The 72089-nt window shown below is 33.6% G+C and overlaps 4 protein-coding genes across 4 annotated transcripts; 2 read left to right on the top strand and 2 right to left on the bottom strand.

Moving 5' to 3' along the window:
- Positions 1-30391: 30391 nt before the first annotated feature.
- On the bottom strand, positions 30392-35304 carry LOC134696921 (heat shock 70 kDa protein 12B-like). The gene is made up of 4 exons (XM_063558890.1): positions 35188-35304; positions 33554-33926; positions 31589-31807; positions 30392-31417 (listed from the first exon to the last, which is right to left on the bottom strand). Exons 2-4 carry the CDS (start codon positions 33872-33874, stop codon positions 30392-30394), a joined length of 1566 nt encoding a protein of 521 aa, XP_063414960.1. The 5' UTR covers positions 33875-33926; positions 35188-35304.
- Positions 35280-43015, top strand: LOC134697339 (heat shock 70 kDa protein 12A-like). The gene is made up of 5 exons (XM_063559550.1): positions 35280-35374; positions 36773-37108; positions 37550-37768; positions 40202-40361; positions 41787-43015. The coding sequence occupies exons 2-5, from the start codon at positions 36791-36793 to the stop codon at positions 42836-42838; spliced, it is 1749 nt and encodes a 582-aa protein (XP_063415620.1). The 5' UTR covers positions 35280-35374; positions 36773-36790; the 3' UTR covers positions 42839-43015.
- A 5243-nt stretch (positions 43016-48258) lies between these two features.
- LOC134695612 (heat shock 70 kDa protein 12B-like) lies at positions 48259-53755 on the bottom strand. The gene is made up of 5 exons (XM_063556903.1): positions 53622-53755; positions 51024-51408; positions 50612-50833; positions 49904-50060; positions 48259-49406 (listed from the first exon to the last, which is right to left on the bottom strand). The coding sequence occupies exons 2-5, from the start codon at positions 51339-51341 to the stop codon at positions 48352-48354; spliced, it is 1752 nt and encodes a 583-aa protein (XP_063412973.1). The 5' UTR covers positions 51342-51408; positions 53622-53755; the 3' UTR covers positions 48259-48351.
- Positions 53756-63367: 9612 nt separating this feature from the next.
- LOC134697334 (uncharacterized) lies at positions 63368-64235 on the top strand. The gene has a single exon (XM_063559541.1). It carries the CDS (start codon positions 63371-63373, stop codon positions 64145-64147), a length of 777 nt encoding a protein of 258 aa, XP_063415611.1. The 5' UTR covers positions 63368-63370; the 3' UTR covers positions 64148-64235.
- Positions 64236-72089: the final 7854 nt, after the last annotated feature.

The raw sequence follows: 72089 nt of genomic DNA, 5'->3' as shown, positions 1-72089 counted from the left end.
TAAAAAAAGGTTATCCTAATACATGTAATAATAATCAATAAAAATCAGTCATCAAATCTTAATAAAAACGGCTTTAAGCACTTTAAGGATATTGTCCAAAACCTGAAAATCAACCCTTTTTATAAATAAAATCTTACAATTACTCAGAAGGGTAAAATCTTCAATTTATAAAAACCAAAAGAAAGCTTACAACAATAAATATAAAGTTTAAAAAAATGCAAAAAGCATTTTTCAGTAACTGTCCGAAAACTTAAAAATCACCCTTTTTGTATAAAATAAATCCCCATAAATCAAAAAAGGTATAGTACAAAATGTATAAAAATCAAAAGGAAGCTCATATAAATAGAATCAAACAATTCACCACAGTTTCTTGCAAGTTGGTAAAACTATTTTTAAGGTTATAGTCTGTAAACTGAAGAATCTCCCCTTTTTTAATAAATAAAAGTAGGAAACGGAAAATCAGGTATGTTATTATAAAAAAAAAAACTCATGGCAATATATATAAAAATAATTCACCAAAGTTCTTTTCATATTGGTTAAAGCGTTTTTAAGTTAATGTCAAACATTTTAAAGACGAACAGAACAAACATAAAAACAAACTTTTAACAATATACCATAATATGTCAGTTGAGTTATCATGGTCATGTCCCGTAAACATTAAGATATTTACTTGTAAAAGAAAAAAAGTCATCCTATCTTCTGTATTGAATTCTTATGATTTCTTTGCTCTAATAGAATTTTAAATTATCTGCCCTTTACAAATGTCTTTATTAATCATTTAAGTGTAATTTCATAGACAATTAAAATCCCATTTGTCTGTTATCTTCAAAACACTGCTCATTTACAAGCCCCCAAGGAGCAATTTTTTAGGCCTTGCCCAAATACTTTTAAAAGATCTTTGCCCAATCAGTTTCTTTTTTCAATTAATGAGATGAAACATTAAACTCTAATAAAAAAAATCAGCAGCCTGGAAAAAATCATAAAAGGCATGAATTTACATCACAAAACTTAATAACTTTTGTGGGATTGTAAGAAAAATTTGCTTATACAAGTAAATTTTAAAGAAAATTAAGGGGAGATTATTCAAACATTATTTATTTAGTTATATGTGTATATACACCTTATCGCTATTAACCTACTCGGCCGGCCTTTTGACGCATACAGCAATCACTTTTCCATTGTGGCGTCAGATATCTTTAAGTAATTAGAGATAACTTGTACAAGTAGTACCCCTGACTGTACGTCGTCCCATAAATGGGCGTAAAACAAGCATTCTGTGAGTATTGCATGGCAATGCAAAATCCCCTACCATTTAAAAAAATAATTGTATTGAAACAAAATTGTAACTTGATTTATAACTTGTCATTGTAAACCTTATAACAAAAATCAAGTTAATGTATTTTAAAAGCATGACAAAAAAAGTGTTTAAAACTGATTATTTCAAATAATTTTCTAAGCCCAACAACCATTACTCTCCACAAAATTATCAAACAAAATCAAAATTTAAACTTTTAACTTTAACTGTTACGTACTTGGTATGATAAAGATATACTAATTATTAAATCCATATATACAAAAATGACAAAAAAGGTGAGAAAAACTGATTATTTTAGTAAATTTTCAAAAGTCAAAGGACCATAACTCTGCCCTAAATCATTAGACAGAAACAAAATTCAAAATTCTTTGTAACTTGCAATGATATAATAAAAAAACAAAACATCATATCTTCACGAATAACAAAAACAGTGAGTAAAACTAATTTGCAAAACTGATGCTGATTAAAGAAACAAACCAATACTTTAAACTTAAACTGTTCATGGGTAAAAAATTAATTTGAGGCTCTTAACAAACTGTGTCACACCTAAATATATAAATTTGTACTTTCAACAAAGACAAATAAATGTCCACTCTCAAATCTTCATACATGTAGCATAGTATAAATCTAAAATGTAATTTAAGACTTAACAAGAATGTGTCCATAGTATACAGATTACCTACTCGCACAAGTTTTCTATGTTCTGCAGTTCAGTGGACCGTGAAATTAAAATCAAAACTCTAATTTGGCATTAAAATTAAAAAGATCATATCAAAGTTTCAGGTTAATTGCAATACAATTTCATCAATTAAAACTATTATAACCAAACCTTTTACCTAAAGAGAAACAAATGAACAAACAAACACACAGTCCACAAAACATAATGCCCATAAATTGAGCATACACATTATTTTCAGGGAAGGATCCAGCCATTTTAAAAGGGAGGTTCCCAACACAGGACAAAGGGGGGTTCCAACTTCATGTCCCCATTCAAATGCATTAATCTGCCAAAAAAATGGGGGTTCCAACCCCTTAACCCTCCCCTGGATCCACCAATGATTTTAAATGGTCTTGCTGATAATTTTTGTTGTATACATTTTCTTAATCCCCCCCCCCCCTAAAGTTCGCTTTTGTACCCTTTTCTCCTCAATAAGGAACCAACTTCATAACTCATAACAGGACCCAAACATCAAAATGTAAATAAGTGGTGAAATTCAGCATATCAAAAAAACCAAAGAACTCAATTTTTGTTGAAATCAAACAAATTTTCAATTTGTACCCCAAATTAGACAATCTTCTGAGCCCTTAATCAAAAATCTAAATGTTTAAATTCAAAATATCAAAGAACCCCCAAAAAAAACAATTTTTGTTAAAATCACACTAAGTTTAATAATTAACACTTTCAACCTTAATATAAACCAAATTAAAAACCGAACCTAAAATTAAAAATTAAATTTCACAGTTAGATTCGTATATCAAAGTACACCAAGAACTCAATTCTTAAGGAAATCAAACTACACATGTAAGTTTAATTTCATACCCTATGGACCATAATGTAGACCGATTTAAAAACGGTACCAAAACTAAAAATCTATATACAAATTTATATTAAGCATATAAAAAAAAAACAATAATTCATTTTTATTAAAATCAAACACAGTTTAATTCTGTACCCTGTGGACCTCATGAATGTGGACCATTTTAAATTTGGAGCCCAAAATCCAAAAATATAATACATGGTAACATTCAGCATATTAAAGAACCCCAAGAATTCAAGAATAAAACCCTGTTAAAATTAGTCCAAAAAATAAGCAATTTATACAAAAAAATAGAAAAGTATTGGTTTTGTCCCCTAATTCCTAAAAAAGTTAAGGCCATAACTCTCAAAATAAATTTAATAAAAATAAAATGGTGCTATGAAACTCCCAAGATATATATATGATAAAAAAAAAATCTTCAATCAAAAGCAGGTTTAGCTTCACAATATGCTTTCATATAAAAAATGTTATAAATTGTTATAAATGCAAAGAAAGTTGTTTCTGTGGTGTTTTAAAACATTAAAACAAAGGTTAATTACTACCCTGAAAAAATTGTCGTCATAAAGATTTGATAAAATTATTTTATTTTTACCTGTTACATGAGGGTAGTAAAGGGGGGTATTAAACACGGAAACGCATGAAATAAAAATCTCAAAAACGTTGCACGAAAAATAAAGGTCTGAAAAAATGAAGCATGACAAAAATTACTGTAAATATTAAAGAAAAAATTACCACAAGTAATTATTGAGTAGTTCTTCAAAATCATGCAGCCTTTATTAATGAACATAAAAACCTTGCGGTTAACTTTTACCATCTGCTACTTGCATCTTAATTATTTGAAAATAAAATATTATTCATAGTAATTTGATAGACTTCATTCATACAATAAATTTTGCAAAAGTAAAACATACATCAATAACTATTAGATTAAACAAATTTCAGAAGGTATTACACTATATTCCACATTTTTTAATTAAATGCGAAACATGGAAAACAAATAAGGGGAAACACAAAGCAAGCAAGTCAAGCCAAACATGAACCAGATGCTCCGCAGGGCGTAGCTTTATACGACCGCAGAGGTTGAACCCTGAACGGTTGGGGCAAGTATGGACACAACATTCAAGCTGGATTCCGCTCTAAATTTGGATTGTGATTAAATAGTTGACACAGCATAGGTTTCTGACACAGAATGAATGTATTCAAATGAACTTAAAATTTTTGTTTTCTCTTAGAGCAATTCACTATTCTGTTGAATATTAATCCTCTCAAAAAAATGTTTGAAGAAATTTTCTTTTTATTTATGAAATTTCAAATGAGAAAAATTGAACACAATTTTTTAATCACATCCCCCTTTCCCTTATTCCAAAACTAATTTCAATTAAAATATTCTAATGGAGTTTGCAACAATTACTACTCATTTAAATACATCATAAAATATTAAGATGTAAAAAAACTGCTTGTTATCACTGAATGGGTAAAGATTATTTAAATTTATCAGTTGGTAGTAAAAAGTGAATATACATTGTATAGTGTATATAACAAAGATTTAAGTTGATTCTGGACAAAGAAAGATAACTCCAATTAAAAAAATTCTTGCAGATATTTCTTGCTTACTATACTGGACAAAGAAAGATAACTCTTAATTAAAAAAAAAATTGCTATTTCACAATATTGTGAAATTAGATATTTCTTGCCATTGCACAATACTGTGCAATTGAAAAGACTTGCTATTGCACAATACTTAATATAATAATTTTAGATCCTGATTTGGACCAACTTGAAAACTGGGCCCATAATCAAAAATCTAAGTACATGTTTAGATTCAGCATATCAAAGAGGCCCAAGAATTTAATTTTTTGTTAAAATCAAACTTAGTTTAATTTTGGACCCTTTGCACTTTAATTTAGACCAATTTTAAAACTGGACCAAAAATTAAGAATCTACATACACAGTTAGATTTGGCATATCAAAGAACCCCAATTATTCAATTTTTGATGAAATCAAACAATGTTTAATTTTGGACCTCGATTTGGGCCAACTTGAAAACTGGGCCAATAATCAAAAATCTAAGTACATTTTTAGATTCAGCATATCAAAGAACCCCAAGGTTTCAATTTTTGTTAAAATCAAACTAAGTTTAATTTTGGACCCTTTGGACCTTAATGTAGACCAATTTGAAAAAGGGACCAAAAATTAAGAATCTACATACACAGTTAGATTCGGCATATTAAAGAACCCCAATTATTCAATTTTGATGAAATCAAACAAAGTTTAATTTTGGACCCTTTGGGCCCCTTTTTCCTTAACTGTTGGGACCAAAACTCCCAAAATCAATACCAACCTTCCTTTTATAGTCATAAACCTTGTGTTTAAATTTCATAGATTTCTATTTACTTTAACTAAAGTTATTGTGCGAAAACCAAGAAAAATGCTTATTTGGGTCCCTTTTTGGCCCCCAATTCCTAAACTGTTGGGACCGAAACTCCCAAAATCAATACCAACCTTCCTTTTGTGGTCATAAACATTGTGTTTAAATTTCATTGATTTCTATTGACTTTAACTAAAGTTATTGTGCGAAAACCAAGAATAATGCTTATTTGGGCCCTTTTTTGGCCCCTAATTCCTAAACTGTTGAAACCAAAACTCCCAAAATCAATCCCAACCTTTCTTTTGTGGTCATAAACCTTGTGTCAAAATTTCATAGATTTCTATTAACTTAAACTAAAGTTATAGTGCGAAAACCAAGAAAATGCTTATTTGGGCCCTTTTTGGCCCCTAATTCCTAAAATCTTGGGACCAAAACTCCCAAAATCAATACCAGCCTTCCTTTTATGGTCATAAACCTTGTGTTAAAATTTCATAGATTTCTATTCACTTTTACTAAAGTTAGAGTGCGAAAACTAAAAGTATTCGGACGACGACGACGACGCCAACGTGATAGCAATATACAACGAAATTTTTTTCAAAATTTGCGGTCGTATAAAAAAGGAGAAATGAAAACATCAAAACACGAAATTTACGGAAAATAAAAAGGCCGAAAACATTAAAAAAAAATAACCCTTTACCACCCTTTTACATGTATATCATTGCGGCATACCATGTGTATATGTAACACTCAGAAACGTGTCCTTCCCCCCAAACGTGTCCACATTGACGTCACTGAACTGCAAAACATGTCTAGTTAAAAACATCGTCAAAGCGTGTGATTTGTATAAACGCCCAAACGTGTCAATTTAAAAAAAAAAAACAAACGTGTCAAATCCCAAAAACGTGTCCATATCAAGCGTTATTTGGTTATTGCTATTCCATTAATGTATACTAATTTTACCATTTCATTAAAAATATAGATAAGGTACTTTTTTAAACCAGCAAAAAGAAATGGGTAAAAGTGGGGGGCGTCCCTTCAGCTATGTCGTATGTAAATTGTAAGCAAACATGTTTAGTTAAACTGAACAGTCAATGGATGAAAGTGTCCCTTTCTCTGCAAATTAAATTTGTAATTACGGTAACCATTAATAACTGGCGTTGATCACATAACATTCATATTGATAAAAAGAATCTTTAAAACATGAAATATTTGGCACTGGATGTTATTTCTCTTGCTCGTGTGTCTTTAGTGATGCTGGAAACCTAAAATTTATAAAAAAAAACGGATAACCAGTTTATGATTTTTACAAAAGTTAAAAAAAAAAATGCTGCTTAACTCCCGCCAGGCAATATTCGGATAAATTTAAAACGCATCATTGGAGTTTATAAGTACAAAATAATTTACAAAGTAACGGATTAATTCAACTCTATAACTATGTGCAGATTCGCTCTTAATGCGTTTGAAATACTTGCAACTGAACAAGAAGCAGTTTCAGTCAATTACAGATTAAATTTTGAATTATGATATTCATTAAAAACCTACATTTAATTAACTAAAGCTATTAAATGAAAACTTTGTCACCTGTGTCCCCATTATTAAATTGTCGTCAACGTTATCAGCGATTTTATTTAGGAGATACATGTATTAACGCTAAAAGACATGAGACATTCTGGCGTTAAATATTGGACAAGTTTTGGCGAATAAAATTTATCGGACACGTTTGGGGAATATTGTACATTTCGGACACGTTTAGGGAGAAAAGACACGTTTGTGGAAATCGGACACATTTGGGGGGAAGGACACGTTTGGGAGTGTTACATATATGGCAGATAACATAGCCTAATATAAATACTGTATAAACTCACAAAAATCTCATTTATTATCTCAAATAAAGTATTATACCTTAAATTTTATTAACTAGTAGTATATAAAACAGTTAAATGAGTATGACTGCACTTTTAATCAGTTAATAGTCCCATCATGTCCAAGACCACACTTATTTTTCAGTGCATTTCTTTTAAAACAAAAATGAAAATAAAAAAAAATCCCACCTGCGCTTTCTCAAAAAAACTTTTACAGTGTGTTGTACTATTTTTGGGACAAATTATAGAAAACTTCATTGGCTCTAACTCCAAATATGGACAATTTCATATTTAGTGCATCTTGAAATCTTTTCACAGCTTCCAAAGTGCTAATTTAAAAATTTTTAGAATGTAATTTGACCCCCCTACTTGCAATTTGAGGCATTAAACATGGAAAAATAAATTTGGAAGGCATATAAAAATTAATGGCAAGTAACCCACTGTCAACACTAGGGACTATATTTGTAAACAATGAAAATCAAGAGACGACAATTGTGGTCACAAACCTAAAAGAATATAAAGAGTTGTAAATTTAAATTTTAAAAGAACTTGGTATGACCAAAGCTTAATAAATTATTATGCACTATTTAAATTACAAAGTTTCATAACAATAGCATGTATATTATATACAATAAGTAAAAAGGTCTATACTCATCTTTGCGTGTAAAATTTTGAAGTTAAAATTAAAAAATTTCAACTATCAACATTTTTGGCTTTAAAAATTAAAATTTTGCAAAAAAAAATACTTTTTAAATGTCTTAATATATAACTATATGTATTTAAATGGGAACATTAAGTTTGACCCCACAGGCACTCATCTCAACAACAAAAATCCTATATACATGTATATAATATATATATATAAAGGTAAGGATTTTTCTAAGACAAGTGCCTGTGTTGGACCAGAGACATATAATAATATGGACCCTCCCCCCTTTTACTCTAGGTTGGGAACCCCAGTCTTAATGTTTATCATGTTTATCCACAAGTCCTACAGCATTGATTGTAAAATTGCTCTCGGGCTTGTAAAATTCTTCTCTACAAGCCAACAGAATCCAACCAAAGACATATAATATAAAAAAAAAGTGTCTGGCTTGAAAACGCAAAAGTTAAGCGTAACGGCTGGAACCCCCTTTTAAAAATGTCTTAATTTATCCCTATAAAGTGTTCTGATAGTAATAGTAGTAAAAATAAATACGTATCACATTCTTATTTATAAGTTGTCTTGAAACATGCCGGTCATGGACATTTGTCAATACATGTAACGTTGATTAAACTAAAATTTAATTCCTTTTTTTAGTCGGTATTTAATGTTTAAAACTTACAAAAATAAGGAAAATCCTGTATACCATTTCACAGCATTATAATGTTCTATATCATCTATTATTTTATAATTAAGACTCAGTAAACGGTTAGCGGTCAATATTTCCAGGGAAAGTTAGAGAAAACGGATGTTGACAACATGTGTATTTCCAGAAACAAGGACGGATACAATCCGAATTTAATTTTTCGCCAAAAATTGTTACCTATAATAATATATTTATATCTAAATTTAATGTTTACAAACATACTAAACAAAAAGTAAAAAATATTTTGTGCAAACTGTGCAAACAGTACAATAGACAATAGACAATAGACAATATTTTATTCGCACAAACACATTTACATTAAATGGTTATGGCATACAAAATTAAGACAATAAACTTACAATAGTTAAATTGATTACAATTATATTAGAGTGACAGTGGTATTCACAGCAAAGAAGAAAAAAGGCTATAAATATCAACAGTTAACACATTATTAATGTTCATGAACAATTGAAAAAAGAACACAAACAAAAATTAGGTTGGCATTGCATATTAAAAGAAATACAAGTTATACAGATGTTCTTAATAAAAGACAATCATTAATATACTTTATGGTGATTTTTATAATGACTGGTAGACTGCTATTTAAAAGTACAGTCAAATGCTTAAGTGTTATAGTGGACTGCAATTTAATAAAATTGAAATTAAGATTTTTATTAATATTTTGTATATAGGTATCCCTTAATGATGTATAGCATGGACAGATTGAGAAGAAATGGTATTCATCCTCAATTTCTTGTCTGTTACAGGATAAGCAAATGCGTTTACTTCTTTCAATGTTGGTATAACGCCCTCTTTCAATTGCTAGGGAATGTGCACTTAGTTTAAATTTACTGAAAACTGATCGGTCAGTTTTGAATTTACATATATCAATATATGGGGGCCTTTTTCTAATTCTTTTAGTATGACAAAAGAAATTTAATTTTTCACATTTATTGATAGAACAATTTATAATTTGATAAGCCTGGTCATAGATTCTTTGTTGGATACTATTTATGTGATATTTTAAATTAAAAGTATCAAAAGTGAGATGACCAAAACCTAATTTATTTAACCAGTCTTTTACAATGTTAACCCATTTACTTGTTTTCTCTACATTATTATATATTTTATGGACTAAAGTGTTAGGCGAGTTTACAATATGGTTTAGAAATTTTATAGCTGAAAGCTGAATTTTAAAGTACAAAGGGATTCTGTTTGTCTCAGTTAAACAGGCTACATTTGTTGTTTTGCACTGTACACCTAAAATTTCTTTAATAAATTTAATATGTAAATGTTCAAATGGATCTGAATCTTTGAACACTTGGCTTACACCCCAAACTTCACTCCCATAAAGAGTTATTGGAACAACTAAAGTATCAAATAATTTTTCAAGCATACTGCAGGAATTATCTAAAGAGACTGTTTTTTTAATTTTAAACCAAGCCTTTCTCCCTTTTTCCATAAGATTTTTTTTTGAATGACTTAAACTTCCTGAACAATTTATAGTTATTCCAAGGTAACAAATAGATTTAACAGTCTCAAGATGTTCTTTTTCTACTTTAAAATAATTACAGTGAGATTTTCCATTAGAATTGAATATTATAATTTTTGATTTTTGTTTGTTAACATCAAGTTTCCATAGGGAACAAAATTTAGTTAACTCATTTAGTGCATTTTGTAGCCCTTCTTGGGTTTCAGATAATAAAATAATGTCATCTGCATATAATAATGATGTTAATTTAACATCTCCTATAATAATTGGTTGAGTGTTTGCATGATCAAGGTCATTTACAAGGCCATTTATATAAATATTAAACAAAGTGGGGCTAAGTACATCCCCTTGTTTTACTCCATAATTTGATATAAATTCATGGCTCATACCATTTTGAAATTTAATTCTGCATTTGTTGTCATTATACATTGATTGGATGACATTAAAAAGCTTGCCTGGAAGTCTGTTTTGGAGTAGAATGTAGAATAAACCCTCCCTCCAGACAGTATCAAAGGCTTTTCGCAGATCTATAAATGCTGCAAAAATTTTCTTTTTTTTTAGTTTTATATTTGTCTACAATAGACTTTAATGAGAAGATATGATCTGCTGTTCTAGCTTTTTCTTTGAAGCCAATCTGATTTTCACTTATTAAATTATTAGTGTTAATAAACTTGATTAGTCTAGTGTGTATAATTTTATTGAATAATTTTCCCAAATTAGAAGTCAATGAGATACCTCTATAATTAGAGGGGTCAGATTTGTTCCCCTTTTTATGAATTAAAGTAATCAAACTTTTGTTCCATAATTTTGGGAAGCTGCCTTTCATAAATACTAGGTTGAAAAGTTTTAATAGGGGTTCTAATAATACTGGCATACCGCATTTAATCATTTCATTAGAAATTAAGTCTTCAGCTGATGATTTACCATTTTTAAGTGTTTTAACTGCATTTAAAATTTCAGCTGGCTGGATTTGTTTATTAAATTCGTTGTCAGAGTTGCATGTATTTAATGTCTTTTTTAAGGCTGTTAATTTTTCAATAATTATGTCATGGAATTTATTGTTTTGGATGTTAGAAGTACTGTTCATTTTTTTAAAGTAGTTTATAAATAATTCTTGATCAAAATGGTTTTCCTCTTTTATTTCTGAAAGAGAACTTAATTTGTTAAGTAAATTCCAAAATGTCTTTGGGTCTTTTTTCATATTTAGTGAAATTTGGTCGCAGATTTGACTCTTGTAATTTCTTTCTTCTTGTTTACACCTTCTTCTTAATTTAGATTTGAATGAGTAAAATGATTTTCTATAGGATCCGTTGTCTGGAAACTTATTTACAAGTAAACAGTACTTTTTAACTGTAGTATGGAGGTCATGACAAGAGTCTGAGAACCATGGTTTTTTACTTTTCTTAATAGGCCTATTCATGATTTTCTTTTGAACAAATTTAGTTGATAAAAGTGCTGTATCACACAAAATAGCGTTGAATTTTTCAACAGCTGAATTAGAATCAATCTGTTTATTATTTACAAATTCATCTAGTCTTTGTTTTACATGTGAGTTTTGAATGTTTGTAGTATAACAATCCATTGCTTTGTTATCCCAAAAAAATTTACCAGGGAGAGGATCTAATTAGAAATAATGTTGGATATATTGGTGAATAAAACATACAAAAATAAATATTGGCAAACTCGGCTAAATTGGCAAACTTCAGTAAGTTGGCAAATATTACATATACACATTGCATGGCGAGCAGTAATGTTTTCCTGAATGTTTGCAACCAAGCGAACAGTATTAGTTTGTAAATGTTTTGAATAGAAATGACTACATAAATATTGGCAATGTTAGTGATGCGGGCGAATATTTGAGTTTGTAAATGTTGGCGAACAGTAATGTTTCATAAATGTTGGCGACGTTGGCGACGTTGGCGAACAGTATTGAGTTCATAATGTTGGCGACGTTGGCGAACAGTATTGAGTTCATAAATGTTGGCGACGTTGGCGACGTTGGCGAATAGTAATGATTTCGCAAATGTTGGCGACGTTGGCGAACAGTATTGAGTTCATAATGTTGGCGACGTTGGCGACGTTGGCGAACAGTATTGAGTTCATAAATGTTGGCGACGTTGGCGACGTTGGCGAATAGTAATGATTTCGCAAATGTTGGCGACGTTGGCGACATTTGCGAACATTTACACAATCCTGTACCAGAATGAAACAATTTTACCCCATGTCAGAATTGCTCTAAATGCTTTGGTTTTTGAGTTATAAGCCAAAAACTGCATTTTACCCCTATGTTCTATTTTTAGCCATGGCGGCCATCTTGGTTGGTTGACCGGGTCACCGGACACAATTTTTAAACTAGATACCCCAATGATGATTGTGGCCAAGTTTGGTTTAATTTGGCACAGTAGTTTCAGAGGAGAAGATTTTTGTAAAAGTTAACGCCGGACGCAGGACGACGACGGACGACGACGACGGACGACGACGGACGCCGGACGCAAAGTGATGAGAAAAGCTCACTTGGCTTCGTTAGTACCCAATTTCCGGTGGCGATGATACACAGTGGTCCTTATTATCTGAAAAGGTTTCGTGAAATTCTGTTGTGCGGTTTGAGAGGAGTTGCGATGACAAGAAACAGGACTGACGGACGGACGGACTGACGGACGGACAGACGGGTCAAAAACATTATACCCTCCGCAACTCGTTGCGTGGGGTATAAAAAGATGTTATCCCATTGTATAAGTTAAATTCCGTTTATATTACTCCTGCCAACTGGCCCCACCTAATGGAAATCGGTGAAATCTAGATAAATATATTATTAACCAGGATGTATTTAGTAATGCCAATTCGCCTCACTTATGGAAAAAGATGTTATCCCGTTGAATATAAGTTAAATTCCTTATACTGCATTATGATACAATTAACAGGTTTCTTTTCAATTGTTATGCAAATAACTAAGCTTCAAAACTTACAGTTATTCTTCAACAATACATTTTTTTTTAGATTTATAATTTGATACTATCATAAATAAGATTGCTCAAATAGACTGGGGTTCGGTTAAGTATTGGGGTGAAGTAGATATAAAACCCGAAGTCATTTAAGCAAATGAAACCTGATAAAATTGATTCTCCATCAATGTTTTTGTCGCTTTTTTTTTTTTTTCTAAATCTATTTCTCTTCTCCACATATAAAGTACATATTTCGTCCAATTCGACAAAATATGACAAACTAACAGTACTTCAGTTCAGCAAAGAATGACAGGATAACTCACCTTGTCTATTCTCGCGAGATCTCATTTAAGATATGATACTATCATGAATAAGATTGCTCAAATAGACTGGGGTTCGGTTAAGTATTGGGATGAAGTAGATATAAAACACAGTCATACTTCACCTGAATAATGGAAGTTACCATACAGGAACAAAACAAACCTTAAGAATTCCCAAAACTCATCCCAAAACTCAAACCTTAAAATTAGTCCATATGCTGGCAGCTTTGAAAGCAGAGATACATATACTGGTTCCAGAGGACGTAGTTAACTTACAACAAGGTGCAATTATTCAATTTACTTAGTACACGTCGAAAAGTTTCACTGTGAACTAAAGATGAAGAATGACAATCAAATAGCCATAGCATGTTAATCTTGTTTAAATCTTAATTTAAAATGACTTTCGTGTCAAATATTGTCAATCATATATCCATAAACTCCCTGTATATACACATTAGTGACACGAATTAAGAGAACTGTCAAAACTTCTAATAATGCAATCGAAAGATGACAGACGAAGACAAATGGGTCAGAATGAAACTGCTACTGGCGCCCTTATCATATGGCAAAAACCTATCCGTAAGCTCAACACAAGAAGAACCATATATAGAAGGACAGCAAATATCCAATGTCACACACAAGGGCAAGGTGCAATTCAAACAGTTATCTTGTTCGGGCCGTTCACAAAATTAACATTTGAATAAGAGATATAGCACCTTGTAACTGAAAAAAAAAATTCAACTTATATTAATATTTCAAAACTGCATTCGTCTGCGTTTTTCAGCCACCTCGGCACAAAGAAAGTTTACAGATGTAGAATTAACAAACTGAATAACTCACTCTTGAATATCTATTACACAATCTATTCGAAAACACTCCACATGATTCATTACATATTGCATTAACAATAAATCGCCCCAAATGTAATGTCTCCACCTCAAAATGATTAAACCCTTAATAATTTTTTTAAGGTATGCACTCATATCAGATTATGAAATAATATATAAAGCTTAAACAGCCAGTAATGCCTTCTCTGTGTTTGAGCGTCAAAACAAGACAATTTTTATTCTTAAATCTGCCACCTATCCACCTCCAACAGAAGCGACCTTTTTTTTTTTAACAACATAATAATATTTATTCATCTGATCTTGCTTGTTACAAGTTTAACCAAGACTCCAAGCTTCTCTGGATTTACCCTGTTACATTCCATTGATTATAAAGGGAAATAAATAGCTGATCCAACTTATTAACTTATAAAAATAATATAATTAAAGGTTGCATAGTTGTCTTATGCAGAGAATTATCAATGATAAAAATTCTTTCTAATTGACAATTACATTGGACATCTTGATTTATATACATCTATTCTTTTTTAAATTCATTTTCAAAAGTACTAAAGACATCAACAGTCTTTTGTTCTCTGCTCGGATACATAGTATGACTTATTAATAGAAACCTTAGCATATTTTCTATTTATCAAATACCCTTTTTTATTTTCTGTATATTTTATTAAACAAAGTCCGTAATGTTAAATCAGCATCTCCAAAAATTGAAAATAACATGTTAAATAGTTTCTTGCGTCCGAAGCACAAGCTACACGTATTTTCTACATTATACTGGTGTGCTCCTTTTTATAGTATGTAAAAATATACAATCTACTCCAACAATACGTATTTCTACTACTCGAACACACCTTTACCTAATAAGTACACCGAAAAATCAATTTCAATACTCTAATACTGATCTCGGACCTTGACCTCATAATCTTTTAAATAATTAAGTTGATTGTAAATTGAATACCTGCAATCGGACAAATTACATTTAATCAAATTGATTTTATGGCTATTAATTTCCGAGACACAAACTAAGTCTACTTGATATTTCCGACTTTACATTGTAAACCGTCCGTAAACTCATAAAAAGGTTCGAACCACTGGGCCGCAATTCTCCATGGCTGAAGAGATCGATTGAAGTATTTTTTTATATAATTTAATAAGGTCTCTCAAATATCAACACATGTAAAATACAATAGCAATATGATGTATCAAAATCAACAATGTACACGTAAACAGAACACTCAAATTATCAAAAAATTGCAGTGAAAACTAGTGTAATAGTTAGTATCAAAAATGTGAGATGAACATTAACTGCTCAATTCTACCGCAAATACCCTAACTATTTAACTCTATGGTAATCTCATTAAATATTTAGTTTAAAACCCCGAAATATAAGAACTCTCCAACTCAATTATGACTAGAACACGCTGTAGAATTAGACCGCATATTTAGATAAAACATGACCAAACGAAGTAACGAAGAATCAGCCTGAGAAATACCCAACAAGGGCATCAACACACATTATAAAATCAGTAGCTTACATATCACATTAGTCAAAAGGAATCGAAAAGCTATTAAACGAGGTTAACCCTTATAAAGCTACAGGCCCAGTTGACATCACTTGCCGCTTTCTCAAATAAATGCAGACACAAATCGCACCAAATCTTTGCCTGATTTTCCAAAAATCTTGCATCACCGGAATTACCACTTACGACTGCAAAAATGCTAGAGTCGCACCAGCATACAAAAAGGGGGACAAACATAAACCGGTCAACTAAAGACCAAACCGTTTACTTGTATTTGCTGCAGGTGAATGGAGCATACAGTCACTTAAAACATGAAACATCTGGAATTCAATAACATCTTATAAGACCTCCTACATGGCTTTCGGTACTATCGATCTTGTGAAACACAATTGGAACTTTTCTTTCATTCGAGCCCTTAAATACATTAACAGAACTCGTAATAGTGGACTTCGCAAAACATCTGACAAATTTTCAAATCATCACTAACTTTACAGATTAAATCATTTTAGCATCAATGGAATCACATTTAATTGGATCTCTGTATTTCTCTCCGACCTTACTCAGACTGTTCTAGAGGGAAAAGCATCAAGCAAATTCCCATTCACCTACGGAGTTCCACAAGGTACTGTCTTAGGTCCAATCTTATTATTGGCCTTTATTAACGACATTCAAGACTATCTTGTTCATAACAAACTAAGAGTGTTTGCTGCTGACAGTTATAATCATATGCATGCCAGTTAAATCCCAGGGTGACTGCCTCAAACTTCAAGCTGATTTTGATGCAGTAGCGAAATTGGACCGGAAGAGGACTTGCTGAAGATCTTCCACCCAGAAAAGTGTACTGTTCTCTAAACGTCAACCTTTGCAACATAAGTACATTCTTCACAATCATATTTTAGAAAATGTTACATCTGCATCGCATTACAATCCAACCTCAAAAATGGGAAAACCTACAGATGACAATATCACTTCAGCCCTTAAAACACTTTAAAGAAACATGAAAACAGAAAATCAGAACTTTAAAAGCAAGGTATACCAAGCACGTGTCCATCCCAAACTCGTCTGTTGTATTGCAGGGTCTCATTCAGACATTGGGGGTACGAAACATCCATAAAGCACTTAGAAATATAAACAAACAACGGCGGTTTTATTCAACCCCAAATATTGATTATGCCTTCTACAGACCTAGGCTTTATACGATCAAGCGATTGAATCAATAAAACACCTACTTTATATACCAAGTACAGGTAAAGAAATAACAACTTTAACCTGTGGGACTTAAACCAACCACATGCAATTCAAACTTGTATATACAGAGCACTCGAAAATGCTTACCGAGATGAATTGAAAAACTTTTAATCATTTATCTTTCTATGTAAAAACACCGAGAGCCCTTACTGATTCACCAATAAATAATCAACACTTTTTAGTTTACCCTCGATTCAAACATGTATTAAGCAAAATAATAACCATAAAAATAAATTGGAAATATAAGCCATCCTGCACATAATTTTGAATATAAAAAAACCGATTCGGCAACACACCTATCATCAATGAACTGTTAACAAGGTACGCCTAAAGACCTTCAGAACTGAAGCTTGTTTCTACCATGTCAGTTGCTTAATATACAAAAGCAGTAGTCTTGAATTCGAAAACAATTGTCTATCATTAAATATCCATCAAAGTGCACCCAAAATATTTTCAAGATTTTCCACATAGAAAATATGGTCGTACCAAGAAAATCATCCGACTGACGTTATCAAGCCATTCCTTACCAACAAACGTGGTACCTCACGCATCAATGTTAAGTTAGGAATCTTTTATCGTGTCTTAATCTTGGTTTTATCAGTTCAGCTGTTCTCGTTAAAACCATATACGGAGGTTCACACTCGCCAACCTCTCAGGTATTGTGAAACACCCATTACATATCCTTTTTGAAAGAGTTTTCACAATGAATTCCTTATACTCATAGAATATCTTATCATTAGGATATTGTCTTTTTGGAAGAGAGTTTAAACTATACGCCTATATTTTCCCATCCATTTTAATGCAAATTGATATTCCAAGCTACAAAATTATCATGGGTCTTTAAACCGCAAGTCACCTCAGTTGACACAGACACTAGCCTTTGAATAACCCACTGAAGCAGCCAAAATGTGGGACAAGGGTTGAGCATATTCACCTCTGTAATTATCTCAGCTCACTTGTGTTCGGTTTTTTCCCCTTTTCTTCATAAACGGAAGAAAATTCCCATTCTGACCTCCTGTGGATAGCTTTCGCCTTCCATCTTCTAAAGCAATTTTTTGGATAAATATCAAACCTAAGAGACGAATAAATTTTCTCGTCTTTTGTCTTTTGTCTTTTATATTTCTTTGTTTTGTATTCCACCAACAGAAAAATTAGAGGTGGATACTCAACCCTTGACCCGCGTGAAAATAAAATCACTAGGGCTTCAGTGTCCCTTGAGTCAAAGGTTGCATATCCAAAAATTAAAATAAATATTATTAATCTTTTAATATTAATATTACCCTGATAAAGTAACACAAACATTACAAAACATGCTTTACAACATTCCTTCTTTAAATATCTCTAATCAATCTGCTATGTAATGACCCTCTCTTTCACAATAGTGACACCTTTCTTTTCTTACACAACAAGGTTAGAAATATTTGTCATTTTTCACTTAGTATTCTAAAACACCGAAGAGCAGGCAAACAAACCATTAAACATCACAACAGGCTATGCCATGCACCGTTTTCCCTTTCAATATTTTATTTTATTAACATAAAAAAATATGTTGTAGTTGTCCAACTGTCAAGTTTGATCAATATCTAATTTATCGGCCTCATATTCAAGATACTAAAAATATGTAATTTAACCATCAAGCCAACCAAACCTTACTGACCATACTTACAAACACACAATCATGTACATGTACCAGCAACATTACTCGTATAGATCTGTAAATGTTCAACTGAATGACAATTAACTTATTGCATTTGTCATCAACGCAGTGGTAGTAAGCTATGCACCTCTTTCTCTAGAAAGGAAGGTGAACACGACATGCAAGTTATAGTTAAGAATGAAACTGCCTCAGTCCAACCACCAATTTAAGCAGCTGTACTCGGTAATCACGTTTGTACACGAGATGTTTTCTTCAACACTTTCCTATTGATGCATCAACTATCATTAACTATAGGTTTGAATGCAATAGCATTCAGACATTTTCCAGATGTATATCTTTCCCTGTCAGCACCATCACACTATTCACTGTTCCTCCTGTTAAACCATCATACTCATAAACACGTTTCTCTACAGAGTAATCTATAAAAATATTGCTCCTTTCAAGCTATTCAAATCTTGAATCTGATATCTGCTCCCCTTGAGACCGCACTACAGGATAACTGGAATAAACAGCTTCCCTATCAGCTAAGTTTCAACACACCAGCAATATAAATCAACTGAAAGAAACAAAAAGCTAACGGTCATAAAGCTATTCCACAAAGTTGACAAATATTCAAAGTCTGTATTCATTAAGACATGATGCAAAATAAGTTATGACACTTATCAAATATACAACAACCAAAAAAGTTCTACTCGACTATACACACATCAAAAGAAAATTTTAGTTCTAACTATGCAATTTACAAGTTCCCTTCTAAATTATGTAATAAAATCATACTTATAAAGTTAAAGTACATCTTTATTGATTTTTAAATAAAAAATCCAACCTTTCGTCAATTTCATAAAAACAAACATGTTCTCCCTTTTTTGTCTAATATGATACCCACGTGTACAATTATTGCAACAAATAATAAACAAACATAACTAAAACAATCTTGAACGTTTTCCCAAAAGTCGAACGCACCTTAGAAGTTGTACTCGGAAATGTCCAAATTTCACTTTAATAAAGAAAGTTACTAGGGAAAAATGCTACTTGCATCACTTATTCAATATTATGCATAATGTAAATATAACATTGAAGGAAAAGGGATGTCGATTTTCGATATAATGTGAACAACAGAATGATGCATAGTCGGCCGTATAATCACTTTTCCACCTGGCACAGTAAAAAAAAAATTAACAACAATAATCTACCGGTATGAATGAAAAAAAAGTTTTCAATTAAGGCTCTGTGGCCATAACAGCTGTCTCATTAGCATTTTAACCACTTCCCATACTTGCAATTAAAACAATAGAAGAAAACTATTCAACGCAAAAACAAAACTTACTTGTAAATATGAAATTCTCTTTACGGTGTGAGTTTTTCTCATTGTTTGAGATTGTACAGTAGTACCTGTAACTGCTTAAACCTATTTCTTATTCACTTTTGCTTGATAAACTATGGAACGCCATAGCTGTCTTATGTGTCTTTTTTAATGCTTTTCTATTATAAGATGGTGCTTTTCTATTATAAGATGATGGTTTTCTATTATAAGATGGTGGTTTTCTATTATAAAATGGTGGTTTTCTATCATAAGATGGTGGTTTTCTATTATACGAAGGTGGTTTTCGATTATAAGAAGGTGCTTTTCTATTATAAGATGGTGCTTTTCTATTATAAGATGGTGGTTTTCTATTATAAGGTGCTTTTTTATTATAAGGTGCTTTTCTATTATAAGGTGCTTTTCTATTATAAGGTGCTTTTTTATTATAAGGTGCTTTTCTATTATAAGGTGGTTTTCTATTATAAGGTGCTTTTCTATTATAAGATGATGGTTTTCTATTATAAGGTGCTTTTTTATTATAAGGTGCTTTTCTATTATAAGGTGCTTTTCTATTATAAGGTGGTTTTCTATTATAAGGTGGTTTTCTATTATAAGGTGCTTTTCTATTATAAGGTGCTTTTTTTATTATCAGGTGCTTTTCTATTATAAGGAGCTTTTCTATTATAAGGTGCTTTTCTATCATAAGGTGCTTTTTTATTATGTGATGGTGGTTCCCGTGATTAACCGGGAGTGTGTGGAAGCACTAATGACAGGACGATTGCCCGGATAGTGACAGGACGGTTGACCGGATGAGATATAAATAGTCATAACTTTTTTGTTATTCTGTAGATTGGTTTAATATTTGTAGAACTTAAAGATATTAAAATATATTTTATGAAAATCAAAGAAAATAAGTGAAAAAAAATATTTTTGAGCAAATAAAGTTGACCGGACGGTATTCACACTCGTCGTTATACGCTGTACATATATTCAACTTGTTCAATTCAATTTAAAATATTTTATTGTTCAAATATCAAATGTACATTTAAATAAAGGGATTGGACAAAAGGCAGTGCCTATACAAATCCTTTCCCATACAAGATGGATTGAATAACATGCATGATAGTATATAATTTTCTGGTAAGTTAATAGATCATACGTTGTTGCAGTGAGTCAGGGAGGCAGTTCCTCCACTTCTTGAAGTATTTTTTGTGTATACATTATATATAAATAACTATGTTAACAAAGTTAAAGCAAGACCTACTGAAGGTGATGTCGAATTTTATACCAAAATAATAAGTGTTGGTTAGGAATCAAGTAGATCATGAAGTGATTTTTACTCAAGTTCACAAGCTCACTGCAACAAAGTTGTTCTATTTATATGAATAAAAAGAATTCATTGGCCCTTTTTTGCAATACATAAATAATTTAGTGAACCATCTTATTACATGACTATTAATTTCTTGATTTTTGAAAATATAATTACTAATACAAAAAATAAAATAAAATATATATAACCAGGAAGATTTGGACTATTTGCGATTACAAATAAATTAAGATCAGACATTATATTTTAAGTGCTAAAGTGACAATTTGTTAATCCGTCTATCTAACCTTTTATATTTCTTTGTGTGTAATTAATTCTATTGTTAAATATATGTTTGTCGTGATGGAAATCACTCTGACCATGACAAGTTAATCCGTTGGACACTAATTCTTTGCTATAGAAACTGTTTTTATATATGCTTTTGTATGTCATTTTGTAGTCAGTTTAGGTCTTAGGTCTGGTACTGTCCGGACCTTGCTAATAAATATTAAAGTATTGGTATTCCGTCTTTGCATCACTATAACACGGAAAACTTCCGGTTATATATTGGTTGAGGTACCCGCGGCACGATCTTGAGATAGTTCCCCCCAAACTAGTAAATGGATACCTTCAGAAACAACACTATGGAAGGAACCTGGAATTACCAGCCTTGCAGAAATGGGCATCCGTTTCCGATGAGAAAAGCAGATACCTGTTTGGACTTTCTGTGCAAATATTGCGGTAAGACATTGAATGTTTTCACATACCATCGGTGTTATGCAGCTAACGCTTATTGTTACAAGTGCAGACATCATGGACATTTTGCCCGTATGTGTAGTTTTCACGTTAAGTCATGTGAAAACCCAAACCCGAAGAAGAAATCAAAGTCGAAATCCAAAATTCAGAGAGATAGTGACCGTATGAGAACGTTTATTGAGAAGAAGCAAATGTCTCAATTTCCGTTTCAAGGACTTGAGGACAAGGAACTCTCCGCTTTTACGTGCTCCATACAGGACGAATCCGCGAAACAACACATTAACAAGTTGAAAGAGTCTAACCGAAACTTCATCAAAGAAATCGCTGTGCTGAAGTGTGAAAATTCTAAATTAGATACAGTAATACAAGAAAACGTGATGTTAAGGAACAGTTTGGACAATTTAAATTTGGAACGTTTAAAACATGTTCGGTTAATACAAACGATCGAGCGGGAGTTAGCTGAACATGCAAGTGGAACTAAAAATTTTGAAATAGAAATAGTGCGTTTGAAAGAGGAAAACCGTAATTTAACCAACGCCAGACAACGCTTAACAATGGAGTTTAAAAATACTGACATGCACTACAATCGCATCTTAAATGATATGGAAGACGAAATGCAGAGACTGAGGGAAGAGAACGTAAACAGTAGACACGAGATTCAACATCTAGATACAAAACATTCAAACCGAGGTGCGCTTTCGACCTATGCAATTTGCTCGCGTGGCAATTCGCAGCAACGTCATCGGCGAGGAGGAGGATACCCACGACGATAACAAAATTCATTCGGCAAACTCGGAGACCGAGTTTAGGTGGAGTAGTGGCGCATATAACCAGGAAGATTTGGACTATTTGCGATTACAAATAAATTAAGATCAGACATTATATTTTAAGTGCTAAAGTGACAATTTGTTAATCCGTCTATCTAACCTTTTATATTTCTTTGTGTGTAATTAATTCTATTGTTAAATATATGTTTGTCGTGATGGAAATCACTCTGACCATGACAAGTTAATCCGTTGGACACTAATTCTTTGCTATAGAAACTGTTTTTATATATGCTTTTGTATGTCATTTTGTAGTCAGTTTAGGTCTTAGGTCTGGTACTGTCCGGACCTTGCTAATAAATATTAAAGTATTGGTATTCCGTCTTTGCATCACTATAACACGGAAAACTTCCGGTTATATATATATAAATTTATTTGCAAAAAGATGCTAAACATAATTGGTTGTTTTTTGTGTTAAAAGTTAGGTTTGTCTTTAATTAAGACTAAAGAGTGGTACACTGTGGTTATAGGCTGGTTTCTAAACAGTATATATCACATGAATTATTATAAAATCTTCCAGTTTCATGAATATATTGTTGTACATATGTATGTGTTTTCGTCAATATTTAAGTCTGAGCAACCCTGTAGTAGGACATCAAGATTGACATTTTCAAAGTTACTTATTTTTTGAAAGAGCTCATTTTTCTGATAAATGTAAAAATGGACAAACATAAAATAAATAAATATTATCTTCTACTGGATCTCCACATGCACACATAGAGCTGTCCGACAAATGATCACAGAAGAGATGATCTTTTAGATCACTAGCCTCATTTCTTAATTGGCAGTGGATTATATTAACTTTACGTGAACCAGTGGAAAAGAAAACAGGACAAGGACTTATGTCCTCATTCAGTTTTCTTTTAAATCCTGTGAAGCTTAAAATATTTTTAACTTCTCCATCAAGGGAATTCCACTTTTCAAGAGTATGTGGAATAAAACTGTTTTTATAGGCTGTGGTTCGACACTGATGAGTTTTAAATTCCCTTTTTTTTCTCAGACCATACTGGTCATTAGTGTTTGTATATGACAAGATATCAGCAGCAATATAATTAGGAATATCTCCAGAAATAGTTTTATGAAGAAACAATAATTTGTTTTTCTGACGTCAACAAGTGTTAATATCTTTGACAATATTTGTCCAAGTAATTCAGGAATCTGTGAGATTTAAGAACAAATTATACGAAAATATAAATTTATAGTAAAAAAAAATATTTTTCTGCTAAAAAAGTTGACCGGACTAAATTCACATTCGCCGATGTGTTTGACAGAGACATATATGATACATGAAGAGATTCGCACATCTATAATTGTATTTTAGGTCTTTGGCTTTAAATATATTAACAGGCTTTTCTTTCTTCACAGAAGGTTGACTGTCAGTAAGAAGTATCTGATGATCTTGACTGCCATTATCAGCATACCTCAATCTTAGTAGATTTCGATGTTTATACAACCTTTCTGTTTTGACTGAGGTATTTTTAACTTGGCTGGTGTTTTCAACTTGGCTGATGTTTTGTTGTTTTTGGAGACTGAGGTTCCAAGGGAAAGGACATTCAAATAATGTGCCTCTTAAGAGTCCGAGAAGCTCTCGGGATGCACGATTTTGCGTATTTTTTCAAGGCTTCTGGGGGTCTTGAGCGACCGCCAGACCCCTCACCGAATGATGAATATATTTTGCCTCACTTTTAAATTTAAATATAGTGACAGACTAGTTAGTGACAGTGCAGTATTATACAAGAGTAACTTTGTGTTCGATGCCCGTCCTTTATTTCTATTGTAAAGTGTCTGAACACGACTGAATGCAAGTCTACTCCTTCGATGTTAAAGGTCATATTGGAATACATTGTTGTTGTTTTTTCAAATGATTTGATACCGGCAGATTGGTGGTCTCACTTTAATTTAATCCATGTCAGCTATCTATTTACCAATTCTATCATTTTGTTTAGTTTCTAATCACAAAATGGTGTTTTTTCCTGTATAATCCATACAACATGTGTTATTTTGTCACGTCCTGTAGCTTGAGAAAATGCGCGGTGACCTATCATTTTTATTATATTTTTCAACATATATCAATAGATACTATGTTTTGGCAAAGTATAAACAAATTATATCCTTTTTTTTTAAACATTCTTTTCTTTTAATAACTGAACACGCATAATTCGTGCATTATCAGTCTCTAGCTAAGGGGTTAGATTAAAGGTCACATGAATACGGATTCAATGAGGTCGAATTATTGCTAGTGAATAATTCGTTTTAAATGATCTTTCTTCTCTTATTTTGACATAACTGAACCATACTGGTAAAAGCTAATTATGATTTCAATATTTTACTTTCATTATTTATTGAACAAAAAAAATAAGATACCAACTTGAACTCGAACGTAAAAGAGTAGATATAAAACATGAACTAGGTCATCTATGTAGTGATAACTGATTTGGTCAGTGGAACTTAACTTTGAATCCGGAAACGTTAAAAAAACAAAGGTAGAAAACTATTGAAAGGTCATTTCAAAAACCATCAAAAGAACTTTTCATAGGTTAGGAAAAAGGTTAGATGCTTTTTAACCTGTTTAAGACCGCCACATTCTTTAAATGCCTGTTCCAAGTAAGGAGCCCACAATTGAGAGTTGATCAAATGTATATGTTATATATGTTGTCTCTGCTAATTTGGTTTTGTCTCTTCACACTTGGGTATTGCGTTTACAGGATTTTGACGTATATGTCACGCTCAGGTAACTGAATACGTAAAACATTGCCTTGAAAGCTTTTATTAAAATAATTAAATTTCTTTTTAATTTGGACAAATTAAAGAATGTTCTTCTGACAAAGTAGACGTTCATAAGTCTTATAATAAAAACTAGCCATTAAAAGAGGGACGAAAGATACCAAAGGGACAGTCAAATTCATAAATCTTAAATAAACTGACAACGCCATGGATAAAAATAAAAAAAAAGACAAACAGACAAACAATAGTACATGCCACAACATAGAAAACTAAAGAATATACAACACGAACCAAAACTAGGGGTGATCTCAGGTGCTCCGGAAGGGCAAAGCAGATCCTGCTCCACATGTGGCACCCTTCGTGTTGCTTATGTGATAACAAATCCGGTAAATAGTCTATTTCGGTAGGTCACATTCATGAAAGGGAAGGGGGTTGTAGTTACGACGTAAGGAACATATCCGATATCATTTGTGAAACGGTTATTCCGTAAGGGTCAACCAACTCGTGATGGCGTCCGTAAAATTTACGAAGGGATGATTTCAACTTCACCATTTGTAACTCTTGGTATAATAGCTTCCTTGTGAGCAGCAACCCTCTATCAAGAAAATCATGATAGGAAATGCAAGCACGGGAATTTCGTATCAATTGGGAGATATTTACCCTGTATGCAGGTGCTGCTGTTATAACAACACATATCAATATTTTTTTGTTATTTGAAGTTTCATACATTATGACTTTAAACAACATGTAACAGTTGTGTGTCAACCTACATATGAAACATCGATCTATGTAATGTTATATTACGATGATGTTTTCTTTTTTACAAATTTATAACGTTGAACGATTTTACGACGGTTTTAGCAATCGTTCCTAACATGGATTTATTTCTCGCTGAGGGAAGGATGAACAATCGCAGTAATGTTATACGTGCGTATAGCCCTGTATAAACAATGGTTAGCAGGTGTAGAATAGCAGTCGTTGAGTAAGCATATAGTTAGACGTATACATTGAAAAATATTTGACTGCATGATAAGCCACAGTCATGTACTGCGTTGCAAGCCAAAACTGTGTTGTAACCTAGTTAAAGCCGACAAAGAAAGGCATGACTCCGTTATTGGCCTAGTAGTCTATATCGTTCGAAACAATTGCCAAGAGGCCACAGAAGCAGAACTTTAAAGCATGGTGAAGGAAGGAAACAAAATTGCCAGCCATGTTTATACATATAGCATTATTGATCCGAAACTTAGAAACTTAGTTTTGTATAGATTAGTTGCAATAAATATATTTAAACCAGTATCGAATACATCCAAAAATGAGGAAAAACGTATTTTGTTTAATATGGAGCAGGATCTGCTTACCCTTCCGGAGCACCTGAGATCACCCCTAGTTTTTGGTGGGGTTCGTGTTGTTTATTCTTTAGTTTTCTGTGTTGTGTCATGTGTACTATTGTTTTTCTGTTTGTCTTTTTCATTTTTGGCCATGGCGTTGTCAGTTTGTTTTGGATTTACGAGTTTGACTGTCCCTTTGGTGTCTTTCGTCCCTCTCTCTTGTTTAAGATATAGCCAATAAAGGGTTGGATGCTGTAAATATAAGCAATATTTTCCATCAGAAATCTATACAAAAACTATACCTGATTACTTCAAAATTAAGCTTCACCTGTTCTTTCTTATACTTACACCAATTTTATTGCATACAAAATTTTCCACAACAAGACGGTTTTACAGGCCTTCAACCTCAAAGATGTGAAACCCAAGCCTCCGGATTGCTCATGTGCATCGCCACAATACAGTTAAAGTCTAGCTGTTGTGGACGCTTTATCCTCTTTGAATGACAAATATGTCGTTGTTTCAGGAGATAAAGCCTCTAATAATATTGTCTTCATATGTAAAAAAAAACATTATTTACAATGTCTCACAACAGAGCTGGGAATAAATAGAACTACTGGTAATCCTACTTATTCCTTAACATCATTTACCAAGGACGAGATTTTACAAAATCAAAAATCTGTCCTTCTTTCTTTTGGTATCAACATCAAAGAAAACGGAGAAAATTTACAATCATTATACAGGATACCAAAACTCCATATAAAGAACTGACTGCTATTCTTTCTACGGTTAAAGATGGGCTTCAAAAATATTGAGATATATTCTACCAGTGGTGTTAACCAGATGAGGATTCTCAAAAAATCGAAAGATCTGCTGCTTATCTTCGATCACATTCTTTGCAAAATTGAAGCAACATAAAGATTTTTGATTTTTCGACCCTTTACACTACTATTCCCCATGCTCAGTTGAAAGATCGACTTCACCATCTCATTAAACTGAGCTTTTTCTATAAAAATGGAAATCGTACTAGATACAAATTTCTTGTTTTGGGTTACAATAATTCATATTTTGTGAAGAACCACACTGAATGTACCAGAAAATATACTGAAGATAATATTATCAAAATGCTAGACGTCTTGATCGACAATATATTTGTTGAATTTTGAGGATTCATATTTCAACAGACAATCAGTTTTTCAATGAATACTAACTGTGCACCCCTACTAGTCGATTTGTTTGTGTACTCGTATGAAGCAGAATTCATTCAAACCCTTCTAAAAGACAAACAGAAAAAGCACCTTGCAAAATTCTTTAATTTCACTTTCCGATATATTGATGATGTCCTATCACTGATTAACCCATATTTCAGCCAGTACTTGCATCTCATATATCCAACCGAACTTGAAATTAAGGATACTACTGATACTAGAAGGACTGCTTCGTACCTTGATCTTTTCCCCAATATTTACACAGATGGACGATTTTAAACGAAGATCTACGATAAACGGGACGATTTCAACTTCGCAATTACCAATTTTCCATTTCTCAGCAGTAATATATCCTCTGCCCCTTCGTATGGTGTTTACATGTACATATCTCAATTAATACGTTATTCTCGTGCATGTTCACACTATACGGACGTCATATACAGGAGTGTGCTCCTAACGCAGAAACTGCTCCAACAAAGTTACGAGGACAGATTAAAAATGACACTACGTAAATTTTACGGACACCATCACGAATTGGTTGATCCATACGATGTATCTTTGACCAAACTTACTATGGATATTTATACCACGTGTTAGCTTGTGGTTTGTCATTACGTCGTCTGATCTTTTTATTACTAGTACCAAACGTGACTTATTCCCGAATGTGGATTCGTATTGCTTTAAGACGTGGCACGGTACTTTTCCATTCCAAACTAATTTGTTGGTTTTTTATGTTGTGTTTGTTGTTGTCATCGGATTTTTAAATGTTTTAACGTTTGAAGTTGTAAATCGTATTTTTTCACTTGTATTATTGTGCTGTATTGGGTGATAACTACTCATTCAGTTCATTTGGTAGACTTAATTTTGGATCAACGAAATTTGCACTATATATTTGGTTTGCAGTTTGATCAGAAGAAACAACCACAAGGCTAGATACAATTGATTATCTAATTACTACTAAAGTTAAATATTAATTAGTATTATAATTCTTCAAATCTTATCTGAATTTCGTCAAATTTCTCTCAATTTTTGAAACACGTTAAAGAAATTTATATTTGACGTCACTTTGGGCGTTGCATTGACTATGGCTAACAGGGCTTTGATTTTATAATTTGTTCGTTTTTTATTCTATAGCTAATCACCACTCAGTTTAATCATGCATATCTATCATATAGTCATTTCATAAAATTTACTGTTTACTAAAACTAAGTATTATTTTTGATAATAATGATGTTCTGTCCCAGGCGGATAACCCTGGCCTCACAACTTTTTGGAACTTTTGGTGTTCGGCGATCTTCAACTTGGTAGTTGTTATGGCTTTCAAACTTTTTACATCTGAGCATAGTGTTGAGTTGACGTAGCAAGGTCTGTTGTATAAAAATATTTTTTAACCTGTTACCTTTGGATGGTTATTAGAATCATATTCAAAACAGTGTGGTCCTGGCCATTGATTGACGACAAAAATTATCCCATTGATTGGGACAGATTAGGTGAACGTTTGTCGGTAACAATCACTGCTCACTATGTACTTGATAAAGACACTGAATCTGTGGGGTCACCAAAGGTTCTCAACACCTAAAAAAAGCAATTCGAAAAACGAATCCGGAATAATACAATGTGTTGATTTATATCAATGATATAAATCAAAACATAAAGGTTATTCCTGAATAATTTTTTCAAATTATTTTATTGTTAAAGGCGTTAAGAACCTTTGGTGACCCCACAGTTTAAATTCTATAATAAGTAAGAAGTGAGCAATCGTCGTTACAGACAAACGTTCATCTAATCTGTCCCAGTCAATGGGATAATTTAGGTCGTCAATCAATGGCCAGGACTACACTGTTTTGAATATGATTCTATTAGTATGTTTCTCTGTCCTTTAATTTCTCCCATTTATCTATTTCTTTATTGTAACCCTGTCGTGTAATGCTGGAATTTTAATGTTATAATTAAAACTGATATTAAAGCGGGAGGTTTGGCATGTCACACAACCAGGTTCAACCCACCATTTTTTTCATAAAATGCCCTGTACCAAGTCACGAAAAAAGCCATTGTTACATTATAGTTCGTTTCTCTGTGTGTTACGTTTCGGTGTTGTGTCGTAGTTCTCTTATATTTGATAGGTTTCCCTCAGTTTTAGTTTGTAACCCAAATCTGTTTTTTTCTCTATCGTTTTATGAATTTTGAACAGCGATATACTACTGTTGCCTTTATTTAGACAATATCTATATAGTATTAAGACAGACTCCAGTTGAGCTATTGTAGTTATAACGCAACTTTATATGTAATGAATACGAACTTTAGACACAATTTTGTTTCTGCCGTGAAGCTAATATAAATCAACCGATTGAACTAACAGCAATGATAAAATACAAGTTGCAACCATTTTTACCAAACGAGTTGCTTAATTGTCATCGTTGTATAATATATATGTAGTATCTAACACATTAAAAAACTATATAATATATAATTGATACGTCACAGTAATAGTTCTAACGCAAGAAATTGAGGAATGCTTTGGTTTCTTCTCCAGTTCCTGTTTTCGTTGCCGTTACTTCTATTTCTGTACCCCCGAACGTCAGTTGAACAGATACCTGGCGGTGCTTTCCTCCTCTGGTGTCAGGCATATGTACAGTGAGTTCTCCTAGATAGGCGCACGAGGGGTCATCCGTGTACCGGGGGTCTTCCTCTGTAGATGTATAGATGGAAACGCGCATTTTTGTCTGATCAGAGTACGATGGATAATACATTTTTTCTTCTATTGCCTCATTGATATGAACGGCCTGTCCAATTATTACATGTTTACTGAATGAATCTCCACATTTTGATTTTCCGTCTCTAATTTTTCGTTTGCTTTCAGGATCAATACCTTCCTTGAATCTAGAGTTTGTCCGAACTCCATATGTGAACTTGCAGATTCGTGTAGATATAATTCTTGGATCATAACCGTATTGAACCGCTCCTTTCAATACTGCCAAACCAGCCTCGTGTGGAATAATTATATTTTTATCTGGAAAGCTTAGTTCAACAGCTTTTCGAAGCATTGGAGAATCGGAAAACCCACCAACCATTAGAATGGTATTTGTACCTCTCACTTTTTCTTCATTAAAGATGCCTTTCAAATGCTGAACAATGTGTTGACAGGTTGAATCGAAAAAACCTTGCGCCAAAGCTGCATCAACACGCAGTTTGTCACCAACCCATGTTACTCGCTTAGATGAAGACACCGACTGTTTAAAATCTGTACCTTCTTCCCTTTTGAATATTTCGCTTAAAGTACTAGGAACTCTGAATGTCACTTTCGACGTTTGATCTGGTTGGATGTTACGCTTTTTGATTTCGAATTCTCTGCAAAGATCCAAGTGTCCAGCTTTATCTTCATCCCGAAATTTGTAAACAGTCGCAGGTCCTGCCAGCTCCATCATGTATTCATCAAACGCCTGGTCCACTTTAGTTCCTCCCCAGTCACCCCCATTGGCCATATACAGTTGTTTAATAGATCCATCAGTTTGTACTTCCTGTACAGTAATATCAACTGTGCCACCTGTGAAGAAAAACATCAATATAGATTTTGAAACTAGTATATTAAGCAATTAAATTTAAAATCTATGAATATGTTATATCGATCATTTTAACAACTTTTAAATGACAAGTAGCAATCAATGACCACGTCACAAATAAGAACGTACCTCTACAGCAGCTTCCCTCATAAACTGTTTGGCTGGATCAGACCAGATGGCAGGCACGGTTAGAACCCATGTGATCTCCGTCTTTTTTATCTGGATATCTCTCTTGGCTATTTGTTCCATCAAATGTCCCCGTAGATAGTTGATACTTTTTGAAATGACTTTTATAGCTTCCAGATGTTTTCCTTGGTCATCCTCTATTGTGAGATTACGTGGTATCTCCTTCAATAAAAAATACCAGGTACTTATATTAATTGTTAGTGTTATATTATTCTTAATTCATTGCATGGAAAATCCTCATATTAGATATATGTTTTTTTTCTATCTTACAAGTTTGCAATGAATGCAGTTCTTCTAGTTGATAGTTAACGTTAGTATTGGTTGACTGTTAGTAGTTCAAATTGAATTAAGTACGAGCTTGTAAAAGTATGAATAGACTTGCTTCTCTGGAAAGAAATTCAAGTTTGTGTTCAACAGTACACTAAGTTATCAAACAGGAGTGGGTAGGGTGACCCTAAGGACTCTCCCTATATTTCATTTGAACGGCAGTTCTCATACATGAATATATATGGTTTAATTTAAAGGTGGGGGTTTCGTCTGTTTCCAATTTGTCAATCAGGAGGGGTGGGTGACTGCAGGGACTCCCCTATATTTCATTTTATTTAGAGGTGGGGATCCCAACTGTTTCCAAGTTCTTAAACAGGAGGGGTATGGTGACCACAGGGACTTCCCCTATATTTCATTTGATTTGTTATATAGTCCCATACATGAGTATATATGGTTAAGGGTTGAGGATCTTGAATGTTTCCAAGTTCTCAAACAGAAGATGAACAGTGACCCTAGGGACCCCCACATTATTCCTTTGATTTGTAATATTGTCTATACATGAATATAAATGGTTTAAGATTGGTGATCTCAACTGTTTCCAAATTCTCTAACCGGAAGGGGAAGAATGGCCCCACAAACTCCATCTATATTTCATATGATTTGTTATATTGTCCCATACATAGATATATATGGTTTTGGGGTGGGGGTCTCGACCATTTCCAAGTTCTCAAATAGGAGGGGTGGGGTGATCCCAAGGGACTCCCCTTACATATTTCATTTGATTTGTTATATTGTCCCCTATATGAAGATATATGGTTTAGGGGTAGGGATCTTGCCCGTTACCAAGTTATCAAACAGGAGGGATGGGATGACCCCTATGGACTCCCCTCCCCCTATATTTCATTTGATTATTTACATATTGTCCCATACATGAATAAATATGGTTTAGGGGTGGGGATCTCAACTGTTACCAAGTTATCAAACAGGAGGGATGGGGTGACCCCCAGGGACTCCCCCTATATTTCATTTGATTATTTATATATTGTCCCATACATGAATAAATATGGTTTAGGGATGGGATCTCGACTGTTTCTAAGTTCTAAAACATGAGGGGGTGGGGTGACCATGGGGGTTCCCCTATATTTCATTTGATTAGTTATTTAGTCTCATACATGAATGTATATGGTCGAGGGGTGGGGATCTCATCCATTTCAAAGTTATCAAACAGGAGGAGGTAGAGTGGCCCAAATGGACTCCACCTATATATAATAAGATTTGCTTACATTCAGGTATCATATATATAGTTGCACTATTTGTGCCTGTCCCAAGTCAGGAGCCTGTTGTATTATGGAGAAGACTTCATAAGTATGATTTACTTGTGTCTAATCCATTTTGCTTTAATTCAGCAAATAAAATATGTTTAAACTAATCCGACTAAAGAGTAAAATAAAACTGCTACCGAAAGCCACCAATGGGTCTTCAACACAGGGAGTAAATCACGCACCCGGAGGCGGACTGCAGATGGCCCCTTAACAGAAATGTGTACTAATTCAGTGGACTATATACTAAACTCCTAAACATATAAATGAACTAAACTTAAACTTAAAAAACATACAACACTAACAAAGTTTAAATACGTACATGATTTTTGTACAACTGCATTTTAAACCTGCTGAAAAAGTACCAACTTTGATGATCCTCACTTTCTGCAAGAGCTGTATACTTTTCCTCGGCCTCTGCTCCAAATGAATCAAAGTCACCTCTGGGATTAAACAATACACATGTTGGGGTCTTGAGAGAAAGTCCTGCTTGAGAACCTAATGTCCATGTAAACCCGGATATCTTCAGAGGATCTTCCTTGTAGTCACTCTTAAAGGCAAATGCATACCCAGAAAAGGTCGTACCAAAATCAATGGCCGCCACCAACAAACAATCAGATATAGTTTCATAACTATTCGCCATTTCTGTTTTAGCTTTCAGTTTCAACTATATCATCTTATTTTTTATGTCGGTCCTACAAAATTGAAGGATAATAGATATAAACAACAACAAATGCATCGCACTAAATTACTAATAATGAAACTGATACACTAGTTTGGCGCAACAACGATTAAATGATATTAACCTCTCTCTAATCACCAGATTAAAAATTGCCATAAAACACTATATGAATGCCACTTTTTGTGCAAAATGAGTTTATCCGTTCGGAACACTTTACAAATGTATATGTTTTCAATATATTTAGCTGTGGGGTTGTCTAGTCGTAATAGGTTTGTTTTCATAATACAACAGCAACAGCAAACAACACATTTCTCTATATGAACTTTCACATTCGTTTTGGATGTAGGGAATCTGCATTTTGTGAGTTTGTCCTGCTGAAAGCTAGACAAGACACATATATTCCGATTTTTTTTATAATTTCAAACGGTGTCAGTTTAAAAATAGATATTGTTGGTTGCTTAACGTCCAGTGGCAACTATTTCATGTATTTTCATGACGAATTAACGATGTCAGACCACTGTATATAATTCATTACTATATTTCATAAGGATCACAACAATGATATTCAATAGTTGCACTGAGGAATTTTGTTCTTAAATTTTACTATGAAGTGATTTGTCGACTTTTGTTTTGGTCATTGTGTTGATTTATTTCTGCGACTTATCATATGGGATACTAATGACCCCTGTTTTCTTAAACCTAGTTTTGTCTTTAGTGTCGATTTTGTACCATTATGAAATAAAATTCGAACTTTCGGAAAATGATATTTGATGGAGCTGACATACTTAACGTTTTCATCTTTTAAAAAAGGTAATTTGATTACCTGTTTGTTATTTAGTTTTCATAATTTACAAGCAAGTAAGGATGCATTAAAGATTTTTGTTTGCAAAGTGCGAGGAAGAAATTTTCAAGAGTAAGTTGTATAAACATGACTTTCTTGGAAGTATCTACTTTCAGTTTCAGTTTCAACTTCATTATAAATCTATTATTACATATATGCATTTAACATGTTTAAACAACTGCAATTTTTTTTACATTCAATAAAGATATGTGTCACTACGAAATGATGAGTAGATTTTTTTTTATTATAGTGATGACATTATATAGTCACATACATATAAAACCATCATGGGTTAAAACATTATCTTTGATTATATTATCATATTTGTTATTTAAAATCAGTAGCTCTTCAAATATATTCAGATATATTTAATATTGAAAACTGAAATATTCAGAAATTATGTTCAGATATCAGATATCTTAAAATACCTTACCGTTTTATTTGACGGATCAGATTCAATGCGTCAATAAACACTATATATACCTCTCTACTGTATTTCTGATAAGACACAAGTATTTTTTTTAGATCAATGACGTTTGTATCACGTGAACAATTAGCTTCCTTGTTGTTGATTTGGTGACAACCCAAAAATACACAAGATTCCAGCTTCTGAAATACAGGTATATACTGATTGATATATAGTTTGAAATCTAGACAATTCAAATTCTCGCTAAAATGTGTTTAAACACATGTAATAATGTGACAATGCAACTTTTTTTTTAATATCGAAAGTTATAAATATATATGCGTCATTCATTCCAATAAAAAGAAGGTTAAACTGTATGTATTTACAAATTTTCACAGGTTCATAATTTTTGCATAGTCGAGAGTTTTACTCATGTATTTTTGTTTACAAACGAATAAAAGTCGATTTTTAGAAACCAGATACTAAGACTTTTTTTATTTGAAAGAAGTAAGCGCTTTTAGATAATCCATTTCAATAGTAAACAACACTGCAATCCGAATGTATTGTTTTTAATAAAACTAGTCATATTAGGTTTTTTAACGGCGAAGTCTAGACTGAATTTTCTAAATATTTCTGAATATGCCTGCAATATCCATTCTTTTGTTATATGTATTTCCAAGGATCTTAACTGGTATTACACCAGAAATGACAATTATTTATTTCACACACATATATACAAAGTATTTAGTAATGCGAGAGACTTCTTTGCAGTTTACTTACATCAAGGCATTGAAAGTCTGTCCTATATACATGTATAGGAGTTTTCTTTTCGTTCTAAAATAAAGAAAATAAAGTATTGAATGCTTATTCATTGTTTTAATTTAATTTATTTTATTGAAAATGATTTTTAAATCGTTTTTAATAAAGAAAAATAAACAGACAAAATTTACATTCTTTAATTGAGTTAAGCCTTCCGATTGATATTATATCGTGTGGTTTTCTATGTTGTGATGTTATGCTATTGTTTCAGAAAAAGGGAGAAGGTTTCAGTGGTACCATTAAAACGTTCCCCTCTGCAAATGTTTGTACCTGTCCTTAGAAAATCATTAAACAGTTCAAATCACTTAAACTGTGGCGTTTGTATTAACGTTATATTGCTGACTATTATCTTGAAAGTAAAATTCGAATTATTACAATTAATGTATTGTACAAAAAACAACATGTTTAATTCGTCATTTCATTTGTTAAGACAATATCAAAATTTGAATTTGAATAATTTCATCTAATGTGAACGCATGCATAATGCAATATGGATAGGTTTAGAATTTCAACAAAAAATATTTGCTAGCATTTCCAAATAACTTCGACTGAATCATCGTACAAAATTGTTCATTTCAATTTTTTTTTTAACTATTCTCAATATGTATTTTAAAATATTTTTTTTTAAACATTTCTCAATATGTATGACTGTTATCTTGTATAATGCTGGATAGAAAATGTCCATGAAATTAACATATTTGATTTACATCATTGCATGTGTTGTTTGTGTGGATATGGACTCTATAATTATGAATAAAGCTTTTTTATATGATATTAATTGATTTGATTGTAGACGTAGCAGTACACTGGTATGGCCGCTGGTGAGACAATCTCAGAGTCTCTGTTTGTAGCAGCTATAGACTTTGGTACGACGTATTCTGGGTATGCTTTTGGTAATAGAAATGATTACAAAGATGATCCCTCCAAAGTAGCCGGTTGTCACTGGAGTATGGGTTCACAACCGGGTCTCTCCCTCAAGACACCGTCCTGTATTTTGTTTGACCCTGAACAACATTTTGACTCCTTCGGTGGAGAAGCAGAAGATAAATACACAGAGCTAGCACAAGAGGATGAACATGGCGACTGGTATTTTTTCAGAAGATTTAAAATGCAGCTTTATGGCAAAGAGGTATTTTGTACTTATGTATGCTGCTACGTCATGGAGATATATTTTAACTGAAGGCGGATGTAATTATGTTTTTTTGTTTTTACGTTGTTCTTGAAACATACAGGATAAAAGATTCAGTTAAATAAACTTAAAACATACAGTTCAGTTAAATAAAAATAGAAATTGTTCAACTAATCCAAATTGTGTTTGTTATATACTAGTACATGTAATAATACTGATCTGTCATCCTCTGTCCTCAGCAGAAATGACAGTTCCTTGTTTCATATGCAAATATTTATAATGATATCATACATAGCGTAGGTTGACAAACTGCAGATGGTAACTCTTAAAGTGCGTCGTACTTCATTATTTAACAGATACTACTGTATGTAAGTAAGATTTCAATTGAAATGTTAATTAATCGAAACAGCAATTATACAAAATATCTGATTATGTATGCAGGAATTATCAAAAGACTTCATGTTGGAAGGAGAAAATGGTTTACAAATGCCAGCCATAAAAGTGTTTGCAGAAAGCATCAAATTCCTGCGAACACACTTTGAGGACCATATAAAGAATAACGCCTCTGAAATCAAACCACGTGATGTAGAATGGGTGTTGACAGTACCAGCCATCTGGCCAGATCCAGCTAAAAAGTTCATGAAGGAAGCTGCTAATGCTGTATGTATAAGGTTCTATTTTATAAGATACATTGTGTGTTTCAAACTGTTTTCGATATAAACATGTCAGATATAAAGCTAAAGATTAATGTCAACCACAATGAGGTCTTTGATTTTTAAACTTTAAATATGATATTATGATGTGGCTAAAGGTCCAACTTTCCAAAAAATATAAAGACATGACTGTCCATGTATACATAGGCCTTTCATGTCTTAATTTTTTAAAAGTTTTTTTGTTGCAAGGTAAACTGATTTTAAGCGAAATTTTAATTGAATTGCATAGTATAAGAATGTACATCAAAAGCAACAATGACGGTCTGTTTTACGTTGATACGATTTTTCAGAGTGAGATGAGCGTTTTATACGACATCATTGTCCGTCTCATTCATTGCTGTCATAAATCATCATCAAACGTTGTACTTGTCACAGGCAACACAATGGATGTTCAAACATTGTAGTTGTTATAGGCAACACGGTGGTGGTTAAATCTTGTACTTGTCACAAACAAAAAGAATAGATGTTTAAAAGTTTAACTTGGAATAGGCAACACGATGGGTGTTCAAACGTTGTACTTGTCAAAGGCAACACGATTGGTGTTTAAACGTTCCATTTGTCTCAGGCAACACGATTGGTGTTTAAACGTTGCATTTGTCCCAGGCAACACGATTAGTGTTTAAACGTTGCATTTGTCTCAGGCAACACGATTGGTGTTTAAACGTTGCATTTGTCTCAGGCAACACATTTAGTGTTTAAACATTGCATTTGTCTCAGGCAACACAATTAGTGTTTAAACGTTGCATTTGTCCCAGGCAACACAATTAGTGTTTAAACGTTGCATTTGTCTCAGGCAACACAATTAGTGTTTAAACGTTGGATTTGTCTCAGGCAACACGATTAGTGTTTAAACGTTGCATTTGTCTCAGGCAACACGATTGGTGTTTAAACGTTGCATTTGTCTCAGGCAACACAATTAGTGTTTAAACGTTGCATTTGTCCCAGGCAACACAATTAGTGTTTAAACGTTGCATTTGTCTTAGGCAACACAATTAGTGTTTAAACGTTGCATTTGTCTCAGGCAACACGATTGGTGTTTAAACGTTGCATTTGTCTCAGGAAACACGATTAGTGTTTAAACGTTGCATTTGTCCCAGGCAACACAATTAGTGTTTAATCGTTGCATTTGTCCCAGGCAACACAATTAGTGTTTAAACGTTGCATTTGTCTCAGGCAACACGATTGGTGTTTAAACGTTGTATTTGTCTCAGGCAACACGATTAGTGTTTAAACTCAGGCAACACGATTGGTGTTTAAACGTTGCATTTGTCTCAGGCAACACGATTTGTGTTTAAACGTTGTATCTGTCTCGGGCAACATGATTGGTGTTTAAACGTTGCATTTGTCTCAGGCAACATGATTGGTGTTTAAACGTTGCATTTGTCTCAGGCAACACGATTTGTGTTTAAACGTTGTATCTGTCTCAGGCAACATGATTGGTGTTTAAACGTTGCATTTGTCTCAGGCAACATGATTGGTGTTTAAACGTTGCATTTGTCTCAGGCAACACTCAGGTATTTAAACGTTAAAACGTGTTTAGGCAACGCGATGGTTGTTTAAACGTTTGACTTGGTATCGACAACACGATGGGCGTTTAAAAGTTTGACTTGGTATAGGCAACACGATGGGTGTTTAAAAGTTTGACTTGGTATAGACAACACGATGGGCGTTTAAAAGTTTGACTTGGTATAGACAACACGATGGGCGTTTAAAAGTTTGACTTGGTATAGGCAACACGATGGGTGTTTAAATGTTTGACTTTGTATAGACAACACGATGGGTGTTTAAACGTTTAACTTGGTATAGGCAACACGATGGGTGTTTAAACGTTTAACTTATTATAGGCAACACGATGTGTGTTTAAAAGTTTGACTTGGTATAGGCAACACGATGGGTGTTTAAATGTTTAACTTGGTATAGGCAACACGATGTGTGTTCAAAGGTTTAACTTGGTATAGGCAACACGATGTGTGTTCAAAGGTTTAACTTGGTATGGGCAACACGATGGGTGTTTACAAGTTTAACTTAATATAGACAACACGATGGGTGTTTAAAAGTTTGACTTGGTATAGGTAACACGATTGGTGTTTAAACGTTTGACTTGGTATATGCAACACGATGGGTGTTCAAGCGTTTTACTTGGTATAGGCAACACGATGGGTGTTTAAATGTTTAACTTGGTATAGGCAACACGATAGGTGTTTAAACGTTTAACTTGGTATAGACAACACAATGAAAAAAAACAATATTCTACCAAAGAAATATAACACATCTATTGGTTCTGTTTGAATAACGAATTTACCATGAATTGAATTGTTAACGTGTGTTTATTTGAACTTCTCCCATAATATTGAAATAAGTAGATCAAATTTTTTTTCAGGGAGGTATACCCAACAGTCGTCTCATTTTGGCGTTAGAACCAGAAGCCGCATCCATCTACTGTAAAAACTTGCCTGTCGACAGAACACTTTCTACTGGTGGAAGATCTACCCTCGATGCGTTTGCTCCAGGGACACAGTATCTTATACTGGATGCAGGAGGTAAATGAATGTATCTAACAAACCATTGAAACATGTATCTACCGAACCGTTATTTCTTTAACCACTATTACGGGAAAGACTCCGGAGTGTGGAATATCCCGGAATTGTGAGGCTATGTTTATGAAAATGGAGATCGATAATTTTAGTATAAAATAAAATGTTTGTCACAGTCAAATTACAATTAAAATAATATTTGTTGTAGCTTAATGCTTAACATATTCACATCTTGTACAGTGGCTAAAATACAATAGCTAGAGAGCCAGACAGGATCCTCCAAATGTTAAGGTAAAAAAAACACTTTTGAAGGATTCTAGGGAGAGTGACATACAAACTGCCTCCGGGATATCTTTCCAAACATAATAGTGCTTGGGGAAAAAAGACGACTAAAAAGTGTTTATTTGTAATTATATATGCCGAAACCTATGTTGTCACCATTCACAATATGTATCTATAGAACCATTACCAATAAATATTAAATCACATAGTTACGTTTGACATAAATTATTTTTTGGGGCCAATTTCTCTGATTAAGTAACCCCGGAGAGTCATCTCCCATATTTTGGTCGAAGATGTCCTTCGATTCAAACATTTTTAAACTGTTGCCGAAATGCATATTTATACAGACAAACCTTCTAAAGAGACCATCTGTATTAAGAAAAAAAAGGTGTTATAAGACTAATGAATTTATGTCCCTCTGTCGTGCATTTCATAAAGATTGAATCTGTATTAAAAGACCGCCTGTCTTATGAGACCATTGTTTTGCTCTCCTTTGAGGTGTCTCTTAAAATAGGTTTTAACTTTTGAACATGTTTTGAAACTAGGCAAATATATAGGTACTACATTAAACGGTTCCAATTTTATTGTGTTATATTCCCGTTTTGAAAATTAATGTCTCTTCAGAGATATTTAAGGCCAAACAATGTTACAAACCGAAAATGACAAAACGTATCACAGACAATGAATCAGAATCACGAGGGATATATATACAATTATTGATACTGATTTCCATTTCGACAAACATTAACTCTTCAATAATTATTATGATCGAGGCCAAATACAAGTGTTTATAAAAAGAACTGATATTACCGAAACAGACAATTACATTTAGGCCGTTAGTTTTCTTGTTTTTATATTGTTTTACATTTGGAATCCGTACTATTTAAAATTGAAAAAATAAATTTCATTTACATTATTTTGTCTTCTATAAGCTTTTATCAACCTAACATTTGCCCTACTGATCTTTGAGTAAAACAAGTACATAGGAAATGTGCCACATGTTGTTTTTTTTGTTTAAAACAAACGTAGTTTTTATAAAATGGTCACAGAAACCGCGATGCTGTAATTACTTTTGGAGCAAAAGTATTAAATCAAATCTCACACAACAATCAAATCATTTTCATTAAAATATTTTTATTTTTTATTTAGGTGGAACGGTTGATATTACTGTACAAGAAATAAAAGACGATGGCGACATCAAACAGATCTACATGGCCAATGGTGGAGATTGGGGCGGAACTAAAGTCGACGAGGCATTTGACGAATTCCTGACGGATATTGTTGGATCAGATACGGTCGACAAGTTCCGGAAGGATGACAAGGTCGATTATCTAGGTCTGTGTAGAGAATTTGAAGTGAAAAAGCGAAGTATTCGCCCAGACAGCACAGCTAAAATTACAATTAGAATTCCATTAAGTTTAAGTGAAAGATTTCAAGAAGTAAAAGGAGTTTCACTGAAAAGTTCCTTCAAATCAAACAAATCAATGTCATGGGTAGGTGATAAATTACGTGTTGATCCCGACACCGCTAAAAAGTTCTTTGAAGAACCATGCCAACGCATTGTTGACCATCTGAAAGATTTATTCCAGAAAGGAGCAGTTGTCGACACAGACATAATTTTAATGGTTGGTGGTTTTTCTGAATCACAAATGCTGCAGGAAGCAATAAAGTCGGCATTTCATAGTAAAACTGTGATAATACCAGAAGATGCAGGTCTTGCTGTGCTCAAAGGTGCAGTTCAGTTCGGATTTAATCCTAAGGTTATCAGTCCAAGAATCCTTCGATACACTTTTGGAGTCAGTACAAATATGCAGTTCCGTCCACATACCGACCCAGAAGATAAGAAACATATTACTAATAATAAGATGTATTGCCGAGATAGATTTGGAAAGCATGTCGGGAGAGGAGAACCAATGGAGTGCGATGATCTAACCAGTACGAAAACATACAATCCATTAAGAGAAAACGCGAGTAAAATTGTACTTCCCATCTATTCGTCTCGTTCTGAAGATCCACAATACACCGATGAAGAAGATTGTACTTATATCGGGAAATTTGAGGTAGATTTGTCAGATATAACTGGTCCTGATCGGGACGTCGAGATCGGGATGAAATTTGGAGGGACTGATATAACTGTTGAAGCAACGATTAAGTCTACTGGACAAAAAATTGAAGCACGTTACAGCTCTTATTTAAACTAGTAGTTAAGGTTTTTCTTATATCGTAACAGTCTACCAGTAAATGATGTGCCATATGCATTGTAAACATCGTTTATTGAGACAATTTCATTGTACATTTAAAGTACAGTATATAGTTTAGAGTTTGTTATACTTAACATGTTGCTACGCGTGACTTTCATTCATTACATTATAACTGTAGTTATAGATTTATTACTGTTAAAAGGGCTTTTAAATTTTTCTGAGTTCGATTCCCAAAAAATGAGTATTCCCTTAATATATATCAGTACAAAAAAATCATTCCCGTTATTTTGTTTAACAGTTTTTTTCCAATAGCTATATTTGCCAGAAGAACATTAAAAACAAATTTGATACTTTTGCGGTCAACTTTTTAAAAAGTTTATACCACGTCGTAGGCAGTTGTTTTACTAATAATTTAATAATGTTATTTGACTGGTCTCTTAAACTTTTTGATTACGCCCAGTTAAGGGGGTTAATTTTTAGCTCACCTGGCCCAAATGGCAAATTGATCTTTCTCATCAATTGGCGTCCGTCGTTATCATTATTATTGTCGTCCGTTAACTTTACAAAAATCTTCTCCTATGAAACTACTAGGCCAATTTTACCAAACTTGGCCACAATCATCACTAGGGAATCTAGTTTAAAAATGTGTCCGATGATCCCGCCTGCCAACGAAGATGGCCGACATGGCTAAAAGTAAAATATAGAGGTAAAATGTAGTTTTTGTCGAGCCTGACAAAAAGTCGCAGAAAGCTCGACATAGGGATAGTGATCCGGCGGCGGCGGTGTTCGCAAACTTCTTAAAAGCTTTATGTTTTAGAAGGTGGAAGACCTAGATGCTTCATACTTTGTATATTGATGCCTCATGTTACGAAGTTTCCGTCAGTTACATGTCCAATATCCTTGAACTCATTTTCATGGTTCAGTGACTACTTGAAAAAAAAGTTCAAAATGTTTGTAATGTTAAATTTTCTCTTAGTATAAGTGATAGGATAACTATATTTGGCATGTGCGTACCTTGCAAGGCCCTCATGCCCGTCAGACAGTTTTCACTTGACCTCGACCTCATTCATGGATTAGTGAACAAGGTTAAGTTTTGGTGGTCAAGTCCATATCTCAGATACTATAAGCAATAGGTCTAGTATATTCGGTGTATGGAAGGTCTGAAAGGTGTACATGTCCAACTGGCAGGTGTCATCTGACCTTGACCTCATTTTCATGGTTCAGTGTCTATAATAGTTAGGTTTTTGTGTTTTGGTCTGTTTTTCTTATACTGTATACAATAGGTCTTCTATATTTTGTGTATTGAATGGTTGTAAGGTGTCCATGCCTAGCTGGCTGGTGTCATCTGACCTTGATCTCATTTTCATGGTTTAGTGGTCAAAGTTAAGTTTTTGAGTTTTGGTCTTTTTTTCTAATACTATATACAATAGGTCAACTATATTTGGTGTATCGGTCATTATCAAAAAACATGCAAAACTATGTTATTGGGTCTTTTTAAGTCACAGACATGAAAATATATCAAAATACCACTTGCATATGTTAGATATGAATGTTTTGTGATACACAATTTACAGTTTACAGTATGAAATGTTATAAAAATCATCCTTAATGTGTTTTTAAATCCTTGGAGATGGCCAGAATTAACTGTTACTTTTTACTATAAATCCTTTCAGACTTGAAGTAGGACTATTATTCATATCATTTGTTATTATGATTTATCACTTTTGATTGCATTTTGATACATACAAACATTTTTTAATGATTTAGGAGGTGTATGTTGGTTTTATAATAAAAATTTTCACCAAAAGGAAATGTTACATTTTTTAAGTCAATGGTGTTACCAAAGGAGAAATTAGTTGGATAAGAGTTATCTTTCGCAAGATTTGGGCATTTACAACAGTTTCTCCCTTAGCAATGTTACCTGTAATGTTATGAAAAAGAAAACAAACAATTTTGTTGAAAATTTAGTGAAAAAAACTTATATAAAAGTGAAAGCTATATCATAAATGAAAATAGTGTCCATGGTGTACCCTTGTAAAAAATATTTTTTTGAAAACATTTCCTCAACTTTGAATTAGGAAATATATTGCTTATAGAAACATGCACCAGTAACAACATATAGAATAGGGGAATGGAGCACTTATTTCGAAACTGAATCTTAAAATACACCTTAAATCATTGGTGTTACTGTCAATGGTGAGACCATTTTGATAAAATAACACCTTTAACCAGTTTAGTAACACCACTGAATATATCATGACAATCGGCATTGTTTTGTGTTTCTTACATGTTTAACAAGCGAAACATCATATTATTTATGAAAAACAATACTGTTTCAACAATGTTTTAACAATATTATGTATCACAAAAACAAAGTTTTCACAAACTGATGTATGCTGGCAACACCAATGACACTATTTAGTAACACTATTGACATTTTTAGTAATGGATGTTATGTTATATAATTTGAGATTTTTTAGCCTTAGAAGTATTTTTTCATCTTTTTCTTTTGCTCGGTGTTCTTGGCTTTGTGTTCAGTAATTAATAAAAGTAAAATTTGAAATGTGATGTCAGATCATGTCAATGGTGATACTTTTGTGTCATTGGAGTTACTGAAGGGTCAGTGGTTTTACTATATAAAAATTTGAACGGCTGTACTATTTCCTGCATCAATTGTAAATAAAAATAGCAGGTAAGCGACAAAGGCTCCTTGGAGCCTCTAGTTTTATGTTTTTTCCCCTTTAATTTTTTTATTCATAAATAAAAGTGTTTTTAGGTCATATACAAAGGATTAGGTATATTATTATCATTTAATCTCATACATTTCACATATATTCAGTTTAAGCGTAATTTTTGGTATTTACAACGACCATAATAAGGACAGACAACTTTTTTACGACAATGTATTCTGAAATTTATGTTTGAATAGAAAGCACAGCTATATGAATAATGTCAATAAGTCATAATTTAAACCTTAACAACAAATTGGAACAGTTTTTTGATGTTTAACAATAATATTTAGTACCTAAATATATATATGTTTTAAATTGGTAACACCATTGACACGATAATATCAAAGGATGACATAAAATTGTTAAAATTGAAGGAACTCTTCATTTTCCCCATTGCATATTTCTGAATATCGTTGCTACTATACTATAGAATAGAGGGCCACATTCAAATGTTTTAAACAATGACATCATTTTTCAAAATATTAACTCGTCGAAATTTGCACTTTTTTTTTAATGACATCAGGTTCAGATCTCTCTGCTGTAAATATTCCAGATGAATCAGACAACCCTTTGTTGGCTTGCTGTCTCTGAATTGGTAATTTTAAGGAAATTTGCGGTTTTTGGTTATTATCTTGAAAATCATTATTGATAGAGATAAACTGTATTCAGCAATAATGTCCAGCAGAGTAAGATCTACAAATAAGTCAGCATGACAAAAATGTTCAATTGACCCTTGAGGAGTCATTGCCCTTTATAGTCAATTTTTAACAATTTTTCGTAAAATGTAAAAAAAAGTGTTATCTTTTACAAAAAATTTCTGAAACTACCGAGACAAATTTAACCATACTTGGCCACAATCAGCCTTAGGGTATCTTCTTTTCTACTTGGTACCTTTAAAGTTATACACCAACGACACATGTGTTCTTTTGCTGCTTTCAAATATTTCCCGTCGCAGTAACGTGTGTACCTTTGTTAATGTCGAGGATTATATAGTCCAGGTACAGATGTCTATGTTGGTTTCTAAGCAAATTTGTCACTAACGTACATTGAGCAGGTGTTCTTTTGGTTTGAAGCCTTAGTTTGCATATCTTTGTATCTCCACCATAAGGTTTGTTATGTTTACTTTGAAGTATTTGGTTTCTAGCATCAATCTAGTTGAATAAGTTATCGAAACTCGCATATGTTCCATCATATTATAATCGTTATTATGTAATTCCATATCACTATTTATACTTGTAGTATTTTACCTTTTCTGTGTATGAAAGTCCATTCAAATAAAGTTATTCTCCTGTTGTTTACCTTACGTAAAATGGGTTTATACGTAAAAATGTCGAAGCCAGTGATTAACCCACGTGTGCCTTGTAATATAATACTACAGGGCGTACAAAGATGCCATCGAAACTTTATGAAGTTGCATTTCAATAGGCCACATTGATCCTTACTAAACTTGATTATTGATATTTTTCTAGATTCCAACACTTTTGAATATAAGCCGTCAATTTTGCTTTTTTTAAATATTTTTATTGACAAGAAATGTTTAAATTGTTAAATACAAATACAGAAAGATGTGGTACGATTGGTCGATTGATAGAAAACTCTATACATTACAGACAAAAATGAGGATTAAATGCTACATGTACATGTTGGCTTGCGTGTGACCTCAGCACAGAGAAAAAAATATATACCGTTTTAGTCACAATTAAAAACTCCTGACTTTAGATAGACACACTTAGATAATGTTGAAGGTTTAAATATTTGTGTCCGGTCAACTATCCAATTAACCTGGAAATGTGGTACACCAATAAAACAAATAATCTAACCGCAAAAAAAAAGTTCCAATAACTTGAAAGATCAGCAAAACAAAAAGCTATACAAAAACCAACACGATACTGATAAATAATATTACTCGTGGATACTGAAATTAGACCAAAGCAAAACATGCAATTTTAGATAAACATTGTTTTCCCAGACTAAAATATTGATCGAGACACATCCATCGGATTTAGTGTAAAAACTTTTTATGTATCAATCAATCTGAAAGTCCGAGAAGAGACAATAATTATAATATTGAAATTTCCTGGGACAACTCAATACAAAGAATTGTACTATTTGTAGCAGAAAGTGTGTTTACCAGACTTATGTAGATACATTAAAGGTATGCATATGGTCAGGGTTTTTATTTTTATTTATATTTGCTCTTTTGGGATATAGTTGAACACATTCATTTTATACATTTCTTGCACAAGAGGTTTATAGCGTTTCCGAATAAGGCCTCATACAGAAAACCATAGACCAATGTGCTCCCATGCCCAAATTTGTGCATTTTAAATTAACAATTTGTCTCAGAGGGGGAATCATTTATGTCTCCTGGATACAATAATATCTCAAAGAAAGTCCTACATTGACTTTGTTATAATACATGCAGTTACCTCAAAGTGTAGTGCGGGGCATCACTTGAAGAAGACGTTACTAAGTTATAAAACTTGTGTCTAATCCATTTGTCATATTAACCAATAAAATATGTTTAAACTAAACTATCACTTTGTTTTTTTCATGAATTATTGATGTCATGAAGGAGTTGTATAGAGGTTTGATTTCATTTTAATACAGTGTGCTAATGTAATACATTTGATCGATATTGTATAATCAGAAGGAAATTCAATAAAAAATGTTTTATAAATTTGAATGTAAGATTTACTTTTTTAATAGTAATAGTTCTACAATTGTGTTTCTACCAAAACGATAAATGTAAATATAATCCGTTCAAGTGTTTAATAAAATTCATCGCAAAAAGTCAAATTCAGCCTTTGTTTCCTCTCCTGTTGCTTTGTTGACAGCGCGCACCTGCAGCTCGGTTCTCCCAAAAATCATTTTAACGCCTACTTTACGGTTCTTTCCCCCTGTGGTGTCGGGCATTTGGACATTTAATTCACCATGATACATACAACCAGGGTCAGTGGTATATCTTGGATTTTTATGTAATGATGTCCAAATTTCTACTCTCATCGCTGTTTGATTTGAACGGCAGGGTACGTAAACTTGTTCCCCAAACTCTTCATCTAATCCAGCAGGCTGTCCGATTTCTACGTGCCTATCAAAACGATCAGAACATAAGACGTCGCCTTCTTCTATCACTTTCTTATCATCTGGGTCTACTCCTTCTTTGAAAGGCGAATTAGTCTTAACTCCGTACGTTGCTTTACATATTCTAGAAGAAATTATTCTGGGTTCGAAACCGAATTGGACTGCTCCCTTCAGTACCGCCAATCCAGCTTCATCTGGAATGATGATGATTTTCCCCGGGAACGCGCTTTCCACTGCATCACGTAACATGGGTGAATCGGAAAATCCTCCCACCATTAATATTATATTTGTTCCTCTTACTTTCGGGTCACCAAATATTTCTTCCAAATGTTCCGTAATGTAGTTACATGGTGATTTAAACAGTTCTCTTGCCGAATCTGCTTCCATTCGAAGCTTGTCACCAACCCATGCAACACGTTTTGTTGACCTTGACATAGATTCCTTCAAATCTTGTCCGGTTTCCTTTTCGTGTGCGTCTTTTAAAGATATTGGTACTTTGAATGTTACCTTCGAAGACGAGTCTGGTTTAATGCTTCGCTTCTTAATTTCAAACTCTCTGAGGAGATCAAGATGTCCCGCTTTATCGTCCTCTCGGAAGCGGGAAATGGCTGGTGCTCCTAATAAATCTACCAAGAATTCCTCGAAAGCTTCGTCCACTTTGGTTCCACCCCAATCACCGCCATTGGCCATGTACAGTTGTTTGATAGTGCCGTCAGTTTGTACTTCCTGTACAGTGATATCTATTGTACCTCCTTTTCAAAAAGAAAAAGCAAAAAAATATATCAACAAAATATTTTACAGAGTTATTTAAAAAAAAACATTGAGCAGCTGACGGATAATTCTTTTATTCAAATTACAAAATTCGGACAATTAGAGTGATAACCAGGGACACTATTCATGAAAACGTACGAAAAAGTTCACTATAAGGTAATTTAATGTGTTTTATGTGTTTTCATCAGAAGCTTTAAATTTCTTTTTTGTTTTCTTTTTTTTCTGCTCTCTTGATTTCAGATCATTTTTTTAAAAAACTATATTTATATTTAATTATTTATAGATATATTTAGCAAACAACTGAATAAGTATAGTATTTTTAGTCAAATTATAGTCTTACATAAGTTTTGTCATTATCACTCTGACAATTTAAATAATTAGTTTTAAAGTACGTGGATGTCATCGTGTTCATGAACATAGTAAAGGGTTGATAAAAAATCGTTACATTTTTGTCTAATAATAGCTGCTGAAAACCAACCTCCAGCATCCAGAATAAGGTATTTGGTTCCGGGAGAGAATGCGTCTAAAGTTGATTTCCCACCACAAACCATTCTCTCACTAGGGATATGTTTGCAGTAGATAGAAGCAGCCTCCGGTTCAAGGGCAAGCATTAACTGACTGTTAGGTATGCCTCCCTACAATTGCAAGCACAATGAAACTTTGAATTAAAAAATAAACATTTTCTATCAATCTACGCTTTATCCAGTTCAGTATTTTTTCTTGTATCGAAAATATATAAATTTGTGAAGGTCGTATCTAATTCAATCTCTTCACACCAGTTAAAAAATGGACCAAAAGAATCTTATCAGATGAAATTATTTTGCTGCGTACTTGATTTTTATATAAAAAAGATTTATTTGTCAAGTATATATCTCATATAAATAATTCGGTTTTATCATTATCGCATGACTATAGTTTCTAATGATAAAATATTGAATTACAAAATGCACCTCAGCTTTGTTAAACATTTAAAGGACATTACATTTTTACCAAAAATATTGGTACCAAAGTCATAAAAAATCAGTTGGCATGCAGTACCCGACTTTTTCGAAAATCTGACGTACTTAGACAAACAAAATAGTTTAAATATGTAGACTGACGGCCATTTTTCATGCTGATAAAACTGTACATCCCAAAAGGGAGGGGGGATGGAAGACAAAAGAAAAAAATATTTTCATGTATATACCTTAACAGCTGCCTCTCTCATAAATTGTTTAGCAGCGTCGCTCCATATGGCAGGGACAGTAAGGACCCAGTTAATCTCGGTAGGTCTTATCACATCCTGTCCTTTCTTACTAAGGGTCCTCATTAAATGTTCCCTCATAAATTTGATACTTTCCGATATCACTTTCATTGCTGGGAGAAGTTTACCTTTGTCATCTTCTAACATTAAGTCACGTGGAATTTCCTAGATATGAAAGTAAATAAAAAAAACTTACTTAACAATAAATTCATGCATAATAAGGCAAGCATAATAAAGATAGTTTCTACCTTTGACTCTTTTATATAGTTCTAAACTCATAATTCAATCATATATGTAAAATTGTATTTGTTTTCCAATTTCCTACTTAAAGAACATCTTCTGTACGAAATATTACCTGGCATTTGTATAAGTTCATTTTAAATCGACGGAAGTAGTACCAGTTTGCGTGGTCCTCTTCTTGTGCAAGCTCTGTGTATTTGTCTTCAGCCTCGATTCCAAATGAATAAAAATTCTGAGCGGGATCAAACAAAACACATGTTGGAGTTTTAAGTGATAGTCCAGCATTTGACCCAGTGGTCCAGCTGAATCCATGAATCCTCAGTGGATCCTCCTTGAAGTCTGCTCGAGTCTGGAAGGCGTATCCAGAAAAGGTAGTACCGAAATCAATAGCGGCCACTAACAATGGTTCTGACACAACTTCTGCACAAGCCATTATTGTTTTATGTTATCAAACAACCTATACAAGTAATCTGATCCTCCCACAAGAGTTTGTATTACATCTGAAAGAATAAACGAGACACATTATCTTTTTTTTTTGTAATTCTGTAATTTTACATATGCCTATGCCAGTACAAATTACGAGAAAAATTCTATCTTATGCCGTCTTTATATAATGACAAAAATGATGAGGTCAAATATTTTTTTTTCTTTTCGAGTAAAAGGATAATAAATTGTGTTAAAATGAAACCATGTTCAGAGTTTCCGGACACCAGTCCAATCGGTTTTTTTTTAGATACAAAGAATGTATGATCATCCAAATTCGAATTAAAAATATTTTATTCTTGATATTAAATATCATACATATAATCCACATTATATTTCTGACGGATGAGTAACAAAAACTGAAAAAAGTCAAACCAGCAAAAAATGCAGTGGCGGATCCAGCCATTTTAAAAACGGGGCCCAACCCAGGCCTGACAAAAAAGGAGGGGGGGTGGGGTTACAACTATATGTCCCCATTCAAATGCATTGATCGGCAAAACAAGAGGGGGTTCCAATTCGGCCCGAAACGGGGAAATAGCTCGACAGAGCCTCGCATTTCCCCGTTTCTAAGCCTCATCCTTTTATCGTTGATATGTCAAGTCAATGCACTATTATTGTCTATGTATACACTTGTTTCAGGATTCTTGAATACTAATAGTAGTTTTTTTTTGTACATTAAAATCAGGAAACGTGTGCCTTTTGCGTGGTCTGTCGAGCTATTTCCCCGTTTCGGGCCGAATCCTTATATCGTTGATATGTCAAGTCAATGCACTATTATTGTATTTATACTGCAATCTAAAAAAAAAACCCAAACATTTCCAATTGTTGTTTAATGTGGTAATGTTATCATTTGATTAAATATTGGGAAACTTCCTCCTTTTATAAAAAGGCCTCATATCATGCAGGCGGAGAAATATACAACAAGATGAAATTGACATGGATATTTTATGAAGTGCTGGGTAACCATACCCAACACTACAGTTCTCCAGACAGTGGAGGAAAGATACAGAACAACAACAACATCATGACCTGTTAAAATTCGCAATCGATGGTGAACGAATTTGTTTAAGAATGAACTAAAATATCAACTGTAAGCATAGAACATAATGATTTATAGTTTGCAGATCAAAAATATTAAGAAGTTAAATGTTTTTAACAAAATTTGCAAAAGAAATAAGTTTGAGTCGTTGTATACATGGAAAACAAGAACAGGTTGAATAATTCGTATGAATAATTAATTATAATTTCGGAAATTTATATTTAAATATTCATGAGGAAAAGCGATATCATGTCAGTGACTGTATATGACATAAATATGCTATGGATATTTTGGAAAAAAAGTTTGTATCCAGTTTTTGGAGAAAAAAATAAGCTGTTTTTGATTCTGAGAAAAAAAAATGTTTGTTTCACCCTCAGCTGCCACTATATGTAATGCTAAAATTGAAAGAAAAAAATTGTTGTCGACTTGTCGCGAAAAAGATAGATTGTATTTCGCCGTAGGCGAAAAAAAAAAGTTTGGCCAGAAAAAAAATCCCCCCCCCCCCCCCCCCCAGAAAATCAAATGATTGCTGCCTTTACCCCTGTGACAATTTGTCGGACTGACGTATGTTTTTTATCCTTAAAAAATATTCTAATAAAATATTCTGTTCAAGCAGAGGACCTATAAAAAATTATTCTGAATCCAGATTTTCCCCCTCATACCTCCCCTTGAAGTTAAAAATTAAATGGTTGCTATCTTACAAATAAAATAATTATAAAATGTAAACCGAAAGTAATATTTTCTTGATTTTTTAACATTATCATATGAATACCAACTCAAAATGTATCTTCCATATGATCATCAGCAATGTATTTGTATCAATTAATATATATTGAAGCATTCACAGTTAGTCTAAAAATACAATAAATTGACCCATGATTGATTATAAATCCAACGTAAATGGAAGTTAAAAGGGGGAGGTTACCCAGAACTGTTGCTATGTAAACCAACGTAATATAACCAATGTACAATCTCCTTTCTGAATATGGATTTTGATGTCAAACTAGTCATTTGAGGGTAATGCACTGCAGTTATATAGGAGGCAGCTATCATTCATATTGTATTGTTTTGCAGTTATCACTGAAAACTAAGGGAAAACGAAAGTAGAAATGTGAATAGAATATAATCGTTATTTTTTAACATCTTTCTTAATTTCAGACACTTAAAATGAATAAAAATGTCCAAACGTACCTTTTCTGCTGTCCAAGAGATTAAAGAAGATCTCCCATTATTGTTTTATTACTGTGTAATCTCGCCTGGATAAGGTACGCTAACTAGGAAGGTAAATTCAATCAGGTGTGTTAATATTGATTTCACTGTTACAGTAAATCCTGGCTTTAACGAAGTTTAAATGGTTTCGCTATTTTAATAAGCAAATAACAAAACTTTCACACTAAAGATTGTTCAGGTTCTTGAATAAGTTATTTAAAATAGGTATTACTTAAAAGATACTTTGTTGTTTTCTTGTCTTTTCCTAAATATGTTCCGGTAATTTTGAATTATCATAAATTGCTGTCATCTCATTTTCAAAGAAATACTTCGGAAACAAGCGAAAGCTATTATTTTAAATGCCATATATACATAATATAGTTAATCAAATGATGATCTATTTTTATTAGGCACGGAATATTTAACATTTTAAGGAGTAAGTCCATTTGAAATATACTGTTTAAAATAATGTTCAACCAACACATGACTACAACAGAGTAATAACATTCGAATGAATTAAAACAATAAAAAATAAAATTCAAAATATCATATTTTAGTACTGGAACATTCGCTAGTTTACATTCTCACAATCTGTAAAAGTTGCTTTTAACGGACGTTTTTGTGACTCAGAAGTTGGCAACATCCTTTAACTTTAATTTCCGCTATATAGATAATGTTCTCCCCACAAAAATTTGGTGACTATTTCGAACGCATCTATCCAATCGAACTAGAGATAAAGGATAAGCAGATACAGCTAAGTCAGCCTCATATTTTGACTCACATCTAAAAATTGACAACGAGTGTCGGTTGAAAACAAAACTTTACGACAAAAGAGATGATTTTAGCTTTCCAATTGTAAACTTTCCATTTCTATGATTAACAGTAGCAACATTCCAACAGCGCCTGCATACGGAGTATATCTCTCCCAATTGATACGATATTCCAGAACGTGTGTTACCTATCATGATTTCCTTGATAAAGAGTTGCTGCTCACAAGGTACGTAGCTATTAAACCAACAGTTTCAAGTAGTGAAGTTGAAATCATTCCTACAATCCACTACCCTTTTCACCACGAATGTGAGCTACCAAATTATACTATTTATCGGTTTGTAATAACATGAACAACACGTTGGGTGACACATGTGGAGCAGGATCTCCTTACACTTCTGGAGCACCTGAGATCAACCCCCAATTTGTGGTAGGGCTAGTGTTGCTTAGTATTTAGTTTTTTTATGTTGTATCTTGTGTACTATTATTTGTCTAGTTGTCTTTTTAATTTCAGCCATGGCATTGTCAGTTTATTTTCGATCTACGAGTTTGACTATCCCTCTGATATCTTTCGCTTCCACTTTTTTTCATTTTCGATGGTTATCTGAAAACTTTCAGTTTCAGTCGTTCTTCCTTATTACTCTGTTGGAACAGTGTTTTTTAGATAATAAGTTAATAACAGCACATACATGTTAATATAGTCTATTATAGTGTAAACATGCACGAACACAATTGATGCTATATTGTAATTTGTACCCGTTCAATTTTTGTTATTCCTTTTTGAATATATATTACTTCTGATATTCGCGTCTCGGTGACAATAGAATTCCCCCTAAAAACTTTTGAATGGTTTTACACTAATAATTTTGGGGCCCTTTATAGCTTGATGTTCGGTGTGAGCCAAGGCTCCGTGTTGAAGGCCGTACATTGACCTATAATGGTTTACTTTTATAAATTGTTATTTGGATGGAGAGTTGTTTCATTGGCACTCGCACCACATCTTCCTATATCTACTTAGTTAATTCATAGTACGTTTAAAATTGTTAAACGTTTTATTCACGTAAGTTGGATGCAACACCAAACAGCACTTTGGAATTGCAAATTGTATAAAGCAAATTGTATAAAGCAAATTGAATAAACAACATTTTGAATTTGCGGAATATCTGAATATTTTAAGTGATGAAGATAAAATAACATATTGTAGATTTCGAACGGGTAACCATAAGTAGATAGATACTGGTAGATGGAATAAGATTGAGCGAAACTTAAGATACTGTAACTCATGTCATTGTAACGAGATTGGTGATGAATTTCATTACACTTTGCAGTGTAGTTCTTTGGCAAATTTTCGAGCACAACATTTGGATACTTGCAGAGATCAGAGACATATAAATACAGAGATTGGCAACTTATCGTTACGGCTATCAACCAGCGGTCAACTTCACGCGTGTGCACGAGATTTTTCGAGAGTAGAAAAATCGCCAAATCATCCGCCATAATGATTATTTACAAACAGATTTAACGTACATAAAACAACCAAATTATAATAAAATACAATCTTTATCAACACAATTCAGTTAAGAATAAACGGGTTCTTCTATTATAGTTGGACTAGGATAATCCTGAATAAAATAATCGTTGGATAACAAAACTACTTGAATGGTCTCAAAATGACTTCTCGAGGTCGCTATTTAGCACAATTTTGAGTGAGGATTTATATCCACACATGTAGCTGTGAAATATTTTAAGAAATAGTTTTAATAGCTCTTTACTCTGAGAGGCTGAAGCTTGGTTCTGAGGACACAAGAGAGATATATATTTATTAAGTCTTTTTTATTCATGGTATATAATCTTGAGTTTATCACAGTATAAGCATACATTTTTACATGCTCATCCGAAAGTAGCATATTTAAAGAAAAAATGTTTTTTTTTGTGTTCTTAGTTGTTGTTTTCATATAATGTTTTAAATTTTAAAATATTGACATAATTAGAGTCATAATTTTCTTTTACTTGACAATTAAAGCAATGATAATTTAATTACTAAACACATGACCAGACTCAAGCTAGCGAACAATAAGCCAGCGAACAATAAGAAAACGCGCCAACATGATCATGCCTAAAAACCGAAGACTTGCAATAACAACAAATGTACTTTTAAATATGATGACAAATAAATAAATATGATGACAAATAATTTCCAGTAGGAAGATGAAATGTAATTCCATTTTAACACATACGAAGTTTAATTATTTATTCGTGTATTAAATACAACTTTTTTTAAAGCCGGGAATCTGAAAAACGTTTAAGCTATTAACCCTTTCTCCTTTCTCTCTGATTAGGGATGGGTTATTATCTGTATAATAATAATAACAATTGATAACAACAGGTTACAATAAACTAGTGTAGCGATACAATTAGATCTTCAAGCTTATAGAAATTATTCGATTGAAAAGAAAAGCTGATAACCATTATAGTCACTTTTTGCCTAAGAACTAGCTAGTTCATGTAATTATTCAAAAGTAAATAGTCACTCTAGTAATTTATTTATTACATTCTTATAAGAAAAGCGATAAGTGTAAGAACTACACACGTCAAATAGAACAAAAACGATTTGACATAAATAATTTGGTTAATATAAACAAAAAATTATTTAGATTCATTAACTATAATCCGTAAACATTTCCCTACGACAAAGTGTGATGAATTTGCAAACTTACCTGGTTCTTGCTTATTTTATAATCCGATTGTAAAGTCCAACAGAAAGAAATATCATTCATTCCCTTCATTTATTTACACATTGTTTTACTTTCACTTTCGATTTGTTTACATTTTACTGGGTGAGTAGTAATTGTTTTGGGATCAGGAATTGACCTATAAATCCGGAATTCCCACGATCATAATCAGTTGTTACAAAGTATATAACCGTCACAATAGTGCTTTGTTATATCATATATGCTTAGGTGTTGTAAAACGTTTTAGTGATAAAGTCGTTTTTGGAATAGTCTATTGTACGGACGAGTCTACAATTTACTATATATACCAAGGTTTTCACAGTTCACATGGTTCTGGGTTTAGAATTCAAGCCGAGCAGTTGGATACAAGAGAAGAAGAAAGGTGAGATTAATCTATAGTTCTGAATAAGAATTATAAGCAGTGGTCCTGAATAAGGAGCCAATTGATTAATTCAGTATTGCTGCTGAAGAAGCAGTGGCTTCAGAAAGAAGCATTAGCGGTATACAAAATAAAGCATTTCCAGTGGTCCTGAGTAAGGAGCCAAGTGATTAAATAAGTATAGCTGCTGAAGAAGCAGTGACTGCAGAGAGAAGCATTGAATAAGAACAAAGAAGTGACCAAACAGTCCAACACACGCACTGGCCCAAATAAAGTAGATATAAAGCAGTGGCTACAAGTAAAGCACTGGCTCAGTATATTAATAATTCGTTGCTTTTAGAAAGTTAGAAAGCACTGGCTAAGCAAAAGTATATCAATATATTAAATCATCCTTGGCATTTATCGTCTGATACCCAAAGCCTACTTAATTTTGACGCCCAACACCAATTAAGGGAATCCGAATATTCAGTTGATAAAATAACGCTACCAATTCTTGAGCCTTGACTGTATCCAGAGAAACGACTCTGGTACGAAACCCAGAGTTACGCAGTTGCGTACCCCCGGTACGTGACATATTTTTGGTGGCAGCGGTGGGATACAGCAAGGCTCTGGATATATTTTAAATAAAATATTAAAAATGGACAAGTATAATGAGTTAGGGCAACAAATAAGTTTGTTAGAAGAAGAATTAAGCGATAGAATGCAGACTTTAATGAGCCAGGGACCAAGTGCAAATTTATATTCTACCCCAAAAATCCCAGTAAAAGATTTAAGTGACTCTGGTATAATTCAAACGCGTCACGGCGATTTCATGCAAGATACGCATCGTGCCAGTATCGGTACAGATCGGAATGTTCCAACACCCGAAGTGCCGCGTTTATATGGGCCATTTACCACTATAAAGACGGACGACAAAGGAGCGCGGCCAAAAGAAAAGACAACGCAGAAGACACACACCACAAAGAAAGAAGCAGAAACTGAAGCAATGCCGATGCCAGATGTATCACCGATACTGAGGGAGGAATTACGCCAAAACAAGCAAGTCCTCAACACTAATTCCGCTGAAAAACCTAGCCACGGGAAGACACGGCGCGAAATTAAGCTTGCCAACTATGATGGAACGAGTGAATGGAGCGATTTTAAGTCTCATTTTGATGCCTGTGCGGTGATCAACAACTGGGATGACCAAGAGAAGGGTCTGTACCTTGCAACAGCTTTAAGAGGACAAGCACAAGGAGTATTTAGTGATCTACCTACTGAGAAAAGAATGGATTATACTACCTTGATAAAAGCATTGCAAGAAAGATTTTCGCCTCCAAACCAGACCGAGTTGTACCGAGTACAATTAAAAGAAAGAAGACAAAAAGCTAGTGAAAGTTTGCCGGAGCTTGGTCAGGCCATAAGAAGATTGGTAAACAAGGCTTATCCTAACGCACCAAGCGAGGTTAGAGAAACTTTAGCAAGGGAACAATTTTTAGATTCTCTTGTGGATTCAGAGATGAGAATAAGGATAAAACAATCTAGACCGGAAAACCTCAATCAAACAATATGTCTTGCCGTAGAATTAGAAGCTTTTTACAAGGCTGAAAGAAAATACGACACTGGCAGAGGTCATTTGCGCGCCACATGCGCTGAACCAAATGAGTCTTACGATAAAATGGTAAAAATGATGGAAGACTTTTCAACAAAAATTGAATCCCTCCAAAAGGACCTTGATAATTTTAAAAGCGATATGACAAGGAAAGACTCCGATATCAATATGCCTGGATGGAAAGACAAGATACAGTGCTACAATTGTGGAAGATTTGGACATTTTAGAAACGAATGTAGAGCTCCTAAGAAGCCTTACAATGGAAGCAATGGTAGGGGAAACGGAGCAGTGCGGCCTTTACACTACAACAGTCGACACAGGCGAATGGAAAGAAGAAAAATTAACGTGGGAACAGATGCTTCAAACATGGAAGCTGGTGCGTACATTGACGTCGCCGTTCATAACCAGCCTACCAAGTTTTTAATAGACACTGGTGCCACGGTTACTTTAGTTTCGCACGCTTTGTTTTACAGAATACAGAAAAAGGAACGACCGGAACTTAAACCAATAACCCAAGTCATTATTTCGGCAAATGGAACAGAGCTGAGCATAGCTGGTAAGGGAATGTTCTGTATAGAGATTGGACAAGACAAGTTTATTGTCGAAGCTTTGGTTGCCGACATATCTATTGACGGGATACTGGGTTTAGATTTTATGAAAAAGAATAATTGTAAAATAGATTTACAACAGGAAACCCTTCAATGCAAAAGTAACACATATCCTATGGCGTTTTCTGGCAAAATAGGCTGTTACAGAATTTCAGCCGCAGAGGATATCAGTATACCACCAGGAACAGAAGCTTTTGCACGTGGTAGGATTAATGACTATGATACGTTAACCAGTAAACTGCAGATAGGCATTATTGAGCCATGCGAGAAGTTTGTAAAAAGGGACAACGCTTTACTGGCAAAGACACTGGTTGAAGCACGAGAACATGTGCCAATTAGATTGCTAAATGTTTCAAATAATGTAACAACAATACGAGCCGGAACCATTGTTGGAGAAATAAGTCCAGTAGAAGATGTCATCACCATGACTGGAAACACCAGTAAAGAACACAAAAATCCTAAATTGGACAACGAACTGCAGAAGCTGGTCAATGAAGCAAGTTCCCATTTGACTGAGAAGCAGAGACATCAAGTTACTAACTGTTTGCAGCAATACAAGTCGCTTTTTGCGCTGTCCGATAACGATCTCGGATGTACTAGTATTGTACGCCATCGCATCAACACCGGAACAAACTATCCTGTCAAACAACCACCTCGGCGGACACCGGTAGCCATGCGCGATGAAATTGACAAACATATTGACGATATGTTAGAACGAGGCGTGATCGAGCCGTCTGAAGGGCCATGGTCATCAGGGATTGTACTTGTTAAAAAGAAGGACGGGTCGACTCGCTTCTGTGTCGATTATCGTCGACTCAATGACCTTACGGTAAAGGACGCGTATCCTTTACCTCGAATAGACGATTCATTGGAGCAGCTCGCTGGCAACAAGTGGTTCTCAACTTTAGACCTTTGCTCAGGTTATTGGCAGGTAGAGGTAGAAGAGAGTGACCGCCCTAAAACTGCGTTCGCGACACGGCGTGGACTTTTTCAATTTCGTAAAATGCCGTTTGGGCTCGCCTGTGCTCCGGCAACATTTGAGCGGTTAATGGAAAGAGTTATGGCTGGACTACAGTGGAACATTTGCTTGGTGTATTTGGATGACATAATTGTAGTCGGCAGAAATTTTGAAGAGATGTTAACTAATTTGCGACAAGTTTTTGATAGATTGATTGACGCCGGGTTAAAGTTAAAACCCAAAAAGTGTTCGTTGTTCGCAAAATCAGTGTCCTTCCTTGGACATGTAATAAGTGAGGATGGTGTGGCAACGGATCCACAAAAGGTGGAGGTTATTAAGCAATGGTCAGAACCGAAAGATGTAAGCGAGTTGCGCTCATTTCTCGGCCTGTGCGGATATTATAGGAGATACATAGAAAATTTTGCAGGCATTGCAAAATGTTTGCACAAATTAACAGAAAAGGGTCGCGAATACTTGTGGACAGAGGAGTGTCAAGATGCGTTTCAGACATTGAAATCCAAGCTCCTCGAGGCGCCAATACTGTCACATCCAGATTTTTCGAGACCTTTTATACTTGATACGGACGCAAGTCAGTCTGCAATTGGAGCAGTCCTGTCCCAGGAAATAGACGGAAAAGAAACGGTTATTGCTTATGGTAGCCGTACACTTTCGAAGACCGAGCGTAAATATTGCGTCACTCGAAAAGAGTTACTCGCCGTAGTTCATTTTGTTAAGCATTTTAGGCATTTTCTGTATGGAAGAACGTTTGTTGTCAGAACTGACCATAGCTCTCTGCAGTGGTTAATGAATTTTAAGAACGCAGAAGGACAGCTTGCGAGATGGCTGGAAGTCCTTAGTTCGTATAACATGAAAATTAAGCACCGACCTGGAAATCAACACAGAAATGCTGATGCACTTAGCAGAATGCCATGTAAACAATGTGGCTTCGAACAAGACTGGGAGAAGAAACTAGTACGTGTTAATGTTGTTACACAAGCACCACCTATAGAGGTGAACGAATCAGCTATCTGTACAAATGATGGGAGTGATGAAAATAAGACGCTGTTCGTGCTACAACAAGAGGATGAAAACATATCATTGATAAAGAGTTGGGTATTAAATGGCAAGAAGCCGCTTTTCAAAGAAATTGGGGAATGTAATTATGCAGTTAAGAGTTTATGGTCGCAATACGAAACATTGAAAGTTGATAACGGTTTATTGTGCAAGGAGCAAAGCACGGGAGACAAACTACGCGTCATCGTACCCATGAAAGAAAGGCGCGTCGTTTTACAGCAATGCCATGACAATAAGACATCGGGACATCTTGGGATAAGAAAAACATTAGGAAGATTAAAAGACAGGTTTTATTGGCCTGGAATGCGTCGTGATGTGGTGGCCTACATAACAGGATGTGAGACTTGTGTAAGAAGGAAAGGCCCACAAAAACGAAAGAGAGCGCCAATGCAGATTCAAAGGTCAGGCTTCCCTATGGAAAGGATAGCCGTCGACATTTTGGGCGAGTTGCCAAAAACCGCCAACAACAATAAATATATACTGGTGATAGCTGATTACTATACAAAATGGACAGAAAGCTTTCCCATGGAGAACATGGAAGCATCGACGGTTGCAAATATCATAGTAACAGAAATTATTTGCAGATTCGGGGTACCTACACTGATTCATTCAGATCAAGGAAGGCAGTTTGAGAGTGAGCTTTTCTCTGAAATGTGTAACCTCCTACAAATCAGCAAAACACGTACAACCCCATATCACCCACAATCCGATGGTATGGTTGAGAGGTTCAACAGTACTCTAGTAAAAATGCTAAGTGCGTACGTCGACGAGCATCATACAAACTGGGATCAGCTTCTACCTTATGTGATGATGGCTTACAGAACAGCTGTACACGAAACAACCGGCAGCACTCCGAACCGTATGATGATGGGAAGAGAAGTAGCTACTCCGGTAGATATTATGTACGAACTCCCAAGGGAAGTGAAGTCTATTCCAGCTAACAAGTGGGTATGGGAGTTACAGGAAAGAATGGAAGACGCCCACCAGTTTGTACAGAATCATGTTAACAGAGAAATGCTTCGGCAGAAGCAATATCATGACAAACATTTAAGTTGGAATAAATTTAATAAAAATGATAAAGTGTTTGTTTTCTTTCCTGTTCGTAAGCTTGGCCAATCCCCTAAGTTTACAAATTATTGGCGGGGTCCCTTTAAAGTGTTAAAACAATACTCAGAGGTAACATACCTAGTTAATTGTGGCAGAAAGGGTCGACCACAGGTAATACATGTTGATCGCATGAGACAATGCAAGGATCAACGTTTGTTAGGTGAACCATTACTAGGTGAGCGTTTACAAGGGCTCGAGCCGTCAAATCAGGTATCCGAAATGAACGATCGAGCCCAAGTTGTTGACGAAAGCGCCCCAATTGAATTTGATTTTGAGAATATATATGAGACCATTGAACAAGACGAACACATTAATTTACCAAGATTAAGACGGGAAAGGAAGCCTCCCACTTGGTTAAATGATTATGTTCAAGATTAAAGTAAAAGAAAATATAAATAAAAATGGAGAAAAAAAAATATGAATGAATGAAACGTGTATAGAAAGTATTACTGTACATATCACTTAATTTTGTATATACCTGTATATATTTACAATGAGTTCTCTTATATTACAGATGGCTAACACAAAGAAGACACCACGGGAAAGATGGAGGTGCCCTGTTTGCCAAGTACGGTTCCAAACAGAAAAGGAGTTGGAGGATCATGTTATAGCATGTGCAAAGAGAAGGTCTTCAGAAGAAGAGTACTTATGTGATCTGTGTCCTTACGCAACAAGCAGGAAGAGTGACTTCACAAGGCACCAGAGAAGGAGACATGCAGCATCCTTGTCAGCCATAGATGATACCGATAGTGAATGGGAGAAACAAAACCCAGGCACACTATCGGATGTCCTTGGAGAGCCTACAAACAAGAAAGGCCCAACAAGTAAATCAGTGATGGTTACAGGATCACTTATCAAAGGCAGAGTAGTTAGGAAAAGCACGTCTCCTCTACCAGTGGCTACTTCTTCAAAGAAGAGATTATTAGAAACCCTTAAGAGTTCATTAGGACCACAGCCAATAGCCAAGAGATTTACATTGCCAAGGTTGCCAACCACAACCGCAACTGTAGTGGTACCTCCAGTCCCAAACTCGTTTCTGATACCGAGGATGATGGATACTGATTCCGATGACAGTTCCGTGTCAAACCCATCACCACCGTTGTTCTCGTCCTCACCTATGGACTTAAGAACTGTTACGACAACTACGACTGGAACCATCCCAAGCCTTGTGCCAGCACAGGTTGTCAGGCCAGTAGTTATTCCTGGATTGATGCTGGTTGAAAGAAGAGTGGTTAGAAGATATAAGGAAAACGGAAAAGATGTGGAGGAAACTGAAATCTGGAAAAGATGAAGTGACAGGTGACAGAACTAAGCATACAAATACCATAGCCAGGAAGGCTTGACTGAATTATTCAGTGATCAGTCCGACGGGATGCGTTTTCTGATTGATCTATCGTGTGATTTATTTACAAGTGAGTGTTCGCGAAGAACAGACAATACAGATATTTAGTTACGTGTTAAAGGAAAAAGATTTCCAAGAAATTATGAAAACTTTTGTGTTTTATTGTTTATATATAATGCCTTGTTTCTTTGAATATATAACAATGATGTCCGTCGGATGGGGACGTTAAATCCGAGGTCCCGTGTTCAGGGAGTACCACGCTTTGTGCACGTAAAAGATCCCTCTCAACAAGCTCTTTGAGTGGTCCATAAGTGGCCGGTTGTTAGGCAAAATTATTTCATACATGTTTTGGCTTTGTGATGTTTTCGGTGGTTTTCAAATTTGCTATTTGGCTTGTTGGTTTTCATGGTCAAAATTACTTGTTCAAAAATCTGTCAGCATGCATATTTGAAATACAGATGGAAAATGATTTAAGGGTTCTTAGGATAAAGTTAACTTCTAAAGTTGATGCCCATGTTAAGTAATAGTAAACAGTTGAGTGGGAATCTTGTCATGTCGGGTAGATTATACATCTACGAGTTGTTTTAGTGGTTAGTTACTGAATAAGTAACAGTTGTTTTGGTGATTAGTTACTGAAGAAGTAACAGTTGTTTAATGATATTTAGAATTGTGGTTTTTGAATGACATGGCTCGAGGCAATACCCGGATAGAGTTTGGGACTGAAAAATGTCCACTTGGTGTAGATGTGCTCAATTGATTTTGGAAAATGCCGGGACGCATTTCTTGGAGGCGTGGGTAATGTGATGAATTTGCAAACTTACCTGGTTCTTGCTTATTTTATAATCCGATTGTAAAGTCCAACAGAAAGAAATATCATTCATTCCCTTCATTTATTTACACATTGTTTTACTTTCACTTTCGATTTGTTTACATTTTACTGGGTGAGTAGTAATTGTTTTGGGATCAGGAATTGACCTATAAATCCGGAATTCCCACGATCATAATCAGTTGTTACAAAGTATATAACCGTCACAATAGTGCTTTGTTATATCATATATGCTTAGGTGTTGTAAAACGTTTTAGTGATAAAGTCGTTTTTGGAATAGTCTATTGTACGGACGAGTCTACAATTTACTATATATACCAAGGTTTTCACAGTTCACATGGTTCTGGGTTTAGAATTCAAGCCGAGCAGTTGGATACAAGAGAAGAAGAAAGGTGAGATTAATCTATAGTTCTGAATAAGAATTATAAGCAGTGGTCCTGAATAAGGAGCCAATTGATTAATTCAGTATTGCTGCTGAAGAAGCAGTGGCTTCAGAAAGAAGCATTAGCGGTATACAAAATAAAGCATTTCCAGTGGTCCTGAGTAAGGAGCCAAGTGATTAAATAAGTATAGCTGCTGAAGAAGCAGTGACTGCAGAGAGAAGCATTGAATAAGACACTAGTAACCCGAATTTAACTTGATCGGACAAAAACGTGTTAACGCTGTTTAAATGAAATTAATCGTCATTTGATAAAGATTGACAAAAAATAAAAATCATTTTTAATTTATTTCAATGTATATCAAATCATTTTAATGCCAGTCAAATAGCTTCGCTTGCAGTCGTTCAATTTAAATCAAGTTGGTGGTAAGTTACGTCAAACAAATAGGCCACGCCCCCGTTAAACTATTTCAAACTGGTATCAATTCGTTTTAAACCGTGTTGCGACCCGAGCTTTTAACAGGTAAATCACTCAAGCAAAACAACATCGATGTATCTTTCGTTTATTTGTTTCAAACTTTATCGACTTAAAATTATATATAAATGCGTGTATTCTTATTAAAGTAATATACTTCACAATTTAAACAAATGAATGATCAATACACGTAACATATAAGGAATGTAAATAAAAAAAATTATAAAATATTGATGCACGGTTTAAAAAAATCAAAACTTATGAATCTGTTAAAAATAAAATAGTTAGATGTTTAACATATTTTTGATTTGCCCAAATGCAGTAGATCTTTATCTCACATATTCGTTTCAAAACTCGCTGAGTGCTATGAAAACTTGTGACATGTAAGTAACGTATGGTCCATTGCAATGTCTTACGAAACTTTAGGTATTCCTGTATATTTCCTTTTCTCATTTTCTGTCTTACTATAGTGTACTCGTTAATTAAATATAGACACGGAAATTAAAGTAACTTAAAAAAATTATTTATTTTTCACATAGTTTAAATCGATGTATCTTATAGTTTCGGTCAACAACAAATATTCCCTAGCTGCATATTGATATATGAAATAGCTTGTAATAAAAACAATGATGTGTTAAATAATAAAATTAATGAACATAATGTTGACATTTGTTGAGTCTTGCACACAACATTGTAAATGAAGGAACAGCTCAATAAACTTTTAAACTGTGTCAAATTGTAATATCGGTCGCTGACGCGAAACGGGCGTTAATTGTGGAAAAGTACACACTACGAAAATTGTGAATTGTGGTTCCGATCTGTAAAGGGATTATTGTGCTGTCATGCACCGTGACTTACAACAAGTCTTGCTATAAATGAACATATATTCTGTTTATTTGAGATCAATTTTAGTCTGCGATAACGATGGGTTGGTTGATTTAAGTTTTACGACCTTGACTTGCTCTAAGTCGACATTCTCTTACGTCTAATGCATTTAAAAAAAAAACCGTATATTTACGTTCAGGGCATATAATATAAGTCTACCTACAAAATTAAAATCAACATCAACATTATTAAAATAAACAAGAATGGAAAAGAAACAATCATGCACTGTTGCTTTGATATATTTTTTATTAACTATATTTAAGGGGTAATGTCTAAAAAAAAAAAATTGTCGTACAAATAAAATATTTCATTTAGGTGCTTTCGTTGAAGTTCGCGTTACATATCAAAATGAATGTCATTGGTCGGAACTTTTGCAAACTTTCAATCCTGGTGTTCTCATCGAGGTCCGCGTTCATTTTTCAATTCAATACACAATATTTCATCTAGGTGCTTTCGTTGAGGTTCGCGTTACATAGTAAAATGAATTTCATTGGTCGGAACATTTGAACACTTTCAATCCAGGTGTTCTCATCGAGGTCCGCGTTCGTGATTCAATTCAATACACAATATGAAGTTCCGATACGGTAAAAAAATTAATTTTAAACTCTACGATGTCCGAGTGAATAAATAGAATTTAGAAAATAAAACACTTTTACGATTCTTCAAACACAATACAAATACTATCCTTTTCGCTGATGAATAATTATTACTATGATTTGTATACTATTCAATTTGGGAACAGTATACCTTACAATATATAATTGACGCCCGACAAGCAAAAACGACCCTTATGGCAAAAATTATGAATTATCAGATTTTTAATTAATTAAACAGAAAATACTTATGCCAACACAAAATTTGAAAACGATCGGTGAAAAATTAGTTTAGAAATTTCTCTCAATTTTGGTAACACATGAAATGTGTTCTAACGTAAAATTCAACGTAACGTTGAAATCATAAACTTTGACGTCGATTTAAGTTTGCTGCAATTTACTACTTTACTCTTCTCCTGGTGCTGAACAAAATATAACCTGATATCCCTTCCTAGAATATGGACGATTTTTTTTGATACATGTATAGATGTTCCTACCTAACACATGCAGTTCTGGCTTCATGAATATCTACAGGACGAGCCAACTTATCGAACTATTATCAAGGACGATGCAGAGTATCTATTTCTTTTATTTTGTGCATTTGTTTTTTGCAAAATTAATTTCTGATTTATCATGAGCAACGATGAAATAATGGTACTTTCTGATACCATAGAATAGGTTTAATCTAAACAGATAAAATTGGTTTCTAATCTATCCATTTTCTAAGTAGTTTCATTGTTCTCTTGCTTACAATGTTAACCGACTTAACTTATTGATGATGATTTTTGGAAGAATTTTGTCATATGCGATACAGTATCACAGTTTTATCGTCAAATGTTTTTTTAGCTTGACAAAATCTACCAAACGTTTAGTATGACCAAAGGCTTATTTTTTCTAATATTGTCCAGTTACATGTAGCACACACAAAGCAAGATAGTCAGTCATATACCGATTTTTTTCTCCTACAATAACAGAACAATAAAGACTTTCATTTGTTGGATTTCAAATATAAAAGAATTCTTTTTATTTTGGTAGAAATGTCAGTGTTATCTAAAATGTAATAAAAAAACAACAACACTGAAGTGTGAACTCCTGATTCTTACAGGGCACTATCTGTTTTTCATGGGGTTCGTGTTGCTCAAACTTTAAATTTCTTTGTTATTTTTTGTATCATTCGTTTGATTTTAAGACATGGTCATCTGAGTTTTCTGTTTATAATTTATGATTGCACGCGTAGTGTTTGTTTATATGTATTTGATATAAGGATCAACTTGACTTATTTTTACTCTTATTTGAACTTTCCCAGGTTCAGATTGAATCAATTCATATTGCCAGTTAAAACACATTGTCCATTCAAAATCAAATGGACAATAAAATTAGAAATGAAATATAGATTAAAGGAGCTCAATGTGGGAATTTGTCGTGGAAGGTCAGTGTTTTGAACAGTTAATCTAAAGGAGTGGAATGTATTTTGCCAATAGGGCGTTTAATACTGGTATTACCTTACAGCCGATTCTATTGAATGTGAAGGCAAAGGTAATATCTTTGGTTAGCTTGATTCGCGACTAGCTTAACCGTGAAGTCATTTTTAGTTCAGGTGAACTACACTCCTTTAAATGTAAACTCATCCGACAGATAACCAATCTATCTGTCTGTTATAAGACCAGGCTGCTCCGAATGGATTGTCGTATACTTTAGCTAACCAAAGTTATTACCCTTGCCTACACATTCAATGGAATCGGCTGTAATTAATTTAATTGTTTCAGATTTTTCATATCGGGGTCTTTTATAGCCGACAATACGGTATGTTTTATCTCAATGTTGAAGGCATATACGTACGACATGGGACTATTATACTAGTATAAGAGTCCCACCTACGACATAAGAATATATAGATGCAAACATTATGTGCGGACAGCAAGGCGACCAGACATGTGTTCATTCTGTTCAGTGGACATATCTAGTCTATAAATGCTCCGTGTTGAAGACCGTACTTTGACCTGTAAGGGTTTACCTTTTTTAAATTATGACATGGATGGTGAGTTGTTTCATTGACACTCATGCTCATGCTCATCTTCTTGTATCTACATCCAGTTCCATTTGTCTGAAATGCTGGTACATATGTGTCAAAAACCGACTGTTTTGATTCACAAAAAGATAACACAATATGAGGTTCAGAATCATGTCTGTTATGAGGTACTGTTTGTGGTAAACCATGCAGACTAGCCTATTTTTTCAAATATTGTAACATATTTGAAAATTCTCTCAAACGTCTATTAAAATTTTGATATTTTCTTTGTATTTCTATTACTGTTGATGTGTTTAATCAAAGATTTTAAACGGGACTCTCGATTACTATAGGTAACAGCTATACATCTCGACAAACTTACCTGCTGTCAAAAGTTTATGTAAAATTGTGTTCGCTTTTGCTCTCCGTACATGTATCTAGAACGGGATTTATCTACGCCTTTTTATTTAATTTACCCAATAATTACGTATCTTTGCCTTCTTTGGATAGTTCATTTCTACATGTATTATCTTCAATGTTATCGTTGAATGAGAACTGCAGCTGCGTGTGCAATTTTGTCCGTTTCAGATATATTTCTTGCAATAAATATATACGCATGTAAATGTTTACAAAACAAACTATAACGCACGTTAAACTAAAAGTGATTTAAACGAAAAATAACATTTAATAACTTTATTAAATAACATTAATTATATATCCGAGTGCGAAATTTCAATCTGTCCGTCTTCGTAATAAATATTAACTATGTTTATGTATTACTATAATTAATTTATAATAAGTTTCGCTGGATATCGATTCGAAGTGAACTTGAAAATTTCAATATTATGCAAAAATAAAATAGATCGTTTTTTAACATCTAAAGTATGACTTTTCAAGATTGTTTCTGATTTTTACATGGCGTTTAAAAAATCCATTGCAAGTTTATTATCGGATTGTTAACCTTATCTATCCGTGAATTAAGAGATTTACACGATGGGTGATACAGTCAGTGACTTCTGATCATTTTAAAAGTCAAAAACATCAATTTAAAAATTGTCTTCTCGTCGTTGTATAACCTTTCGTACTGGAGTTGCATATTTATTTCAACAAAGTTAACAACTCAATTTAAGTCAAACAATATCCCGCATCTTGTTTTATTCACAATCAAAGAAAATTAAGACAAATGCAATTGAACTGCGACCATTAAATAGTATACATATATTGGACAACATTGTAACAATGATTAACCAGCTTAGGCAATCTCGTGTATGCATCCAAAATTGTTAATCATTTTTCGAATAAGCTCAAGCCTCTAGCATCTTTTAATTTCGTTGTTTTCTCTTCCTTTCTTTGTTGTTTTGTTTCTTCACGGCCTACCACACAGACCATTTAAGAATAAAAGATTAAAAGAATTATAGAAATCCTTGTAATGCGACGAAAATATTCATGGGACAAACGGACGGACTGTAGGATGAATTGACTAAAGGACAGACAGAGGCAAAACAGTATACTCCCACTTTTTTTTAAAAGTGAGTGATATAATTATGAACTGATATTTGTTTCATACTTACAGTTTTAAACGCATTGCAAATTTTTATGCCCCGCCTACGATAGTAGAGGGTCATTATGTTTTCTGGTCTGTAAGTCCGTCGTTCGTTCATCCGTCGTACCGTTAGTTCGTCCCACTTCAGGTTAAAGTTTTTGGCCAAGGTAGTTTTTGATGAAGTTGAAGTCCGATCAACTTGAAACTTAGTACACCGTCATGTTCCCTGTCATATAATCTTTCTAATTTCAATGCCAAATTAGAGTTTTTAGCCCATTTTCACGGTCCACTAAACATGGAAAACTATAGTGCGAGTGGGGCATCCGTGTACTTGAGACACATTCTTGTTTGATATATTTTAATGATAAAATACTTCATTTGAACAAACGGTTTATTGTTTTATGTACAGTAGTCAATATTGCGGATTAAAGCGTGGCAAAATAAAAGACGAAAAATTTCAGACAGACTTTCTTCTCTGTCGTACTTAATTTCTTGTAAGCAAACTCTCTCGTGTGATTAACCATATAAGATTGTCCGCAGTTGGCATGCATAATGATGTTGTGCCAAATATTAGATTATTTTCTTAGGTTCTTCATACAATAACTTGCCGTATTAAAAATATAAAAGAAATCTAGCTGCGGAAAAACACTTTTAGTGTTTTTTAGAAAATATTTAAGTGTTTGTTTTGACACAACATTGGTATTATTTATATATTGTAGAAGGTTAATACGTGAATCATCACATATCGTGGTACTATGTCATAATGAGACTTGCTGATGCGTGGGATTTTATTATATTGTTTATAAATCATTCCTCTCAAGACAGTAAGAATATACAGCGTGTCAAAACAAGCATTTGAAAAGTTTTAATAGAAATTTATCTTAAATCGTAAATACGGCATTATTTTACAGAAGTATTTAAATGTATTAATATAAGAATAGACTGTTCAGTTCACATGGATAACGCCATGTTTAGAAAAAATATCTCAATTTCAACGTGCAATTTATCGGTTTGTTCTACGTTCCATTCTAGCGTTGACTACCGATAACGACGTCAAATGCGATAAGGGTGGTTTTTGCTTGACGGGCGTCATATGTTCCTGATTTGATTTATTCCTCAAGAAAATAAATTTGATTTATTCACTTAAATCAATAATTGATCAACTTGAACTTTGAAAAAGTT

Source organism: Mytilus trossulus, chromosome 14 (genome assembly GCF_036588685.1).
Source record: "Mytilus trossulus isolate FHL-02 chromosome 14, PNRI_Mtr1.1.1.hap1, whole genome shotgun sequence".
NCBI classification, from domain to species: domain Eukaryota; kingdom Metazoa; phylum Mollusca; class Bivalvia; order Mytilida; family Mytilidae; genus Mytilus; species Mytilus trossulus.
The sequence above is the reverse complement of the archived record's forward strand: the minus strand, read 5'-3'. Positions and strand labels throughout refer to the sequence as shown.

Excerpts from the sequence above, each read along its gene's own strand:
- LOC134696921 (XM_063558890.1), bottom strand. The coding sequence starts at position 33,874 with ATGGCGAATAGTTATGAAACTATATCTGATTGTTTGTTGGTGGCGGCC. Across the intron at positions 31,808-33,553 it reads TGCAGTTGTACAAAAATCAT|GAGATACCACGTAATCTCAC; the intron begins GTACGTATTTAA and ends TTTTTATTGAAG. Across the intron at positions 31,418-31,588 it reads TGAGGGAAGCTGCTGTAGAG|GAAGTACAAACTGATGGATC; the intron begins GTACGTTCTTAT and ends ATTACTGTACAG.
- LOC134697339 (XM_063559550.1), top strand. The coding sequence starts at position 36,791 with ATGGCCGCTGGTGAGACAATCTCAGAGTCTCTGTTTGTAGCAGCTATA. Across the intron at positions 37,109-37,549 it reads TGCAGCTTTATGGCAAAGAG|GAATTATCAAAAGACTTCAT; the intron begins GTATTTTGTACT and ends TTATGTATGCAG. Across the intron at positions 37,769-40,201 it reads TGAAGGAAGCTGCTAATGCT|GGAGGTATACCCAACAGTCG; the intron begins GTATGTATAAGG and ends ATTTTTTTTCAG.
- LOC134695612 (XM_063556903.1), bottom strand. The coding sequence starts at position 51,341 with ATGGCTTGTGCAGAAGTTGTGTCAGAACCATTGTTAGTGGCCGCTATT. Across the intron at positions 50,061-50,611 it reads TGAGAGAGGCAGCTGTTAAG|GGAGGCATACCTAACAGTCA; the intron begins GTATATACATGA and ends TTGCAATTGTAG. Across the intron at positions 49,407-49,903 it reads CCTTATTCTGGATGCTGGAG|GAGGTACAATAGATATCACT; the intron begins GTTGGTTTTCAG and ends CTTTTTGAAAAG.
- LOC134697334 (XM_063559541.1), top strand. The coding sequence starts at position 63,371 with ATGGCTAACACAAAGAAGACACCACGGGAAAGATGGAGGTGCCCTGTT.